We start from the raw sequence: 72,089 nt of genomic DNA, 5'->3' as shown, positions 1-72,089 counted from the left end.
AGTCCCACGCAATGACTTGAGTGTGAAATCAAGGCATCCACTGCAACATAATACTAACAAAGTGCTACATTGTCAGAGGTGCTGTCTTTCAAAGGACTAAACCCTTGTTTGGATGGAATTAAGTTATATGGTGGAGTGGCAGCATAAAAATATCCCACATTAAAAGGCTTCATATGTAGACTATATGGGTGGTATTCCATAGTTAGTGACCTCTTTACTTTGAGAGACTGCTGATGTACCCTATTCAAGCTACTTGTTATAGCTTGGCTTGTTTTTCTTCTCCTACCAGAGTGACCACGATGACAGCTCCTCTCACCAAACAATATTGTTAGTGTTTCTATTGTGCACTATCGGAAGAGCGGGGAGGTGTCTTCGCCAAATGTATGTCCCTCAAACAGAACAGATTAATTGACCAATTTCTTTCTTGCTCTTTAATGAATCTTTCTATTTGAAAATTGACTGCTGTTTTTTCTTTGTAACAACACATCAAAATGTAAAATCTTAGCCTAGCTTTGTGGCTTCCCAAAAATGTGACAGGTGCTATATAAATGCAAACCTTTTTTGTTCTTTGCTGTTCCTGAGATTGCTCTAAATGGAGAGGGACAGGAGAATAATAAAGTGAGAATAGTCTTTATTAGTAAAGAATATTCATTCTATGAAAGCATAAAATAGAATATTCCACATTTTAGGAATGCTAGTAACTGTCATAGAGTTGTAGAGTTATACAGCAGGGAAACAGAGCCTTCACTCCAATCAGTCCATGCTGACTTGTTCTCAAACTAAACTAGTCCCAGCTGCCTGCACTTGGCCCATATCCCTCCAAAGCTTTCCTATTCATGAACTTATCTAAACGTCTTTTAAATGTTGCAACTGTACCTGCATCCATTATTTTCTCTGGTAGTTCATTCCACATGCAAACCACTGTGTGTAAAATTGTTGCCCCTCATGTTCTTTTTAAATCTTTCTCCCCTAATCTTAATAATATGACCCCTAGCTTCTAACTCTCACCCCCTAGGGAAAAGACCCTCGTCATTCACTGTGTCTATGCCACTCATGATTTTACAAATCTCAAAAAGATCAACCTCCTACACTCCAGTGAAAAAGGTCCCAGCCTTTTCAGTCCATTTTTAATATCTCAAACCCTTCAGAATTGTTTTTATGTCTAAAAGCAATCTTCTTCGGTCAGTAAAGAGTTAGCTTCTCTGCTCATAGAGACGGCTTTTAAATAAAAACTAAAGAAACATGGTATAAACATAGTGGGTGTTTGTATAATGTGATGTAGAAACGTCTATAATACAGACAAACATAACTAGCATCGTTAACTTCATCACTCATTAATTTTGTTCCCTGATCACATTTTCTCCGACAGTGCAAAAAGACAAATGACAGCTGGATTGCAGATGTCCTGTCTAAATTACAAAGCAGACTGAGTTCCCCACTTTTATCAGTTCAAAACTGTAATCAATCAAGGTATACCTGTACATGGCACAGAAACTCAAATCAACTACAATTTTGATCAAAATGGACTTCTTTGCAGCACAGTAGACATTTATTTATCTTTGTAGAGCTAAAGGTCTTCGGTAGTACTCCAAAAAATACATTATGAAATGGGTCATTTGTTGGACACACCATCTTATATACAGTAGGCAGTTCTTTTTGTAAAAAGAATCAATGTGGATCAAAATTATGGTTAATTTGCTGGGCACATTAACAACAATATAAAGGAAGAAATCATACTGTATCTGATTTCAGGCAACTAAAATAAATGTAAGCTACTGAATTCTGGGAAGTGCGCTGGCTGCCAAAGCCGGCTGATATCCAAGATACTATCTGAAATAGACATTAAGTGCTTTGGATATGCGAATCAGGGATCTCTCAGTTTCAGAACTCCAGCCTCAACTTCTATCAGGAACTACTCAGAACATGGACCCTGCAATGTCTGTTCAGTGTACTTTAACCTACTGCTACCTAACCAGCGGTCCTTAAAGCACTCCTCCTTGTTTCACAATAGCACGGTGAGCAACTGTTGGGCTGAGCTTATCACTCTTCCACCACCAAATTCCTAACTGCTTCCTCTATGTAGGAGGGTCCACTGGCAGGTGTTCTTAATAGTCTTTGGGGAAACATTTCAAAAACTGAATAAAATGTTCAACAGAAATACACTCCATTGCAAAACAAAAACTCAGGGAATTAAGGTAGTGTTAAATTGAAAGCAAAGCCTTACAATGCAAATAATAGTGAAGATGATTAGGACGGTTAAGAAAACAGCAAGGGCTGCCAAAACATTAATAAAAATAGAAAGAAAAAATGAGTAAACTCACACCTAGCTTATAAGAAATTTGTAAGAAATCAAGAAATGAGGGATTATAGCCAGAATGCAGAGTTGAATCCATATTATTAAAGTCATTTTGATGAGTGCATTTTTAATTAATATATTGGCATATTATTGATATGTTTTATTGGTGAGACATTATTTCAGATCATGGATGGATGTTCTAAGTGCACAGTGAATGTTGCTATGTTGTACTGTTGATGACTGTTAGATTATTGCTGAGAACAGGTAGGTTTCTAAATTCTTTTGCTCAGTTAACAACATGGTCTCTTAGTGCCAGCTGGTGGAGATACTAGGCATTGCTTGCTTTCCAGCTAAAAACAATGACTGCAGATGCTGGAAACCAGATTCTGGATTAGTAGTGCTGGAAGAGCACAGCAGTTCAGGCAGCATCCAAGGAGCTTCGAAATCGACGTTTCGGGCAAAAGCCCTTCATCAGGAATAAAGGCAGTGAGCCTGAAGCGTGGAGCTTGCTTTCCCACAGCCCATAATAATTTTAAAACAATTACAGTGCCTCCTTGCATGTAAAATGCAAATTGCAATTGTAATTTGGATACAGCACCGTGGCCTCTGCCCCTGATCACCTGTATCCCAGCCTAAGCATTTTCTTTGTAACAGTTTTAACACCACTAATTTCTTCTAATGACCGTGGGTTAGATTTCCCCATTTGAGACAGAAGTCAGGAGTTGGGACATTTCCTGATGTCATGATCCCATCACCTGAGGATTCGCCCACCTCATATTTTCACCTCGTAAGAGTTGAGGATAGACTGGCCACTTCCCAAAGTACCAGCTACAAATAGAGATAGGCTGATGTGAAGCAGGCAGGTTGTTTGTCAGGACGTCAATTATGTAGATGAGTGTGAAACCTTCTAATCCTCATCTATCTGAGCTCCCTCCCTCGCCACCATTTTCATAACCCCATAATCTCCCATTCCCTGCCCTGTCATATGCTGTTCATGCCCTCCCAAATTCCCTTCCTATCTGCCATTCCCACGTGTATACATACTCAATCCTCATATTGCTCACCTTCATGTACCCTTTTTCCCATTTTTCCCCATGCCTCTATCAACCCATCCCATTTACCCTGCACCCTCCATGGGCACTTGTCCATTGCACATAGCCCCCATGCTCACTCACCCCTATTCACTAAGAACAGAATCAGAGTTTGATTATGTTTAAAATCTTTAAGATGCTCATAAAACTGTCAAGATAATCATTCATTTAACACTACAGTGAAGTTAATTAGAATTCAAAAATCATTACTCCTATTGCATGGCTACGTAACTGTCAACTTAAATAATCGCATATTTCCCTTGATAGCTTGTCAATGTTACATGCTGAAATAGATCTAAAGTGACATTTAGAATCCAACCAAATGTGCTTAATGATGAGATGAGTTGCAATTCTATTGCATGGCTAGTGCGCTAGTTCTTTAGTGGGATTTTGAACTCAGCCAAGCATTCATATTTTGAATCAGTTGCACGGCATAATTAAAACCTCCAGAGCTGAATACATTAAATGCTTGTAAATCATTGAAAGAGTTCAGCCATCTTTTTGAGTTTGAATCAAGGGGACAGATATTGGAGTTGTCAGCAATGGAAAGATTAAATCACCAGAGCAACTGAGGCAGTTAAATTTGATTATCACCATTGTTCAATGCAAATAACACTCTATCCCTTGTACTCAAATGCATATTAAGATTGCCCTACTTTTACAATGCTAGTCCATTAAATGGTCTTTTACAAACTAAGCCCTATCATCAATCACTGCATTTTAAACATTTAAATGTATTCATACAGTAATACATTATGGCATGTGAACTTATCTGTCAAAAGGTTTCTGACTCCATGGTGAAAGCTGGTTCACGATTCCTGTGAGCTGATGTGAAACACAGCGACTTTAGAAGCTGGCTTTCAATCCATCAAAATAATGGCATGTTTAAAATGTCCACTCCTTCAATGAAGTCAGCAAGACAGGGAGCACTGCTCCCAAAATAACAACGCTATTCATGGTGTTCCCCTTTCCTGCACCATTGAAATATGCTGGTGATGAGAGAAGGAGGGTGGGATCTCTGCAAGTAAATTCCAACTATTTATTTTTCCTGTTGTATAAACATGCATTTTCTCAGAACTTTCACATGAAGATAGGAAGTCAAGCTCTTCCACTCTCCCTGTTCTGAATATTTTCAAACAGGTCTTTTGCTGGGTAGAAGGAACAAACAAGCAGCAGTAACTATATATATTGGCATAATGACCATTGACAGTTCTGCAATAACTGCTTGAGACTGAATCTGAGATACAGCAGAATTTTTGTCCATCCAATAGACGTATTGCAGATCCCATTCCAGATCTTGAGATGAAGAATTTATACATGTAGGCCAGATTTCTATGTCTTCTCTGCAGTTTTAGGGGAGACAGGGCGAAGGGTGGTAAGAGAGTGAAGCTTATGCTGCTGGTGAATCCAGACACAGAATAAGGAAACTGATCAAGCTGAGGATCAGTAGAAATAATTTCACTTTTACTTTATTATGAATCTGACAGGAGGAGCACACTGGTAATCAAGCCCCACTACTCCACAAACCAAACCATTAACATAAGTATCTAAATTTATTAAAAAATGGCCAATTGATTATTCTTTTTAATTACAGTTACCCTGAATAAAAGAACATTTCAGCATATCTCCTTTATAAAATTAGAAGATATCTTCTATATTCTAAACAAAACAACTTTTTTAAACGAGTGCAAATGTGGTTAACAACTAGACTATAAAATTAAACTATTAAGAATTAAACCTTAATCCCAAACAAACATTATTCCACGATAAGCATGCTAATGCAACTCTGCAGAATTTTAAAGAATGAGGGATAAAAACATCCTTGTGGATTGGGATAAAACAAAATCATTTTTGAATTTCATACGGACAAGATTGAAATGAGGACCACTGTAGAGTGATGGAAGGCCTTCAGACCAGACTTCAACACAGAAGAGAAGTTAGGTACACTCTAGTCTTTGAACAAAAATAACAGTCCATCTTTCTGGATTTATGAGGTAGTCAGGGAGACTGGTACTTGGAACTTTCAGTCTTGCAGAAATACTTCACTGAGGGAGATCTTTTCAGCTCATGCTGCTTTAAGGTTTCTTCTTCATTTTCAACTTACTGCAAGCTTTGGACTTCTTTGCCTTCTACTAAAACATCGACGTGCTTTGAAAAATCAGAAAACAAATCCAAAAATGTTGTTAGGCAACCTCCAGAACACTGTCCCCCTCTCTTTCAAACCAAGATTATCCAGAAATTAAAGTATTAACTTCATCTCTTATGTCTCTTAAAAGAGTTGCTTGTCTCCTTTTTCAGTCACAACTTTTCTGTAATTAATAGGTGAGTCCCAACTCACATCAAAAATTGGACTTTAATTTCCAAAACAAGAAGTCTCACTTCAAAACCTCTTGATTCAGGATTTCTAAACAGTTTATTTTCCAGTTCTTGATGGTCCATTTTTCTTTTGAAATCCACCACCAAATCTCCCAATTACTCAACAAAACATTCATGGTTCTTTTATTTTACTTTCTCTTTACATCCAGAGAAGCTCCTCCACACACGGAGGATTTTTTATATCACCAGAGGGTTTTTTAAAATCTATTAACCACTATCAGGAAATCACTGTGTTTTCCAGTTCATTAATTTACATGCAAAGCCCGTTTAGAGAAATGCAAATAAGGGAGGTTGGTTTGGTGGGGGGTGGGGGGAATGCTGAGTCAAAATGGAGTTTGGAGACATCCATGGTCATTAAATACAAAGATGCATTCTGAACACTTGCTTTTTCATTGGCTCCGGAACCCTGTGCTATTGATTGCAAATTAAAAGCCAATCTTTGAAAGAATAATCAGTGTCACTTCAACCAGGATCAGTTGTATTTTTTCCTCTGTATCAAAAGCTTTGTGTGCAGCTAAACATAAAGGAAACCAGTGGAGATGAATCCACATGGAATTTATAAAGGCAGATTATGTTGATCAGACACCCAGTTTTGTTTTCATCTAATATCAGCACTTGGGGCAGAACGCCTCATTCCAGTTCTGAAGGAGTTTCACAGTACAGGTATCCAAACTGAGTCCTATTCCCAAACTCCCTCCTGGCTCAACCAGATTGCTGCAGTGTTAGGCCTAGAAGGTTGGAATGTCAGGACAGGTATCTTTATATGGAATATGTTGTGGATGTCACTATGTCTCCATGGTACAGAATATGGATTATTGATCTTTAAATTCGATCAGCTGTTTTAATATCTGGAACTTTAATAGACTAAAATGGTTTTTAAAGGGACCAAAACATTACTTTAAGAAATGTCACAGTAATATATAATTTGCAAATAAACTGGGGAATTACTAACTGAAATCATTGTCCCATTTCAAAATACCCATGTTAAGAAGTTCTTTGCTGCTCCTAACAAAATTCCAAAACAGTTCCGGTACCAGAAACTTGCATACAATCAAAACATTCACTTAAGAATGTGCTATTTGCTCTGGCATATTTTGTGAATTCTTCTAAATTACATCACAACTCTCCAGTTGAAATAATGCATCCTACAAAGTACATGCGTAAATGCACACAATAAAACATCTTCCACACTGAAGTGTATTTAATGAACAATTTGCAACTGCACTTAGTACGATGCAGTTGAAACTGGGATGTTTTGCTGATTGCAAACATTTTAAATCAACTGTGGCATTATTTAGCTCAAAAGGGTGTTATACACATAAAATTAAATTCTATGTAAAACATTCCAAAAAATTTGAATTCACAGGATGTGATCCATAAAATGGAGCAGCTCAAACACATACTTTTGCCCTTTTTCCTACTAAAGTACCAACAGACAAATCAAGCAGCTCTCCTTCGGTTTGCCAGTTCTAGTACCAGATCAACCAACTGATGATCAAAACCAGTTCAGATAACCAATTTCACAATTCCACACTGGAGAATGCTGTCATCCATACAAATTTAATTTCAAGTATCACAGGATTGGGCTGAGGCAGTGGTTAGCACTGCTGCTTTACAGCACCAGGGTCCAGGTTCAATTCCAGCCTCGGGCAATTGTCTGTGTGGAGTTTGCACATTCTTCCTGTGGGTTTCCTCCGGGTGTTCTGGTTTCCTCCCCCAGTCCAAAGATATGCAGGTCAGGTGAATTGGCCGTGTTAAATTGCCCATAGTGTTAGGTGCATTAGTCAGAGGGAAAACGGTCTGGGTGGGTTACTCTTCGGAGGGTCGGTGTGGACTTTTTGGGCCGAAGGGCCTGTTTCCACACTGTAGGGAATCTAATCTAAACTTTTATCCACACAGGCTTGTTATGTTTCATTAAACCAAAGTAGACTAGACAAAATGCCTTCTGGGCTGAAATGAACATAATTTCCCTCGAGCATTGAAACCAGTCAGCAGACTCAACCCCTCTCCAAAATCTTCAGTCATGAAAAAGCCCTCACCCTGTAGCTGATTTACACCATAATGAGAATCCTTACATGTTGGAGATGGAATCTAACTTACAATTATCAAACTATGAAACTATACTTTTGCAATCCTAACATATTCCAAGGTGCTGTTTGACAACGTCCTTTGTTAGCAGAGGAGAGATAAGATTACAGGCTGCAGAACTGAACATGAGCTGGCAATGACTCTGTGTCTCTCAAAGAAAGAACGAGGTTTACACCACAGGCTGTAAAGAAGTATAAGGTCATCAGAATGTAAGATAACTGACTTATTGACAATGTTTAACAATAACGATGAAGAAAGTGAATGTACCACAGCTAATTTTGTGGATCACACAAAAATAGGTGTGAAGGCAAGCACTGAGCAAAAGGTAAGGCCATAGGCAGGTTAAGTGACTGGACAAAAACTTGGCAGATGGAATATAATGTAGAAAAATGAGAGATTGTGCACCTGAGCAGAATTAGAAGAGATTAATATTATTTAAATGGTACAGAAAGCTTCAGAACAAGATGAATTTGTTTGTCCTTGTCCATAAACCACAAAAAGCTAGCATCCAAGTTCAGCAAGTAATAGGACAGGCAAATGGAACGTTAGCCTTTATTTCACAGGGAATGAAGTTTATAAGGTTTTGCGAAAGCTATACAAGACTAATTAGACTGTAGTTGGAATACTGTGAACAGTTTTGGTCTTCTTATCTAAGAAAAGATATATTGACATTACTAATTTTCATTAGACTGATTCCACATATGAGAAATTGCCTTATTAGGAGAGATTGAACCTGTACTTATTGAAATTTAGAAAAATGAAACATTATGGAAACATAAAAGATTCTTAGAGGACTTGATAGAGATAGATACAGAAATTGATTCCTCTTGTGGGAGAATCTAGGACCAAAAGGCATAATCTTAAAGTAAGAGATCATACATTTAAGACTGAGATGAGGAAGAATTCTCTCAGAGGGTAGTGAATCTGTGTAATTCTTGACTGCAGAGAGCTGTCAAGACTGAGTTTTTAAAGAATTTTCCAGGCTGAGATAGACAGATTTTTAATCAGTAAGGGAATCAAGGGTTGTAGGGAAACAGCAGGAAAGTGCAGTTGAGGATTATCAGATCAGCCATGATCTTATTGAAAAGTGGCCAGGTACAAGATCAAGGATACACAAACTGTGTTAGGTTATCTTCCTTTTGTATCAACTTTTATAATCAAAAAACTGCTGGACAGAAAATCAGCTGGTCTGGTAGCATCTATGGACAAATAAACTGAGTGAACTTTTGAGTCCAATATGACTATTTCAGAACTGACCCCTAGCTGATATCCTGTTTTAACCTTGTACCAGTTTGCGTGTTTGAGAACCCACGTGACTGCACAAAACAACATGCTTGATGTCAATTTCCACCATATTTCTTTAGGTTCTCAAGTAATAAGCTTGAAATTTCTAACTTGAAAAACCTTATGATTGTCATGTTACTACAGTAAAAGATGAAAGAGAGAGAGGCATAGTTCCATGCTAAAAAGAACTTACATCTTTGCTGCGATCAAACCAAGAGTTTTAAGTAGGGAAGCATCCATTTTCACCTGGTTGGAACAAAACAATAAAACAGCACATTGAACTGTTTTTTTAAAGCAAATTATGTATGGGATGTCACTGGCCAGGCTGGGTCAAAATGCTGAAATTCCCTCCCTAAGGGAACTGTGGGTCAATCAACAGCATATGGATTGCAGCAGTTCAAGGCAGCATTTCACCACCACCTTCCCCAGGGCAGCTAGGGATGGACAATAACAATTCTGGTCAGCCAATGTCCAACTCTCACAAATGAATAAATCTAGCAAGATAAGAAAGGGTTCTTGTGGTGCAATAGTAGTGTCCCTGCCTCTAACACAGTAGATCTCAGGTTCAATTTCCACCTGTTGTAAAGGAGTGCCACAAACTAGTCAGATTAAAAATATTTATAAAGTGGGAATCGAGTTAGAATCTGAACATTTCTAATGTTTCACTTGATGAAAGAACTAAATAACAAACGGCTTCTGGTCGACTGGTCAAATGGCTGCTGGGAATTTAACAGCTGTATATGGAGGAGAGAGAAAATACATTGGAAGCTTCAATTGAATGAATATTAACTTTTAGGAGCTTGTGGAAGGAAGGTGAATTCCCAGAGGGTTCTGTATTTTTTTGTTGTTTAAAATAAACCATGCAGAGTTGTTACCATACACCTGAGATGGGTCTTGAACCTAAGTTTCCTGGCTCACAGGAAGGGATATTATCACTCCACTAAAACAGCCTTCCAGAGGGATCTGTAAACTACTCGAAACATTAACTCTGATTTCTCTCCACAGATGCTGCCAGATCTGCTGAGATTTTCCAGCATTTCCATTGTTTCAGATTTCCAGCATCCACAGTTCTTGTGTTTTTATTTCCTGTAAAAAAAATAGGTTTGAACTCATTGGATGCCGCTTGCACTAAGACAAGGACAACAGAGGGACACAGGATTGGAAATCAGCCTAACACAATGGATTTTTGGATGGATATGTATTAGCTAGCTTTGGAAAAGTTAATAAAAGCTCTGCTTCTACTTTAGTTATGTCAGTAATACAGACTAACATCCCTATGGAGTGGATATACCATTGGGAGCTCAAATCTGGTATGTTCACATATAATCTAGACAAAAAAGGCAAGGGATAATCTGTTTGAGTAATTAATGGCATAAGATACAAATCTATCTCCAATCATTATAAAAGCAAAATAGTTTTCATGTGAAACTCTGACACGTAAGAAACAGAAGAATAAAATACCTAGGCAACGTCCATTACCATTACAGGCAAGTACTCTTGATGTGTGGCCAACTGATTTTAAACTGTCTACCTGTAGAAGTTAAATAGTTACCTTAAACTTTTTAATGAAATGTTGCCTTAGTTTTCAAATTTGTACAGCTAACCACAACTGGAATCAAGTCCTTCAGTCAGTGAATTACTTTTGAAGTAACCTTACCCAGGCAAATATGGCAGCCCTTATGCACATAGTAACAACTTCCAAAGATGATTAATCTTTCAGTGATGTTTACTAACATACATTGGTCCAGATAGTTGGAGAATGTAGCAGCTCTTTGAGTAGTGCTGCAGGATCTTTACATTCACTTCAACAGTCAACAGGGCCCAGGTTTAGTACCTCATCTGGAAGATATTACCTCCTAAAAAGTAATACTCCCAATTGCTGCAATAAGCATGTCTAGATTTTATGCTTAGGACTGTGGAATAAGACTTAATCTATGAACTCTGACTCATAGGGTAACGATGTAGTCACTAAACCAAGTTGACTCCAAAAGATGTTCTGCTACGTTTTACTTCAGTTTCACAAGGAGTATGCCTTCAATGTTTTTGTACTTTGTAATCTTACATGTCTGCAATTTCAAAAGTGTGTAGACCTACTTTAACATCCCAGGAAACATTGTTGCAGACACCCGCTGCCTCAATGTGTAACCCAGTGCACAGTCCAGGATCTGTACCAGTCTCCAGTATTTTGGATGAGATGTAAGTGGCAAGACTATTAAGCCAGTGTTGCACTGTTGAAGACTGCAAGTATTAAATCGTGCACACGTGGGTTTGACTTTGATTGAGTTCAGAGTTTGAGATACAACTTAGCAATTTCAATTATGTTGTGGAGAAAGATTTATCTCCCTAATACAGCATGAAGATATTTACAATGTAAATAATTTGAGCATTTATTTCAAAGATGCAAAAACAAGCACAAAGTTTCCCATTGCTAACGTAGTCACTTCCAAACAATTTTCTGTAAACTGCAGAACTAAATCATTTGCTTTCATGCATTTGATTCAGGGAGACACAGCTGGAAATCCATGAGTAAATATTCAGCTCAATCCAACCTTTGCAATTCTTGCCAAAGGGATTAAGGCCTTGAATCTCATTCCTTTTCACAAAACTGTCCCAACAAAAAAAAATCCTCCTGAAAAGTACATAAGAGCGAAAAATAAAATAAATTGATCCAGGACAGTTATTTACAATTAAACTTATTGTAAATTTTATGGAAAGAAATTTTAAACAAAGCAGAAAATTGTAGATAGTAGAAATTAGAAACATCTGTTGAAAACATGAGAATTAATGTTTCAGTTAAAGACACTGTCAAGACTAGAAAATTGCAGCGGAACAGGAAGAGCATTTAAAATGGAACAGAATAAAGTGGGAGGAAAAAAACACATGAATGACCTGGCTTGAAAGTTAGGCATGACATGTCAAGAGACAGCAGGACTCCTGAAATGAAATTATTGGTGTTGATAAAGTATAAAATATGTAAATAACCAAGACCGCAGAGCATGGGGAGGCAGGCAACAGGAAAAGCAGGAAACTGCCCTACAGGATTGCTCCTCATTTAAAATATTATAATTCAGGTCAGTCAACATGTTTCATAACAACCTGCATTTTCTCTTCCAAGGCTTTTGGCCTATTGAAAATCACTCTGCTCAGAGGAATATCACATTCCCTGGCAAAAAATTAATAGAAAGTTTTTTAAATGGATTTCTTCTATGGTTCTCAGAAAGATCTTGGTCAGGGTCATCATAAAATTTAATGAATAATTTTTAAAAACCAGCAAAACAGTAGCATTGGAGATGTTTGGCTCAGAGAAGAAGACTGATCTGAAAAATGACCAATCATATCTATAATGCAGGTGAAAATTGAGAACAAAGTAAAAATAAAAATGGGAAAAAACCTCACCATTTAGTATGTTTTGTCCCCATTAAAGTATGAGCACACATCCTTGTATTCTTCGCCAGATGATGAAACAAAAATGAACTCTGAACAGTTGATAATTGTCAAGATTCACTTTTTGCAATTCTTTAAGGTGCTTTCTTCCCCATCCAAATTCACTAATAAATTCCAGAAACTTTTTTTTTGATGGGTTTGAAAATGTTAAGATACCATTTGCGTCAACCTGCAATTGGGTATAATTCAATTTATTACAGCAAACTTGCATTTGGAATCTCGGTTCATCACAAAGTGTTTCAAGCCACTCACCAGCCTGACTTGGAAATATATTGCCGTTCCTTCACAGTTGTCCGGTCAAAATCCTGGAATTCCCTCCCTACCTGCATTGTGGGTCAACCCACAGCAAGTGGACTGCAGTGATTCAAGGCAGCTCACCACCACCTTCTCAAGGGCAAATAGGGATGGGATATCAATGTTGGCCAGCCAGTGATGCCCAAGTCCCACAAATGAATTTAAAAAAACTGATGTTGTAACTGTAGTAATGTCATCAAACATCATAACTAAAATATACAAAACAAAATCTCCTATGAGATAAATGGCTGGGAATCAAATGTGGCCCAGGACATCAGAAATTGTTTTTTCTTCTTCAAAGTGTTAAATGACCACTTTACCTTGGGTATTTTAAATTGGAAAATTTAACTAAGCATTTAGTCAAAATTTACCTTAAATTACATTTGTTCTATCCCTGATTATTCTAAATAATTCATTGCTTCAAAATAAGCAAAGGAAGTAACACAGTGACAGAAATTAAAATTACCCCAAAATTTATATTTTATCTTGAGAAATGCTTAGTTTCACCAAGTATCACAAAACCTGGGGAAGCTTGCTGTTGTTTTTGTGATACAGCTACTTTCCAGGTGATCAAAATAACTGTGTATTCTTCTGCTGCCTTGCTTCATTGTTTTGTAGAGGATGACCACACCTATCACAACCCCAAACAGCAATACTGATCTGTGATTGAAAACAAAAATAGAAACATTAACCATACTAAACTGCAAATGCTAACTTCAGTAACATTCCACACTTTGGACCTTTTCTAAGATAACTCGTTTTTTTTTATTCTTTCATATTGCAGCTGAACTACTTTAATTCAATAGTTATCCTGAAACAGGAAATCATTTTAGAAGCTAAAAACTTCGTACACATGTCTATAATTTTCTACTTTAACTAATTGCAGTTATGGAGAAATTTGCACTTTAGATTGACTTGCATTTTTGCGACTGACCACCAAGGAGGTGTGGGGATTTACCCAGAGATGGTACACTTACCATCTATGAAGATACACTAAGGAAACAAATATTAAAAAAATTGTGGGTTCTCAAATAGTTAAGAGAACCTGCCAAGTTTCTAATATCCAGAATATTAATTGCTGTGGGAAAACAACAGCAAAGGCAAGCCAAAAGGAAAGTACCATTGAGCAGTACACCATGAGGGGAGCTAAGCAAACATGTTGCAGCTATGTTCACATAAACTGGTGCCTTTTCGGAACTAGGGACACTGTCACATGAAGAAGGGCTTATGCTTGAAACGTCGATTCTCCTGCTCCTTGGATGCTGCCTGGCCTGCTGCGCTTTTCCAGCAACACATTTTTCAACACTCTCACATATGTTGATCACTTAGAGTCAAGAATGGCCAAAGACAAAAACCCATAATGCAAAGTAATGTGTCTCTGCAGTGTGAGGGAGTAGAAAAGGATGCATTACTTATGATCTGTTGTGAAATCCAAATGTTTCCAGTCACTTAGAATTGGTGGAAGTAATCTCCAAAGGAGTAAAAATACCAATATTCACTTTTGCTTATCTTTTCTTACTCTTAAGATATGGGGCAACAGACTTGTATAGTCATTTCAAGCATTTCAACCTTTCCTAAAGTTCACACGTGCAATACTAGAACATAACAGCGCAGTACAGGCCCTCCGGCCATTGATGTTGCGCCGACCTGTCATACCAATCTGAAGCCCATCTAACCTACACTATTCCACGAACGTCCATATGCTTGTCCAATGATGACTTAAATGTACTTAAAGTTGACAAATGTACTACTGTTGCAGGCAAAGCATTCCATACCCTTTCTACTCTCCGAGTAAAGAAACTACCTCTGACATCTGTCCTATATCTATCACCCCTCAATTTAAAGCTATACACCCTTGTGCTTGCCGTCACCATTCTTGGAAAAAGGCTCTCCCTGTCCACTCTATCTAACCCTCTGGCTATCTTATATGTTTCTATTAAGTCACCTCTCAACCTTCTCTCTAACGAAAACAGCCTCAAGTCCCTCAGCCTTTCCTTGTAAGACCTTCCCTCCATACCAGGCAACATCCTAGTAAATCTACTCTGCACCCTTCCCAAAGCTTCCACCTCCTTATAATGCAGTGACCAGAACTGTACACAATACTCCAAGTGCAGCCGCACTAGAGTTTTGTACAGCTGTAGCATAACCTCATGGTTCCGGAACTCAATCCCTCTATTAATAAAAGCTAAAACACTGTATGCCTTCTTAACAACGCTGTCAACCTGGGTGGCAACTTTGAAGGATCTGTGTACGTGGACACCGAGATCTCTCTGCTCATTCAAGGGATGAGAGCATTGCTACCCTTGGCCAGCATTCATTGCCGATCTAAATGGCTCAACATGTGGTGATGGTAGTGAAATGCTTGCTTTCTTGAACTACCAAGGTTGAAGGCATGGGTACATCAGAGTTTTTGGATACTTCAGCATTTTGACCCAGTGACAGTGAAGGAGCAGTGATGCAGATCAAGTCAGGCAGCATTGCCACATGTTTGCTGCTCTTGGTTCTTCTAGATTCTTCTAGGCCTTGTTTCCAGGGAGTGGAATGAGATGGAGGAGCACCCAGAGAAACTGCAAAGCTAATTAACAAATAATTAACTAACTAGGGATTAGCTAATGAATTAATTAAGTACAGATGGTTGGGCAGGTGATGTGCTATAGCTAATTGATGTGGGAGCTGGCTGATCCCAATATCAACTGCAGTGACCACATCTGCAGCAAGTGTTAGCTGCTGGTGAAAGTTCAGCTCAGAGTCGATGAGCTGAAGTCCGAGCTTTGGACACTGCACCACACTTGGGAGATGGGAGAGTTACCTGGGAACTCTGGTTCAGGAACCAGCCACACCTGGTAGATTAAGTACTTCAAATTCAGTCAGTGGGTAGGGACAGCAAGGTGTGACAGCAAGTGAGGCAGGTAGATGTATCCTGCCTTCAGGAACAGAGCAGCTTCAGCTCTTGACCTTGTCCAACAGGTACGAGGCACTTGCTCCTTGTATGGATGAGGAACAGGACTGTAGGGAGGATGAGCCAGCTGACCGTGGCACTTTGGTGCAAGAGGCCATTCAAAAGGTCAGAGCCAAAAGGTAGTTGCAGGGGATTCTTATAATTAGGGAAGTAGATAGCATTCTTTGTAAGCAGGATAGAGAGCCCTGCATGGTGTGTTGCCCAACCGGTGCCAGAGTGAGGGACATCTCTACCTGGCTTGAAAGGATATTGATGGGGGTCCACGTCAGGCCAAACAACATCGGCAAGACTAGGAAAGAGGGGCTTTTCAGGGATTATCAGGGACTAGGAACTAAATGAAAGAACAGGTCCTCAAGGATTATAATCTCTGGATTATTGCCCAAATCCCATGCAAACTGGCATAGGGACGTGAGAATAAAGGGATGTTAACACGTCACTAAAAGAGTAATGCAGCAAAGAAGGGTTCCTTTTCATAGGGCACTGGCATCAGTCTTAGAACAGGAGGGATCTGTACTGTTGTGACAGCCTCCACCCGAACTGAGCTAGGACCAGTGTTCTAGCGATAAAGGTCAATAGGCTGGTCATTAAACTTGCGGGTGGGGGGGGGGATGTTGGTGGTAGAAGGTAAGTGTAAAACTCCAAGTATAATGCCCAATGGGAAACAAGCAGCAGGTTAATATCTGTGGGGGTGAATTCAAGTTAATTAAAAAAAGAAAAAAAATGAAAAGGACAACTCAGGAGAGGTTATTAAATCTCCAGCACACAAAATAGGACAATGTTTGGAAAGGGTTAGGAATCAAAGTTCAAGCACAGTGGACAAACAAATGAATTGAGAAGTGGGACAGTAAATACAGGACTGAAGGTGGTGTATCTGAATTCACCCAGTATACAAATGATAAATGAGCTTGTGGTGCAGAAATTGGCAGGTATGATGTGGTGGGCATCACTGAGACGTGGCTGCAAGGGGATCAGGACTGGGAGTTCAAAGATATATATTTTATTGAAAAGACAGGCAAGCGAGCAGAGAGGCTGGGGTTGCCTTGTTACGAAGAAATGACATTAAATCAATAGCAAGAAATAAAGTAGGGTCAGATGATGTACAATCTGTATGGGTAGAGTTGAGGAACCACAAAGATAAAATAATGGGAGTTATATACAGGCCTCCAAACAGCAGTCAGGATTTAGGGCACAAGATACACCAGGACATAGAAAAGATGTAAGAAGGGCAACATTACAGTGATCATGGGGGATTTCAATATCCAGGTGTACTGTGAAAATCAGGTTGATAGTGGATCGCAAGAAAAGAATATCTACGGGATGGCATTTTGGAACAGCTTGTGGTAGAGCCCACTAGGGAACAGACAATTCTGGATTTAGTGATGTGTAACGACGCAGACTTGATTAGGGTGCTGAGAGTGAAGGAACCTGTAGGAGGCAGTGACCATAATATGATAGAATTTACTCTGCAATTTGAGAGGGAGAAGGTGGAATCAGACATAACGGTATTACAGTTGAATAAAGGCAACTACAGAGACATGAGGGAGGAACTTACCAGAATTGGCTGGGAGAGGAACCTAGCAAAAAAGATAGTGCAACAGCAATGGCAGGAGTTTCTGGGAGTAATTCGGGAGACAGAGATTTATCCCTAGGAAAATGAAGCATACTAAAATGAAAGTGAGGGGACTATGGCTGACAAGGGAATTCAGGGACAGCATAAAAATAAAAGAGAAAACATATAAATGTGGTGAAGGGCAGTGGGAAGCCAGAGAATTAGGAAGGCTACAAAGACCAACAGAGAAAAATTAAAAATGAAATAACGAGGGACAAGATTAAATATCAGCGTAAACTAGCCATCAATATTAAAGAAGATTGCAAGAGTTTCTTTAGATATATAAAGGTCAAAAGAGAGGCAAAAGTGGACGTTGGACCGCTGGAGAAATAGCAATGTGGAATGAAGAAATGGCAGAGGAACTGAATAAGTACTTTGCATCAGTCTTCACTGTGGAAGACACAGAGGTTGGGGGAGGTGGGGGTTGGGTGGAAAGAGGGGAATATTATAGCTATCTCCAAGGAGACAGTGCTAGAAAAACTAATTGGTCTTAAGATGGCTAAATCACCTGGACCACATGAACTACACCCCATAGTTCTGAAGGAGATAGCTGAAGAGATAGTGGAAGCATTAGTGGTGATCTTTCAGGAATCATTGCCATCAGGGAGGGTCCCAGGGGACTGGAAAATCATTAATGTAACCCTGCTGTTTAAGAAGTGAGTAAGGCAAAAGACAGGAAATCACAGCCAATTAGCCTGGCCTGGGTTGTTGGTAAGATTTTGCAGTCCATTGTGAAGGATGAGATTTCTGAATACTTGGAGGTGCATGGTAAAAGAGAGCAAAGTCAGCATGGTTTCATTAAGAGGAGATCATACCTGAAAAATCTGTCAGAATTGTTTGAGGAGATAACAAGCAGGTCAGACCAAGGACAGCAAATAGAAATGATCTAACTTGGCTTCCAGAAGTCCTTTGACAAGCAGCCATACAGTAGGCTGCTGAGTGAAATAAAGGCCCACGGTATTAGAGGCAAGGTACTAGCATGGATAGAAGCTTGGCTATCTGGCAGAAAGCAGAGAGTAGGAATAAACGGATCCTTCTCAGGATGACAGCCACAATGTGTCAGTGTTGGGACCACAACTTTACATTTTATACTGTAATAGCTAAGTTTGCAGATGATACAAAGGTGGGTAGAGGGACAGGTAGTATTGAGGAGGCAGGGAGGCTGTAGAACGATTTGGACAGATCAGGAGAGTGGACAAAGAAATAGCAGATGGAATACAACATGGGACAGTGAGAGGGTATGCATTTTGGTAGGGAGAATAGAGGCATAGACTATTTTCTAAAGGTGGAGAAAATTCAGAAATCTCAAGTGCAAAGAGTCTTAGGAGTCCTCGTCCACTATTCTTTTATGGTAAACCTCCTGGTCAAGTTGGTAGTTAGGAAGGAAAATATAATGTTGGCATTTATTTTGAGAGGACTAGAATTTAAAAGCAGGGATATACTCCTGAAGCTCTGTAAAGCTCTTGTCAGATCACATTTGGAGTATTGTGAGCAATTTTGAGCCCTATACCTCAGGAAGGATGTAGAACATAGATAGAACATGGCTGAAAATGTGTTGCTGGAAAAGCGCAGCAGGTCAGGCAGCATCCAAGGAGCAGGAGAATCGACGTTTCGGGCATGAGCCCTTCTTCAGGATTCCTGAAGGGCTCATGCCCGAAACGTCGATTTTCCTGCTCCTTGGATGCTGCCTGACCTGCTGCATTTTTCCAGCAACACATTTTTAGCTCTGATCTCCAGCATCTACAGTCCTCACTTTTTCCCATAGATAGAACATAGAACAGTACAGCACAGAACAGGCCCTTCAGCTCACGATGTTATGCCGACCATTGATCCTCATGTAAGGTAAACCTAATGTACGGACCCTCAAATGTCTGTGACCATATGCATGTCCAGCAGTCTCTTAAATATCCCCAATGACCTCACTTCTACAACTGCTGCTGGCAACGCATTCCATGCTCTCTCAACTCTCGCCTCTGACATCCTCTCTATACGTTCCGCCAAACAGCTTAAACTATGTCCCCTCGTGTTATCAATTTCTGCCCTGGGAAAAGGTCTCTGGCTATCAACTCTATCTATGCCTCTCATTATCTTGTACACCTCAATTAGGTCCCCTCTCTTCTTTATTTTTTCCAATGATAAACGTCTCAGCTCAGTCAATCTCTCTTCATAAGATAAGCCCTCCATTCCAGGCAGCATCCTGGTAAACCTCCTCTGAGCCCTCTCCAAAGCATCCACATCTTTCCTATAATAGGGCAACCATAACTGGACACAGTATTCCAAGTGCGGTCTAACCAAAGTTTTATAGAGCTGCAACAAGATCTCTCAGCTCTTAAACTCAGTCCCCCTGTTAATGAAAGCCCAAACACCATATGCTTTCTTAACAACCCTGTCCACTTGGGTGGCAATTTTAAGGGATCTATGTAACTGCACACCAAGATCCCGCTGTTCCTCCACAGCACCAAGAATCCTGTCTTTAATCCTGTACTCAACTTTCAAGTTCGACCTTCCAAAATGCATCACTTTGCATTTATTCCAGTTGAACTTCACCTGCCACCTCTCAGCCCATCTCTGCATCCTGTCAATGTCACGCTGCAGCCTACAACAATCCTCTACACTGTCAACGACACCTCCAACCTTTGTGTCATCTGCAAACTTGCTACCCCATCCTCCAATCTCCTCATCCACGTCATTAATAAAAATTACAAGGAGTAGAGGCCCACGAACAGAGCCCTGTGGAACACCACTCACCACTGACTTCCAGGCAGAATACTTTCCTTCCACTACCACTCGCTGTCTGTCGACCAGCCAATTCTCTGTCCAGACAGCTAAATTTCCCTGTATCCCATTCCTCCTGACCTTCTGAACGAGCCTACCATGGGATCCTCATCAACTTGTCTAGTAACATCCTCAAAGAACTCTAAGATTTGAGAGGCATGACCTGCCTCTCACAAAACCATTTAATCAAGCCATGCTCTTCCAGATGGTCATAAATCCTATCTGTCAGAATCCTTTCTAACACCTTGCAGATGACAGACGTGAGACTGACTGGTCTGTAATTGCCGGGATTTCCCTATTGCCTTTCTTGGAGAGAGGAATTACATTTGCCTCCCTCCAGTCCTCAGGTACGACTCCAGTGGAGAGCGAGGATGCAAAGATCTTCGCAAGCGATGAAGCAATCACATTTCTCACTTCCCAAAACAGCCAAGGACAAATCTGGTCTGGCCCTGGCAACTTGTCAATCTTAATGTTTGTCAAAATTTTCAGCACATCAGCTTCCTCAATCTCTATCCGTTCCAGCATGTTTACCTGCTCCTCAATGGTTTCATTTACTACAAGGTCCTTTTCTTTAGTAAAGACAGAAGCAAAAAAACTCATCTAGGGCTTCCCTTTCCTCCTCAGACTCTATACACAGGTTCCCTATGCTATCCCTGATCGCCCTAGTCTTTCTTTGATCATTCTCTTATTCCTCACATGTGTGTAAAACGCCTTTCTCCCTAATCCTTCCTGCCAAGCCTTTTTCGTGCCCCCTCCTGGCTCTCCTCAAACAATTTTTGAGCTCCTTCCTTGCCTGCCTGTAATCCTCTAGAGCTGAGCAAAACCCTTGCTTCCTCCACCTTACGTAAGCTGCCTTCTTTCTTTTGACAATAAGTTCCTCCGCTCTCGTAATCCAAGGTTCCTTTATCTTACCCCTTCTTGCCTGTCTCAGAGGAACACATTTATGCATCACTTGCAACTGTTCCTTAAACAGTCTCCACTGTCTATAGTGCCCTTTCCATGGAACAATTGCTCCTAGTCCATGCTTCCCAACTCATGTCTGATAGCATCATAGTTTCCTTTTCCCCAATTAAATATCCTCCCATTGTGCCTGCTTCTCTCCTCCATAGCTATGTAGAATGTGAGGCAGTTGTGGTTACTATCACCAAAATGCTCTCCCACCGCAAGATCTGACACCTGCCCCAGCTCATTGCCAAGCACCAAATCCAAAACGGCCTCTCCCTTCATCGGCCTGTCAACGTACTGAGCTAGGAAACCCTCCTGAACACACCTTACAAAAACAGCTCCTTCCAAACCATCTGCTCGAAGGAGGTTCCAATCAATATTGGAAAAGTTCAAGTCACCCATTACAACAACCCTACTACATTCACACTTTTCCAAAATCTGTCGACCTATGCTTTCTTCAATCTCCCTGCAGATATTGAGGGGCCTGTAGTAAACCCCTGAGGGGACTGCTCCCTTACTGTTCCTAATTTCCACCCATACTGACTCAGTAGGCAGACCCTCCTCGACAATGGTAACTTCTGTAGCTGTGATACCCCCTCTGATTAGCAGTGCTACACCCACTCCTCTTCCTATTCTTTTTAAATGTTCTAAACCCTGGAACATCCAGCAACCATTCCTGTTCCTGAGAAACCCACAACATCATAGCACCGGGTACTGATCCATGCTCTAAGTTCATCACTTTTATTCCTGATACTCCTTGCATTAAAGCAAACACACTTTAACCGATCCCTTGGTTCTTTACCAGGAACTTCCTTCCCACTAGCTGCGCTACCTCTTGCTATTGCCTCATCTCCATCAACTCTCACCATCGGTATATAGCTCAGGTTCCCACCCCCCCCCCCCCGCCCTACTAGTTTAAACCCTCCTGGACAACTAGAGCAAACCTTCCACATTGGGATGCCTTCTGGGGAAGATGGGACCTGTACTGCAAGGGGACCAATTATCTACATATCTGAAGCCCTCCCTCCTACACCAGCTGCGCAGCCAGGTGTTAAGCTGCGCCCGCTACCTGTTCCTCGCCTTGCTATCTCGTGGCACCAGTAGTAAACCCAAGAACACTACCTCTGTTCATCCTGCTCTGCAGCTTTCACCCTAACTCCCTGTAATCACATTTTATATCCTCGATCCTTTTCCTGGCTATATCATTGGTGCCAATATGTAACACGATTTCTGGCTGTTCGCTCTCCCCTTTCAGAATCTTATACACCCGATCGGAGACTTCCAGGACCCTGGCACCAGAGAGGCAACATACCTTCCAGAAATCCCGATCCTGACCACAAAATCTCCTTTCAATTCTCCTAACAATCAAGTCTCCTACCACGAGCACTTTTCTATTCTGTCCCCTTCCCTTCTGGGCCACAGTATCAGGCTCAGTGCCAGAGAACTGACCACTATGGCTTTCCTCTGGTAGGTCATCCCCCCCAGCAATATCAAAATGATATACTTATTACTGAGGGGAATGTCCACAGGGGATCTCTGCACTCTGTCTGTCCCCTTTCCTCCCCCTTACTGTAACCCATCTATCCTTATCCTGAGCCTCAGAAGTGACCAACTGCCGGTAACTCTTCTCAATTACCCCCTCAGCCTCCCGAATGAGCCGCAGTTCATCCAGCTCCAATTCCCTAACACGGTTTTCAAGGAGCTGGAGTTGGGTGCACTTCCCGCAGATGTAGCCAGCGGAGACATGCGTCATGTCTCTCACCTGCCACATTCTGCAGGAGGAGCAAGCAACTGCCCTAGCATCCATACCCCACTTATCTGAATGCCCACACAATACTAAACAAGAAAGCTTAATTCAATTGCTATAAAATCAAGCAATAAATTTATATTCAATAAAGGAAGTTTAGAAATGAACCGTACCTTATTAACTTGGTTAGAGGAGGTTGGGTGGGAGACACTACAGTTGTAGTGCCTCGGGTTTAGCTGCCTTGCTAATATATATGGTCACTTACTTTCCTTCTGCCCCTCTGGTCCGCATCACTTCCGCCGCTGCTCCTACTTAGCTGTAGCCTTCCTGGTTCGCCTTACCTCCGCTGCTGCTCCCACTCAAAAATGGGTCCAGAGAAGGTTCATGAGAATGATCCCAGGAATGAAAGTCTTAACATACGAGGAACCTATTTAGGACTCCATATTTGGAGTTTAAAGGGATGAGGGGGTATCGAACTGAAACTGACACAATACTGAATGGCCTGGACAGAATTGATGTTGGAAAAATGTGTCCATTGGTAGGAGAGACCAGGACCCAAGGGCACAGCCTTAAGAGTAAAGGGAAGACAATGATTTTTGAAAGATCACAGTCAGCGCCTCCACTATTTCCTCAGCCACCTCCCTCAGAAAGATGTAGCCCATCGGGGCCAGGAGGTTTATCGAGTTTTAGACCTTTTAGCTTCTCTAGTACTTTATCTTTTGTAATGGCTACCATACTCAAATCTGCCCCGACTCTCCTTAATTGTTGGGACATTGTGTCAGTCTTCACAGTGGAAGACATAAGTACTTAAGTTCTTCAGCCATTTCCGTATCTCCCAGCACTAGCCTTCCAGCATCAATTTGGAACGGCCCAATTTCTACTTTTGCCTCTCATTTATGTATTGAAAGAAACTTTTACAATCATCTCTAATATTACTGGCTAGCTTACCTTCATATTTGATCATCTCCTTCAGTGTTTCTCTCTTTGTTATCCTCTGTTTTTGTAGTCTTCCCAATCTTCTGGTTTCCCGGTGCCCTTCACCACTTTATAGGTTCCCTCTTTTTCTTTGATATATTTCCTGACTTCCTTTGTCAGCCATGGCTGTCTAATCCCTCACCAGATAATCTTTCTTTTCTTTGGGATGAACCTCTGTACTGTGTCCTCAATCACACTCAGAAACTCCTGCCATTGTTGCTCTACTGTCTTCCCCATTCGGCTCTGCTTCCAGTCGATGTTCATCAGTTCCTCTCTCACGCCCCTAAAATTACCCTTATTTAACTGTAACACCATTACATCCCACTTTGCCTTCTCTTTCAAATTGAAGCCTGAACTCTACCATATTATGATCACTGCCTGCTAAGTGTTCCCTTACATTATGATCTTTTATTAAGTCTGGTTCATTGCATTGAACAAAATCCATCACAACTCCATCACAAGCTGTTCCAAAAAGCAGTTCTGTAAGCATTCCATGAACTCCCTTTCTTTGGATCCACTGGCATCATTATTCACCCAGTCCACCTACATATTGAAGTCCCCCATGATCACAGTGACCATGCCTTTCTGAAATGCCCTATTTCCTGGTATATCTTGCATCCCTGGTCCTGACCACTGCTGGGAGGTCTGTACCTAACACTCATTATGTTTTTTTTTGCCTTTGTGGTTCCTCAATTCCACCCACACAGACTCCAATTAACCTGATCCTATGTCATTCAGTGCTATAGATTTAATCTCATTCTTAACTAACAAGGCAACTCCGCCCCGTCTGCCTTTTTAATAAGTTGTAAATCCTTGAATGTTTAACTGCTAATCTTGAAGCCTTTTTGTGATGCCTACCATATCATAATCATTCACGATGATTTGTGTCATTAATTGATCTATTTTGTTACGAATACTACGAGCATTTAGATAAAGCACCTTCATGCTAATTTTCTTATCCTCATGATTTCCAATATCCCTCATATGTCCTGTTATCATTCCTTCTTGCTTCATTTCTAGCCTGCTTTGAACTTAAACCCTACACACATGCCAACCTGCTGTTTATCTTTCTACTTGACTCCATACTCCCTGTTGCTTTCCCTGACTTAAGTTTAAAGTCCTAGTGACCGCCCTATTTATCCTTTTCGCCAGGATACTGGTTCCAGATCAGTTCAGGTGGAGACCATCCCATCAGTACAGATCCCTCCAGTTCCAAAACTGATGCCAATGTCCCATGAAATGGAATCCCTTTTCTCCCACCTGTTTACTTCCCTAATTTTCTTATCCCTATGCAAATTAGCAAGTGGCTTGGACTGTAATCCAGAGATTATCACCCTTGTGCTTGATAATCCCCAAACAGGTTCTCCTTCCTAGCCTTGCCTATGTTGTTAGTGCCAACGTGGACCACAACAACTGGACACCTCTTACTCTTCTAGACTCTAGCCAACAGAAATGAACCTGGTCCAATCTTTTCTCCAAAGGTAACTCACCTATTTCAAGTATTACTCTGATAAACATTGCATGAATTTCTCCCAACGCAGTTACATCCATCCTCAAAGTAAATGACCAATACTGTTAAAAAGTATTCGATGCAGTCTTACTTGTGCCCTGTATAACATAAGCATAGGCCCTCCATTTTTGTAATCAATTTTCTTTGTAATAAATTCTCTTATCAGCTTTCCTAAATACTTGCTTTATCTACACAGCAAACTAAAAAGAGATTCATACATTAGGTTATCCAGATACTGCTGTGACTTAGGACTCTGTAATCCCTCACCATTTAAATAACACATATTGGGGTTGTAGCGTCTACTACTCCCAGTCACACAAAAACAGAGGATTGTTAATGGAAGATTCCAATAGAAGCAAAGTGAGTTTCTCTGGGCCAAAGAGCATAAAAAATACAAGAAATTCAGTTTTCTGCAAGTTGGATATCTGCCAAATAGTGAAAGTTTTCATTTCTGGTCTTAAATCAATAAATAAATTTAATCATCTAGACATAAGCTATTAAATAGCAATCACTTTGACTCAAATTCTTGACTCTTAGTAACATTCAAAACTGGACTACAAAAAAAAATGTAGATCATGACTCCCTACAGTGTGGAAGCAAGCCATCTGGCCCCTTGACTCCTCACATTCCCCCTACCCCTGAAAAGCATCTGCACCCAATCCTTCTAACCCCACATTTCCCATGGCTAACTTAGCTAGCCTGCACATCCCTGGACAATTTGCTATGGCTAATCCACATAAACCACACATCTTTGGACTGTGGGAGGAAACCAGAACAACTGAAGGAAACCCTACAGACAGGGAGAATATGCAAACTCCACACAGGTAGTTGCCCAAAGCGGGAATTGAACCCAGCTCCTTGGTGGTGAGAGGCAGCAGTGCTGACCACTGTGCTACAATGTGGCATAAATTGATGCAGTTTTGAAAGTAGTCAACTATCAAGCTCAGTCACAAAAAGGATTTGGTACCCTTACATGATCTAAGAGTTAGAATATTAAGACAAAAGGTTCAAACTACTGAAATGTAGAATTTGATTTGAACTTAAGTACATGACAATAAAAAGTACAATGAAAAGTGTATAATGGTGCCTTAGATACAAGTACCCAGGTACAGAATCTTAAGAACAAAGTATTAAGAACGAACTGAGGTGTAGTGGACAGCAAAGAGGGTTACCTCAGATTACAACAGGATCTTGACCAGATGGGCCAATGGGCTGAGAAGTGGCAGGTGGAGTTTAATTCAGATAAATGCAAGATGCTGCATTTTCAGAAAGCAAATCTTAGCAGGACTTATACACTTAATGGTAAGGTCCTAGGGAGCATTGCTGAACAAAGACACTTTGGAGTGCAGGTTCATAGCTCCTTGAAAGTAGAGTCATAGGTAGATAGGATAGCGAAGGCAGCGCTTGGTATGTTTTCCTTTATTGGTCAGAGTATTGAGTCTAGGAGTTGCAAGGTCATGTTGCAGCTGTACAGGACATTGGTTAGGCCACTGTTGGAATATTGTGTGCAATTCTGGTCTCCTTCCTGTCAGAAAGAGGTTGTGAAACTTGAAAGGGTTCAGAAAAGATTTACAAGAATGTTGCCAGAGTTGGAGGATTTGAGCTATAGGGAGCTGAACAGGCTGGGGCTGTCTTTCCTGGAGCATCGGAGGCTGAAGGGTGACCTTATAGAGGTTTACAAAATTATGAGGGGCATGGATCGGGTAAATAGTCAGTCTTTTCCCTGGAGTCGGTGAGTCGAGAACTATAGGGCATAGGTTTAAGGTGAGAGGGGAAAGATATAAAAGAGACCCACAGGGCAACTTTTTCACGCAGAGGGTGGTACGTGTATGGAATGAACTGCCAGAAGAAGTGGAGGAGGCTGGTACAATTGTAACATTTAAGAGACAGTTGGATGGGATATGAATAGAAAGTGTTTGGAAGGATATGAGTTGGGTACTGGCAGGTGGGACTAGATTATCTACTTAAAATGGAGAGTTCAACTAATACAGGCTTTAAGTGCATAGTCATGGTGGGACCACACTTCAAGAAATCCCCCTCGACACCAAAAACCCATGCTGAGGCCATGTAGGACCGAGTATGTACCATTGAAAGACCACCCTATCAGGCCCATTGGGTTTGCACGGAGACCATGGCTGGGGAAGACGGAAGAGAGAATGAAAAAATAAACGCAAAAAAAGCAAAAGGAAATAGATGGACAGGACAAGCTCCATCTTAAGTATCTTAAACTGTCACTATGTTAGGTCTGTGAATTACCAAGCTCCACAGTAAACAAATTGATTTAGATTTTCATAAAAGCTAAGATGCAAGAATTCTTGGGGGCATTTACAAAACACTTTGATGCCATAATGGAGTTGAGGGTTTTTTTTTCTGGAAAGGTGAGCTAGTTAGCTTTTGTCATTTGTATCCATCTTCTACTCCCTAATGCCTTCCATTATTAGGTTCAACTGAACATTAATCTTTGTATAACTTGCAGAACAAGTTATTAAAAATAGCATATACTGATAATATAATAGGGGTGACAGTCATTCCTCAGCAATGTTTACTGCCCTCAAAGAAATGCATGATTATGCCAAATGATAATTGGAAACTTATAATTTAGCGTATAGTGATTGCGATTGTTATGGTTGTGGTACTGAATTACACAAATAGATGGGTTAGTGTAATACGTTATCATGTCCCAAGATGGCAAATTGGACACATGGAATTGCTCAAGTTACCTTATACCACCTATGAAGCTGTCATTTATTGCACATATGAGCCACATAACTGCCATGCTTCTGCAATAAACTCAAAGATGATACCATGTCGTTCCAGTGTGTAGCGAGTTCCTATTATTGGGAAAACAAGTACCCAACAATTCTGGCAGTGGCAGGATTGCAAGAGGATAAAGGGGAAGACTACCATTTCACTCTAATCAGTGCTTCTTATTAAAAACTCTCCAGTGGAATGACAGTCTGAAAATTTCCACTGTCTGATGCAAGCAGAAAATGCTACACAATTTTGGTTCTAATCTGTACAGGCCAATGTTAGGCCAACTTTTGGAATATTGATTGCAATTCTGGTCTCCTGCCTATCGGAAGGATGTTGTGAAACTCGAAAGGTTTCAGAAAATATTTACAATGATGTTACCAGGGTTGGAGGATTTGAGCTACAGGGAGAAGCCGAATAGGCTGGAGCTGTTTTTCCTCAATCGTTGGAGGCTGAGGGGTGACCTTATAGACGTTTATAAAAATCATGACGAGCATGGATAGGAAAAATAGAGAAGGCCTTTTCCCTGGGATGGGAGAGTCCAGAACTAGACGGCATAAGTTTAGAGCTGAGGGGGTAAAGATATAAAGGGACCTAAAGGGCAACATTTTCAAATAAAGAGAGTGGTGCGTATATGAAATGAGCTGCCAGAAGTGGGAGGCGGGTGAAGTTAAAGCATTTAAAAGGCATCTGGATGGGTATATGAATAAGAAAGGTTTAGAGGAGTATGAGTCAAGTACTGGCAAGTGGGACTAGATTAGGTTAGGATAGCTGGTTGGTATGGACACGTTGGACTGAAGGATCTGTTTCTGTGCTGTCCACCTCTATGACTATGAAATGAAACAATGATCTAATCAAGTCACCCACATTGCTAACTTGACATCAACTTGCTAAAAAAAGCAACAAAATTATTTTGATGGAAAGCTTAACAGATCAGTTACCAATTGAAGCTATTACCTCAAAGCTATCAGTTTGGCAAAATTCCTTTCTTACTGCAATGAGCTGGCAGTAGTTATAGTAACCAGCTTCAGTATTCTAAGCTGGTCACATCTTAGACTTTATAATGGGGTGGGGGGTGGTGGTGTGTGTGTCTGTGTGGCGGTAGTTAGAACTGCTGCCTCACAGCACCAGGGACACAGGTTCAATTCCAACCACTAGCAAATGTCTGTGCAGAGTTTGCACATTCTCCCACTGTCTGCGTGGGTTCCTTCTGGGTGCTCCGGTTTCCTCCCACAATCTAAAGATGCACAGGTTAGGTAAATTGGTCATAATAAATTGCACGTAGTGTTCAGGGATGTGTAGGTTAAGTGCATTAGTCAGGGGTAAATATCGGGTAGGAGAATGGATCTGGGTGGGTTGCTCTTCGGAAGGTCGGTGTGGACTTGTTTGGCTGAAGGGCAACTGTAGAGATTCCATGAAAAAACAATTTAGTGAAGCACGCAAAAAAATTAACATTTCGAATACATAACATTTTACAATCAGACAAACCTGTACATTTCATTAAGGGTTAATGCAATGTTATGAAAACCCAAGACTTTCATATAGATTTGAATGAAACAAATCACTATTACTTACTCCCAAAACTTTCATAAATCCCTATCAGCTCAAAACAGCTGTTGATAACACAAGTACCACCAAAACTTCATACACTGACAATATGGTTGACATGATCATGCAATAATTCTTTTTCAAAATTACCTACATTATTCACCTGTCTCCAATCTGGTTTATACAATCAAATCAAAGCTACCAGTTTTTTCCAATATTACTTCATTCAGTAGTAAATTTTCCCATATGCAAACGTCCAAATGTTAGGGCAAGTGCAAGCTAATCAAAAAATTGTATGCGATATACGTATTTGAAAGGCAATATTAATGATTTTTTGCCAATTACACACAGAGAACATAAATTACTTTCAATTTGTTTGGGCATATTACATTAAGAGGTTTTAATTATTTTGTTTCTAGCTCATGAGCGACAAGTAGTAATAAAAGGTTGATCAAATCATTTTTAAAAAGGTGAATCCCTGGTTGAATTGCTGGACTCTTCAAGCATTAAAGTACTTCAGTTATCTGTAAACATGAGTGGGTAATTCCTCATAACTCAAAATGTAAAATAATCCGAGAAAATACCCACTTCAGATTTTATTTTTGTTAAAAATTTTTAAAGTCTGTGAAAATAATCTTGGAAAGATAATACTGCTGTCAACATGACAAAATACACTTTTGGAAACATTTGTTTTCCAACCACCAAACGACAATGAGTTCACTATCATCCTACACAGCTGTTAACCAAAATACATATTTTTCTCAGGAGGAAATAATTTTCCTTCAATGTCATTTGATATTGAAGAGCAACCAACAGTTACATACTGGCAACATCATGGGTTTCGCTATTTCATCATAAGACAGCATACTTGACAATTGATAGGTGGTCCTTCTTCTACCTCAAAAATCTAACTCATATTGCTATACTGTCCAGAACAACACTCAATGAATATGCCTAGGGGGAATAAAGTATGTTAACATTTGATATTGCAATCCTTTACAGGGTACAAGAATCTGAAAGATGATCATGGCATTGTTCGCAAGACTATCCATTGTAATTGCTTGTTGTGTATGATTTTCCTCAGGTGAGCTCCAAGCTGGCACAAACTGGAGAAGATTAGTGTCTGTCAGAAACCAGTCATGCATGCTGGCAAGAATTCTCAAGAGCTATTATTTAACCATCCAACCGAAGCCAAAATAACCTCAACTACTTGTGTTCCCACAGCACAATATATTTGCAAACATCTGATTCACGCAAGTACTAATTCTAAAAATGCACAACTTTAAAGTATCAATCTGTTAAGTTATCAGATGCTACATAGTCCAACCTGTCACTTGAATTTCAACATTGTGTTGGCTGGAATTATGAGAAGGTAAATATCAAGTTTTAGACATTTCAAATCATAAACAGGTAGCTTTGTTTCAAATATTTTATTGAACACTGTAAAAGGAATAGTAGTTTGTAATTGCACAATCTTCCATTATTTCCTTTGGCTCCAGCAGTTAGTTTTGCAGTAGTTTTTTCCAACTAGGACAAAGTGAGGACTGAAGATACTGGAAAATCAGAGTCGGAAAGGGTGGCACTGGAAAAGCATAGCATGACAGGCAACATCAGAAGAGCTGGAGAGTCGAAGTTTTGGGCATAAGCCCTTCATTAGACTTACGTCTGAAATGTCAACTCTCCTGCTTCTCTGATCCTGCCTGACCTGCTGTTTTCCAGTGCCACCCTTTCAGACTTAGTATTTTTACAGTATCCTCTGCCTGCAATCACCAACCTTCAGATCAAATACATATTTTATCATGAAGTTAGAACAAACAAGATACTGAACAATAAAAATTGGAAAAACACGTGTGCAGATTTCTACCACAAGTGTCAATGTTCTTGAGGTTAATGCAGATCAGCCAGGTCTGTGCTGCATGCTGATAGTCAATGTCTGTAAGCAATAATCTCCGTGTAAAAGGTTAGCTGCCGTTCAGGATAAGAAATAGGAGTACCAAAAGTAAGTCAACCTCTCAGGTATGCACCACCATTTAACAACATCATGACTAATTTGATCTTAAGTCTCACATTCCACATTCCTGCCAATTTCCCATAATCTTAGGCTCCCATAAAGTTCAAAGTTCCAAAATTAATCCGTCTTGGCCTTCAAAATATTCAATGATTCTGTCTCCACAGCCTTCTGGGAAAAGATTTTCAACTATTTTCACTCAACTTGATGGATGAATTGGATAAATCATTGAAGAATGACCATCACTGTGAGACTGTACCTAAAAAAGGATTAAAAGTTTTAACAAGACAAGAAATAAGAAAACTGGATTGAAAGGGAAAATGTTAGACCATAGACATTTCACATTTAAAACAAGTCAACATAATGGAACAGGATGATAATACCATTTAAGACACTAGACGCTACAACAGAGGATTATGCTTTAAAAATATGATCACAATGTACTGCAGGTTCAACACCACTGTTTGAATATGATACACTGAAGAATATTAGAAAATACTGTTAGGATCTGCATGAGTTAGGTTACCATATCTCTACAACTACAAAACTTAGACATGTACAGCACGGAAATCAACCCTTTGGTCCAATTCATCCATGCCAACCAGATATCCTAAATAAATCTAGTCCCATTTGCCAACAATAGCCCCACATCTATCTAAACCCTTGCTAATCTTGTACCCATTCAGATGCCTTTCGAATGTTATAATTGTACAAGCATCCATCACTTCCTCTGGTAGCTCATTCCATATACACACTACCATCTCCATGAAAATGTTGCCCCTCAGGTCCCTTTCAAAGCTCTCAACCTCCAAAGCCCCAGGGAAAATGGCCCCAGTCAATTTAGGATTAGATTACTTACAGTGTGGAAACAGGCCCTTCGGCCCAACAGGTCCACACCGACCCACCGAAGCGCAACCCACCCAGACCCATTCCCCTACATTTACCCCTTCACCTAACACTACGGGCAATTTAGCATGGCCAATTCACCTAACTTGCACATTTTTGGACTGTGGGAGGAAACTGAAGGACCCGAAGGAAACCCACGCAGACACGGGGAGAATGTGCAAACTCCACACAGACAGTAGCCTGAGGCGGGAATGGAACCCAGGTCTCTGGCGCTGAGAGGCAGCAGTGCTAACCACTGAGTCACCGTTCAGTCTCCAACACTCCAGGGAAAACCAACCCAACATATTCAACCTCTCCCTATAGCTAAAACCCTGGCAAAATACCTGTAAATCTTTTCAAGTTTCACAACATCTTTCCTATAGCAAGGAGACCAGAACTGCACTAAATATTCCAACAGTGGCCTAACCAATGTCCTGTATAGCCTCAACATGATCTCCCAAATCCTATTCCCAATGCTTTGACCAATAAAGGAAAGCATACCAGATACCTTCTTCATTATCCTATCTACCTCCAACTCCACATGCAAGGAATGACGAACCTACACTCCAAGGCCTTTTTGTTCAACAACACTCCCCTGGACCTTTCCATTAAGTGTACAAGTCTCCTCTATTTTGCCTTTCCGACATGCAGAACATCACCTTTATCTAAATTAAACTCCAACGACCACTCCTCAGCCCACTGGCCCATTTTATCAAGAGCTCTTTATACACTGAGGCAACCTTCACACTGTTTACTACCATTCCAATTTTGCACAGTGACTCTTCATCAGAGCTCTACTTAATGTTTTACTTTTTATACAATAGGACTTTTTCATTCAGCTCAGAATCTTACCTCAATAATAAAATCAAACATTTATACATCCAGTTGTTTGATAATATCCACAAAGTTGATCTTTCATATATATTATTATCTTGGATCACCTATGGACATAACAAACTTTAACTGTAATGTATATTTTTCATTTGACAAGGAGGTACTACAAAGATCAACATAAAATGTGAATTCAATGGCTGCCTTGACAGAGGGAGACTCTGGAAGTGCTCTTCTAATATATTTAATACTAGTATAAAGTACACACCAGTCTCTGATGCATTTAAAGTGTGCCTCTAACCATCTTGAGCCTCATGGTAATTTTCCTTAAATCACCAATTTTATTTACTTGGCTCAACATGGCAAGACAATTTGCTCTTTACGGAGAAGAAACCTAAAAGTGCTAAGTTGACCAAGGGACAACGGCACTAGTTTAAGCCTTACTTCAATGGAAGTAAAAGTAGACAGACAATTTAGGAGTCAAAACATTTAATCAACCTGTCTCAAACTTAACATACAATTACATATGCAACTTAGTGAAAATGTGAATCAAACTTACCCCCACAGGCTTTCCTCTGCCTTCAGTGTCAAGGGGCAATCAACATCATTATTCACTTGAAATCACGCAGATTCATTCTGCAATATGAAGAGAGACTATTAGTTATGTTTGGACATTTAGAACAACTCAACAAAATGAAACTTTCAGGCTTAACAATTTAATGTAATTTTTAACAATTTTCAGAAAAAAGTCACAAGGCAAATCCTAGTTAAAGGAACAAATTGTGCCACTAATGTTATAACGTCCAATTTCTTTTAAAGGGATTTTTTTTTGAGTACTCACTGTTATATGTCAATGGAATAGAATACCGCAAGCAACTGAATGAATAGATCAAGGAATAAAGCTTTATAGTAAGGTTTGGCGTGGTGTTCAATTTTATGAATTGGATTCTGCTAAAGAACTAACCCAATAAAATAAATGAAATTTCACAAGCACATTATTTCAGTCTTTTGAATGAACAGTCAACAGAAACTGCCTATGAGAGTAAAAGAGTTACCTCAAATCTAGGACTATATCCACATATGCACTTAGCCATGTGCTGTTTTCATCTCAGGTTTCATTGAAGAAGGCACAGCACTTCGTTCTCCATGGCCATTTCTTTCCAAATGTTAGCAAAGATCCTTAGAAGTTGTGAAGCGTTATAAAAATCTTTAAATGGACTTGAATACCTTTCTGAACAGACATTTTCACCTAATTTAGCTGTGTCCAATTTTATAGCAACAGAGACAGTTTGTGAAATGTTGATAACTTTTATCCTGATGCTTCTGATAACTGAACTCTTAAAAAAAGAAACTTTCATACATCAGCCAGCCGCTAGTAGTAGTATTATCATGTCAGCCATAAAGTAGCAAGTTTTGGAATGGAACTTTTCCATTTGGTAATCAATTACTCAATGCAAGTAGGTCACAATAAAGCTACCAGTTTTTGAGAAACATGAAAAGGGAAAAAAGATTTAAAAAACCCAAAATTCTTCAACACTAAGACAGCCTTTTGATAGCTGGCACCAGAAGTAGCTCTTTTCAAACTAATATGGCAATATCCCCCATTCAGAATTTACCCTTTTGCATAAAGTAATGAAGAAAATTAGCACTACAAACTTAAGCTATTTATAAGACCATAAGACAAGGGAGCAGAAGTAGACCATTCAATTGGAGTCTGCTCTGCCAACGAGATCATGGCTAATCTGATTATCCTCAACTGCACTTTTCCTCATAACCCTGCTTTGAAAACAATGATCTAAAATGAAAGGCAAGTACAACAGATTCAGCATCCAACCTAAGGAATAATTTCAAATAACCAATATACCTGGCAATTACCTCAGGCATGCCAGTTACATGGGAAAACTGGTACTGTAGTAATAATTAGAATGCCTACAACTGTTGAAAAGGGACCATTCTGATTTCAATTTAGGTCAACACACCTTTTGACGGTGTGTTATATACTATACAATATAAACATTATAATATAGAGTATCTGAAAAAGCCTTTGCCACAGGTTGCTCAATCCTAAACTGGCAATCATCTCATCAATTAACTTTCAAACTAAGAAGGGCATCAACTGTGGTTTTACATTTATAATTGAATAGCAATTAAAGACTTCGTTGCTTGCTCAAATTAGCTCCTAATATCACCAATTTTTAAAATTGACTTTCCAACTACTTTTAACATTACAGGATTGCAAAATTAATCTATACCTATACCCTTTCTACTACATCCCATCCCATAAGAATCCAACTACAGAAAGATCAGGGTTATGAGTCACGTATTTTGTTTAATGAGGCTTCGTGAAGCCTGTTTCAGTACAAAAGGTCAACTCTAAACCACTTGAACATACAACACAAAGAAAGCCATTTTCAAATATTTCTCATCCAATACATGTCAACTTATAAAGGTACATTGCTCAGGACTTCATTTGTAAATTTTGAAGAATTTGGAACATGATTAACTGATTATTTACAGTGTACAGAACTCTTGAAACTACTGAAAGATGCACAAAAGTCCAATTACAAGTTAAAAATGAAGCCTTTTATCTTCAGCAGTATCAAGACGATTTGTGAGACAGAGGACATCTTCCGTTCCAATGTTGCTTTCCTACCCTGCTACACTAAAGGAACGTTTCAGATGACATTTGTTTTTTAAAATGCAACAAGAATAAGTGGCTATAAAAGCCTTTATTTTGAAATAAAGACCACAGCTTGTTCAGCTTCTATAAAACATCAGTTTGCTTAGCATAAAAATAGATTGAGAACACACTATAAGCCCCTTTTACATGTTTGTTTTACTAGAATTCCAGTCAACCCCGCAACTTCATTTCCAAAATAACTAGACTTTACAGGAAGTATTTGAGCAAAGACAAAAACAAGATGGTTCTAAAGTAAAATGAAAACCTCAAAATATTACTAAGAAAAATATTGAGGGCTCTGCCATCTGCCTGAGAATGCTTATTATTTCATTGTTTAATTCCAATATTACCAAGCCAACACTTAGTGTGCATCCTCATGTCAGAAGCTGTCAGGCTGTGATTAACAAGGCCAAACTGAATTACTACAAGTCAGTGAGAATACAAGCACACAATACGAATCCACGAAGCTCCGAAAATCTTTATAAATACAGCCATAGGAAGGACGATCTTGAGTCAGGAAGATTTATTTATTCGTTGTGTGTAGCTGAGAACAAGAAGCAGGTACAATGTAAAAAGACTGCAATAGTAATCATAGCTTCCTCTTCCTATTGCTAGATCAGTGTTATGGACTGAATTGGATCATCTTTTAGAGCTATCAGGCACAGTAGAACATTACCCGAAGATTATGACGTTTGAAGTTTATGGCATTTGTACTTCCAAAGTAAATTCAATCTCACAATTAATACATTATGGGAAGATAACAGGGGACTGGATCTGAGATTTTTGAACTACATAAAAGTATGGTTAAGATACTCAATGCTTTAGAGATTTAGAATACATGCTGCTTTCTTGGTTTTAGTTCAAGACTGTAGTGCCTATGATTAGATGGGAGGACAAATCTGTTAAGTTACCTGAACAGATGGCAATAAGAATGGCATGCAGATTAGGAGCTAAAAAGTTTAAAAGGCCAGGGTCAAAATGGAAAAGAATGCACTAAACTATGGCAGTATGAACCAGTTTGACAAATATTGTGCTACTGCAGTTAATTTATACAACCTAGTAGCAGGGATTGAGTACTATGGTATAGCACAGACCAAGAACCTGTTCTTTCAACCTGCAAGGCCAGAACCTACCATTAGTAAAACTTTCCACCCCAGGAGATGCACTGTTGAGTGGTACAACAGGAAGAATCAATATTACATTGTACTGAGCTTTCAGTATAGAGATTATGGTTCTATAATTCAAATTGTGTGGACAATGCTGAAATGCACTACTGCACTGCACAGTGCAAATAGACTGCTTACCAAAATAACTACATCATACCAGAAGATATGAAGTGTAACCCCAACCCAATAAATTTTCACTTAAAAATTTTCATTTTTAGTGGCACCTACCTTAACTGTCATAACTATCCCTGTAGGAACCACCGCCGCCATAGCTCCCTTGACTCCTAGGGACAAACAAAAATCCCTGTAGTGTTTTCCAGATCATTTATTGCCATAGTTATTGAGTTGTACAGTACAGCATCTTAAACCTATGCCCTCCAGTTTTTGACTCGCCCACCCCAAGAAAAAGACCTTGGCTGTTTACCCTATCCATGCCCCTCATGATTGTGTAAACCTCCAAGGTCACCTCCAACGCTCCAGGGAAAACAGTCCCAGCCTATTGAGCCTTTTCCTGTAGCTCAAACCTTCTGGCAACATCTTTGTAAATATTTTCTGCACCCTTTCAAGTTTAACAAAATATTTCTGACGGTGGGGAGATCAGAACTGAAGACAGTATTCAGAGCAAATAGTTATTTATAAAAATATTCAGCCAATCATGGGGTCTTGTGGCTGTGGTAATGTCCCAACCTCTGGACGGGAACGCCTGAGTCCAAGTCCCATCTGTTCCAGAGGTACATAGTAACAGGATGAGTTGAAAATATCTAAAACAAATAACAAAGAAACATCTTCACCTATCTCTGTTATAGTAGTCTCTTGACCCAGAATAACCACTTCTTGAATCATATCGTGCCATGTACCCTCTATCTCCTCCACCTGCATAAGGATCCAAATAATGATGAATTTAATTAAACATTCATTTCAAACCACATTAAACATAACCAAATGGTCACTATGAGCTGAAAATAAGTTATTCTAAAACTGCTATACATTGACCAGAAATACAGTAACTTCTTTATTATAAAAATTCAATAATGTAACAGATGAAGGGAGCAGCAAAATGTCTACACAGCAGTCTTTTCAAGATTAGCTGAATGTAGTCACTGAAGTGGTGAAATTCTTTTAAAAGTATAATTGTTAATGTTTCATACCTCTAGAAAACCCACGGGCTCTACGCCCAGATCCTCCACGGAAAAATCCACGACTACTTGCACTTCCACCCCTGTAGCCTCTGGACCGTTCTCCAGAGGATTTTCCAGCTTGATCTACCCTAATCTGACGCCCATCAACAGACTGCAAAGAAAAGTGACAACTTAATTATTAAGTGTCAAATGGCACCACTTATGGAAGTTCCTGCATTTTTCACAATGTTCAGGATACCCTGAAGTGCTGTGAGAGCACAAAGCAGTCAACAGCAAAAGTGAGCCACTGGATCTCTTTAAGACCTTGGGATCAGTGCTGGGACCCTTGCTGCTTGTTATGATTGGATTAGATTAAGATTCCATACAGTGTGGAAACAGGCCCTTCGGCCCAACAAGTCCACACCAACCCTCTGATGAGTAAACCACCCAGTCCCATTTCCCTCTCACTAATGCACCTAACACAATGGGCCAATTCATCTGACCTGCACATCTTTGGACTGTGGGAGGAAACCGGAGCACCCGGAGGAAACCCACGCAGACACAGGGAGAATGTGCAAACTCCACATAGACAGTCACCCCGAGGCTACAATCGAACCTGGGACCCTGGTGCTGTGAGGTAGCAGTGCTAACCACTGAGCCACCGTGCCGCCCGTACGTTACCAACTTGGGATAGGAGTTTGAAGGTATGATTGCAGGTAGCGAGGACAGTGTCAGGCTATGGTCCGATACTGATCGTCTGGTAAATTGGACAGAACAATGGCAAATGGAATTTAATCTTGTTAAGTATGAGGGCATGCATGTTGGGAGGTCTATTAAGGAAGGACATGCATGTTGGGAGGTCTATTAAGGAAGGACATGCATGTTGGGAGGTCTATTAAGGAAGGTAATGAATGAAAGGTCCCTAGGAATACGGAGGAAAAAAGGGACCTTGATGTTTATGGCATCTGTACTTCTGAAGTAAATGCAATCTCATAACTAATACGTAAAAGTATGGTAAACATACTCTCAATGCTTAAGGAATTTAGAATACATGCTGCTTTCTTGGTTTTGGTTCAAAACTGTATACCTATGATCCTTGAAGATGTCAGCATGGGTAGACAAGGTGGTGAAGACATACTTGCCTTCACCAGCCAAGCTGTAGAATGTATGAACAAGAGGTCTTGTTACACCCTTGTTCCATTTGCGGCCTAACCAGTGTTTTATAGCGTACGCAGTTCTGGTCACTCCACTATTGGAAGGATGTGAATGAACTGGACAGGATGCAGAGGAGATTGACCAGGATATTGCTTGAGATGAAAATCTTAGTTATGAGGAAAAACTGAATGCGCTGGGTTTGTTTTCCCTGGAGCAGAAAAAGTTGAAATATATCTAATCAAGTAAACCAAATTATGAAAAGCACAAACAGTGTAGATTATGAGAACCTTTTCCACATGCCAGATGAATCGAAGACTAGAGAGCATAAGTTTATGGCAAGGAAAATGTGGTTTAGAGGGCATAGTTCACGCACAGAGTGGTAGAAATATAGAATGTGCTGCCTGAGGGGGTGGTGGAAATAGGTACTCTCGCTACATTTAAGAATCTAATTGGACCCAGTGCAGACAAATGGGATTTAGTATAGTTTGATCTTTGTTGGTTAGCATAGCAGTGGTGGACCAAAGGGCTTATTTCTATACTGTACGAGTATGACCTTCTTTACATCAAGTTATGACTGAGTGTTTTTTCTTGTTTAAAAAGTGCAATCATTACCACATGACAGGGAATTACAACAGATGGCTTGTAATTATTGAAAAACATTAACACTATTATAATAGAAATCCAAAGGCACTTGAATTGCAATAAGACAAAAATTGACAACAGATGGAGCAAGTTCAGAGGAGGAAGATAGGGGAATGATCAGGACAGCATTGGAAAACTAGAACAAAATATTTTAGATGCTGGCAATCTGGAAAATCAGAGTCTATAAGTAAAAACATCAGGTAACAGATTCTGGAGATGATTTTACCAAGTGGGTCAAGGAATGGGTAGAGTTGGTGGGGCATTAGAGGTGGAAGTATTTTATAATAGATACAGGATTCAAAGCTGAGCATCAAACAGGACACAAACTTGTAATGCCTGGTTAAACTAGAGACAGTTTCTAGGAAGTGTGACCAAATGGCCAGGGAACAGAAATTTTCCTTAGTAATGCCAATGGGTAATAAATGTTTAACTAAGGAATCCTTACTCTCCTATTTAAGTTCAAAAAGCACCATCTTATCCACCTATGGGGTCAGACAGGGTATTCTTTAACATCTGATCCTAGACACAGCACCTTTGATATTGCTCTCTGCATATTATACTGAAGAGTCACCCTGGATTATGTGCTCAGGTCTCTGGAATAGTGGGACAGAGAATAGCATGAATCCATTTCCTATGCTAAAATAGCAGATGTACCACTTATGACACCTTAATTGTAAAGTTTGCAGAAACAATGGGTATTTAAATGTACCTTTCCATTCATAGCTAACATAGCATCCTTTGCATCATCAGGATTTTCAAAGGTGACGAAACCAAACCCTCTTGACCTCTGTGTCTCGCGGTCCTTAATTACAATAACTAAAGCAGTTGGAGAAAAACAGTTCAAGTTACGAAACGCCACCTTATGACTGAAACAGCTTAAAAACATTTACAGACTATCACAGAATTACATCAAATTATAGAAACAAGCCATTTGGCTCAAACTACTTATGTCAGTACTTACAGCAATATAAAAGGTTTTTCTCAGTACACATACTGCACCCTCCCACAATAACTCATTTACTGCTGCCCTTCTTCAATTACCTGCCTCAGCACCAGTCAACAGAGAAATGATCAGCCTGTTTAAAACTTTAAAATTAAGGCATCAATGCCGTGGGGGATGCATGCACTTTAAAAAATTTCACTGTTTCATTCTATACTGAAGATGAAGAATGTAAAGAAAAAAAAAATCCACTTCTAACAAGCTTCCAAAGACGTCCATTCGAAACCAGATCCCACTTAAGTGCTGTCAACACAGTGCAATTATATTTAGCTGCCCCACACCAGATACTAACCTTCGGAGATCTGCCCATATTTGGAGAAGACGGATTCCAGGGACTGTTCGTTCGTGTCAAAGTTAAGACCACCCACAAAAAGCTTTCCTTCGTCAGACATCTTGCTTTACCTATGTGGGGAGTAAGTGAAGAGTAAAATTAGGTCTTCTTTTGTATGGTGGTGGTGTAAAAGGAGTCGATTGGATGGAGAGTTTGTAGGGGGGGGATGGGAAATAGCCTCAGTTTTCTGCTTTAGTAAATGGTTTGCGGCACATGGAACACTTTCCTCCCCCGACCCACCCAGCAGATCTAAAGCCAGCTCGGTTTCTCCCCATCTCGCAGGCAGAGAGAGAGAGTGCCGCAGTGCGGCACGATCCGGGTCCCAGGCAGTGGCCATCTCCGGCCGGCCTGGCTTTGTGGGGCCGCCATTTTACACACTCCACCAACCTTCATCAGTTATAACCAACAGAAACACCTCCAAACCGCTTCACCAATTCTGACCACCCCCAACTTCACACCCCGCCACACTAATCCCTGCACTACTCGCCGCACGTTTCTCATCCAAGCGTATTTTAGCTTCAAAGACGACGGTGGTTTGCGCGCCCCACTTCCATTCGGGATTGAAGCTGATGGCGCACATTTACAAGGAATTCCCGGTCGTTAGCGATTCCCCCGCCCTGCGGCAATAACGGACCGCCATCCCACCCTGTCAGCCGGGTTTGACCCTAACCGTTAGCGCGATTCACTCAACGTCGAAAGTGAGCGAGCACAAAGCCCCGCAGCGGCCTTCAACTGACTTCAACAGAGTTACACACAAAGCGGCTCAGAGCTCCGGGTCGAAATGAGAGCACGGCGCGAGGGCTGCTATTTATTACTGCCCACCCACCCCCACCCCCTGCAATACCCCGGATTCAGTTGCTCTGCGCATCCGCTCACCCCTTTCTCTCTATTTCCTTTTACTGAATGAAACCTCTTCATAGCTACTGCCAACATCCTTCCAGGTTACAAACGAGGGAGACGACAAGCAAAGCGCCAATTTAACAACTTTATTTACAGCTAACAATTCAGTTGCAACAAAGGAGGTCTCCTTTCTCTTCTCGACAACTAGAAAATAACACGAAAGATGTTAACAGCCCAAAGCATTTTGCGGGGTGGGAGGTTTAACAAACAGCCACTCACTCTCAGCTCTTCAAACTCGCTCCGCTATTCAAAGTTACCAACGTCTTTAACAATTTTCGTATGCTTAAAAACGTGTAAGACAACAGGAATCAATTCTTAAACCTATACATTTCCATTTCGACCTCCACATTACCAAGGAGCTGAGAACTAAAAAAATTTCACTACCTGCAAAAGAAAAATCAACGTACCACTGGAGGCTCAGGTTCAGACTCCTATTTCTAGATACTATCATTCCTTGTTTTCAAAAAAGTACCTCTTATTGTTCTGAGCTCCAGCAGTATAGTTCCAATCTATTTAACCCTTAGAACATTCCAGCACAGTACAGATCCTTCGGCCGTCGATGGTTCTACAGGTCGGTGCAACGATCTGAAGCCCATCTATTCGACAGTATTCCATTTTCATCCATATGTCTATCCAATGACGATTTAAATGCCTTTGAAGTTGGTGAGTCTACTACTGTTGCAGGCAGTGCGTTCCACACCCCTACAGCTGAGTAAAGAAATTATCTTTGACATCTGTCCTACATCTATCTCAGGTCAATTAAAAGCTATGTCCTCTTGTGCTAGCCATCACCATCTGAGGAAAAAGGCTCTCACTGTCTATCCTATCTAATCCTGGATTATGTTGTATGTCTCAAGTAAGACACCTCACAACCTTCTCTCGAATGAAGTCTTTAAGTCCCTCAACTGTTCCATCCAAGATCTCACCTCTACACCAGGTAACATCCTCATACATCTCCTCTGAACCCTTTCCAAAACTTCCACATCCTTCTTAAAATGAGCTGACCAAAACTGTATGCAATACTCCAAGTGCGGCCGCATCAGAGTTTTGTACAGCTACTGCATGACCTCATGTTTCCAAAACTCAATCCTTTTGCCAATAAAAGCTAACACACCGTATGCCTTCTTAACAACCCTATCAACCTGGGTGGCAACTTTTAGGGATCTACGTATATGGACACCAACATCTCTCTGCTCGACACTAACAAGAATCTTACCATCAGCCCAGTCAGTACTCTAGTCCTGTTGCACCTTCCAACATGAATCACCTCACACTTTTCAACATTAAACTTCATTTGCCACCTCTCAGCCCAGCTCTGCAGCTTATCTCTAACCTGCAACATCCTTCGGCACTATCCACAACTCCACCGACCTGTCATCTGCAAATTTACTAACCCTTCCTTCTATTCCCTCATCTAAGTCATTTATAAAAATGACAAACACCACTAAATATTCATTTAGCACTTCCCTTTTTCCTCAGACTCCACACACAACTTCCCATTACTATCCTTGATTGGCCTTAACTCTTTCTCTAGTCATTCCTTTATTCCTGATATATCAATAGAAAGCTTTGGGGTTTTTCTTGATTCTACCTGCCAATGACTTCTCATGTACCCTCCTGGGTTTTCTTAGCTCTCTCTTTAGGTCTTCCCTGGCTAACATGTAACTCTCAAGCGCCCTAAGCCGCCTTCTTCCTCTTGACAAGAGATTCAACTGCCTTAGTAAACCAAACTGTCCTCACAGTCTAACAGAATACCCAGTAAAACTAGTGAGACTTCTGCTTCAAATTAACTTGTACATTTCAAAATGGATATCCATTAATTTTCCAGTATTACTGTTAGTTAGCTTGTTTTCAACCTGTGGGGTGAAGACCTTTGACCCCAGGAATTATTCTGGTGAACCTCTTATGACCTCTGTTTTCACAGAGACAAGGATAAAAATTGTACACAACAGCCCAGGTGCACTCCAAGCAAAGTATCCTTGCTTCTAGCTGCAATCCTTTAAATTAAAAGGTCAAATTCCTTTGAACTTAAAGTTGTCTTTCTATTTAACAAATTCTCTAGCTGCTTTGGATATACAAATTACTTAATTTCTTCAGTGTTCCAGATACTAAATCTTTGCAGACTCACTCCAAAATTCTTTTTAAGTGTGATTCCAAGCTGAAATTACTTCCACCTAAATTTTGCCATCCAACAAAAACAACCATTAACTCCCTTATACATACAATTGATACTTTGAGAATAGAATCCACATAATCCCTACAGTGTTCAAGCGGGCTGTTTAGCCCATCAAGTTACCACTGAACCTCAGAAGAGCATCCCACCCAGATCCACATGCACATCTTCGGATTGTGCGAGGAAATCAGAGAACCTGGGGGAAACTAGACACTTTGGGAATGTACAAACTCCACACAGTTGCCAGAGGGTGGAATAAAACCTAGGTCCTTGGCACTTTGAGATTAACCAGAGTCACTGTGCTGCCCAAAAGCTGGGGCTCAAACACTGATCCTACAGTACCTCATGAGACACAACCTGTCAACTTAAAAAAATGATCAATTTATTCCTAGTCTGTTTCCTGTTTGTTAACCAGTTCATCATCCACACCAGCAAATTCCCCCCAATGCCAAGTGCTCTACTTTTGCTTAGTAACCTCACGTGGGACCTTAATCAAAAGCTTTCTGAAAATGTAAAAAAGATCAATTTCTGCTGCCCCCCTCAGGGTTGGAGGGTTTAAGCTGTAAGTATAGGCTGATTAGGCTGGGGCTGGTTTGCCTGGAATGACAGGCAGTGACCAGTGGGGTACCACAGGGATCAGTGCTGGGACCGCAGCTTTTTACAATATATGTTAATGATATAGAAGATGGTATTAGTAATAACATTAGCAAATTTGCTGATGATACTAAGCTGGGTGAAACGCGAGGAGGATGTTAGGAGATTACATTGTGGAGACTGGACGCCTCCTAGCAGAGCGCTTTAGGGAACATCTACAAGACACTCGCACCAATCAACCAAACCGCCCCGTGACCCAACATTTCAACCCCCCCTCCCACTCTGCCGAGGACATGGAGGCCCTGGGCCTCCTTCACCGCCGCTCCCTCACCACCAGATGCCTGGAGGAAGAACGCCTCATCTTCCGCCTCGGAACATTTCAACCCCAGGGCATCAATGTGGACTTCAACAGCTTCCTTATTTCCCCTTCCCCCACCTCATCCTAGTTTCAAACTTCCAGCTCCACACTGTCCCCTTGACTTGTCCGACCTGCCTAGCTCCTTTTCCACCTATCCACTCCACCCTCTCCTCCCTGACCTATCACCTTCATCTCCTCCCCCACTCACCTATTGTACTCTATGCTACTTTCTCCCCACCCCCCTCTAGCTTATCTCTCCACGCTTTAGGCTCTCTGCCTTTATTCCTGATGAAGGGCTTTTGCCCGAAACGTCGATTTTGCTGCTCGTCGGATGCTGCCTGAATTGCTGTGCTCTTCCAGCACCACTGAGTAGACAAGGTCTTTTTCCCTGGGTTGGGGGGAGTCTAGAACTAGAGGTTATAAGTTTAAGGTGAGGGGGAATAATTTAAAGGGGACCTAAGGGGCAACTTTTTCATGCAAAGGGTAGTGCGTGTATGGAATGAGCTGCACGAGGAAGTGGTGGAGGCTGGTACAATTACACTTAAAAAGCATCTGAATGGGAAGGGTTTAGAGGGATATGGGACAAATGCTGGCAAGTGTGCCTAGATTAGATTGGGATGTCTGGTCAGTGTGGACAGGTCTGCCAAATCATGGTCAGCATTCTCAAGACACTAAGTGAACCACCATGCTCAAACACCAACACTGGGATTGGTACGTGTTTCATCTGATAATCAAACATGGGCTGAAGTTACAAACTTTAGTGAACAAGACTTTCATAGTTTGAGTGAAAATTGGTTGACACTTGTTATCCAACATACACACGAAGCCCAGTCAACATGATATGCACCCTTTCCTTCACGGCTTCTATGCTTGATCCAGCAAGATGTGAGGGAGCAATATTTTACCAAAGTTTCTGGCGTTTGCCTTCAACTTACATCTCCATTTAGCTACATCTTGTCCAATTTGTAAGATGTTAGCATCTCCTCCCTAAACCTTAACACCTGGCTTCAATTTTAGGGTTATTTAAATCCTGCCTCCTTGACTAAGCCTCTGATTACCAAATCAAGACAGCAATTCTTCACTATAGCATGCAAACCATGTCAAATAGCCCTAGGAGTAAGACCAATAAATTTGAAAAATGTAGCACTCACAGCTTTAATACAGCAAATATTACAAGATGTGAAAAAAGGAAAACAAACAAAATTTCCAAAATTGAGGATAGTGACTAATCTTCTCCATTTTAAAGCTTTTGTCAATGACCCAGACTTTGCTCTGCAAAGCAATGGATTTTGCCAACAGCCTAGAAGAAATCTGGTTTTAAAGTAGCAATTTCTGTGCCACAGACTTCAATTTTCCCAAAAGAAATTTTACATCAGGCACCACCTGCAAGGTAAGCAGTCAGCCATTTTGCATGATTTTTACAAATACAGGACACCTTTCGTATTGTGTCAAGTCAAATTGTTTCAATTGACAATTTTGGAAATTTAAGTGTTTTAAGCGCATACACAATGTGATTCTTTGTCTTCTTATAGAAAGCCAAGTTTGGTAACAGCATCACAGTATGCAGATTATTGGTTATTATAGAACAGATGGGGACAAAACAGTTGAGGGAATAAATAGCAAACTCTTGTTTTATAATCCTACTATAGCTCCATATTTCAACTAGCCTTTTAATGCAATCAGGGAAATATTAAAATAATAAGACAAGATGTAATAAGCAATATCCTTCATGCTGCAATTCTGTGTAATAATATTAGAAAGGGAGTGTGTTCAGTTACCCTTCCAAACTAGTTCATGACAAACAGCAATTTTCACAGGATATCTCTCAAATCCGTATACAGTACAGAAATAAGTAGCAGGTTGATACATTTGGGTCAGACTCACTTCTTGCAAAATTACTTTTAACAGTTTAAAGAGATACATTTATTTTCAATTTAGGCAAGTAGAAAGTACGAAATTGACACTGAATCACATCATAATCAAACCAAATAGCGAAACTGTCATTTTTACAAAAAGCTTTTGACTGTTGACTAAATCACATGGATACATAAAGAGAAGGAGATTCTCAACACAGCTGTTCAATTCCATGTTTAGCTCCAATGCTAGGCTCAGCTGAAAACAATTTCTGAATAAGCTGGAAATGAAAATTCATTGTAAAAATTATGGCAGGCATATTTCTTCCCCCTGTCTCACTAGCAAACCAGAAATTATTCAACATTCCTAACAATCCTTGAACAGAGTGGCAAACAAGGTACTTTCAGAAGGCAGTTAAGAAAGCATCATGGATCTGCAGTTACACATAAGCCAGACCAGGTGAAGATGACAGATTTTCTTCCATAAAAGATTTCCTGAACTAGTTGGACTTTTGCAACAATTGTAGTTGCGGTAACCATTACTGAGACTAGTTTTAACTCTAGATTTATTGATCAAATTTAGACTTCAATTAGGTGTAGGGGGATATGAATACATTTTCCCTAAAAATTAGGTTAGATCGCTGGATGTCGAGTCTAGTTACCATGTTACTTCCACCATAACAGGGGATTTACTTTTGTCACGTCATGGCAGAAACCAGAATCTGCAAGTATTCAGTGCATCCTTATTATTACCAATTCAGTTCTCCCATCAGACCAATCCTAATGTGCTTGGCCCTTGTACACACAGCCTCTCAAACTGCAGATATTTTGACATTTAAAATTTTATATAAAACTGCAGTACTAAGTAAAGAGTTACTATAAGTCAGTCTAAAACTTTCACGTGAAAATCGAGCTTTCGTCAATCCTGACCTCAAAATGATTACTGTGTGATGAAGATGTGGATGTATGTACCTTTAAGAAAGCTGGTAGAGCTACCTGACAGCACCAAGTGTTCTCAATAAGGTAACAATGTAACATTTGGTCGAAAGTTAAATTAGCTAGTTGTCTGGAAATGACAAAACAGATTTGAATTAGGCCAGTTTAAATTATACCCTGAAAAATACCAAACTTCAATCCAGTTTGAATTTAGTATATTGACAATCTTAAAAGCCAATGACAATCCAATGCTTTGGGGTACAAAACTGGGGAAAACTGAACAGTTGAGAGGAGAACTGCTAAGCCACTAGCATGTAAAAAGACTGCCTGAAATATAGCTGTGAAGCAGACTCCCCAAGAAGAAAAGACAGCAGAAATTCAGACAAAACTGAAAGCTGCCTGGTTTTAAGATAAGTGTTGTTTTGTAAATCTTAATTGGGAGTTTTATTGGACTAGTATTACAGAAGGGAAAGTAAAAGATACGTTAGAGGAAGAAATTATAAATAGTTGTTAGTTAATTATGCTGTTATACGTTAAGAAATAGAGTTGTTAATTTTTCCTTTAACTAGTTCTTAGCCTATCGAATTTTCACAGATTACTGCACAGAATAAATCTTGTGTGTTGCTGGGCTAAATTAATCAGGAGGGTTTACCCAGTGTCGTAACACTATGCTTTGATCCTACAAATATCTTACCCCTTGAAGCCTGCAGGATTCCTTTCTATCAACCAGTAAGAGTAATACAGTATGGAAGCAGACCCTTTGAACCAACTGGTCCACGCTAACCAAGTTCCTAAACTACACTAGTCCCACTTGCCTGCGCTTGGCCCATATCCTTCCAAACAGTTCCTACTGATAACCTTATCAAAATGTCTTCTGAATACTAATTGTACCTGCATCTACTTTCTCTGGCAATTCATTTCACACATGAAACAGTGTAAAACGTTGCCCCTCATATTCTTTATAAATCTTTCTCCTCTCACCTTAAAAATATGCCTATAATTTTAAACTCTCCAAGCCTAGGGAAACGATCTATGCCGCTCATGATTTTATAAACCTTTAGTCAGATCTGTCTCCTTAATATGGCAACCTTGTGATTGGAAGACCATAAGACATAGGAGCAGAAGTTAGCCCATTCAGCCCACCGAGTCTGTTCCGCCATTAAATCATGGCTTAAATTTCTCATCCTCATTCTCCAGCCTTCCCCCCCGTAACCCTTGATCCCCATGACAATCCAGAATCTATTTCAGTCTTAAATACACACAATGACCTGGCCTCCACAGCCTTCTATGGCAGTGAATTTCATAGATTCACACCACTCTGCTTGAAGTAGTTGCTGCTTATCTCCATTCTAGTAGGTCTTCCCATTACACTAAAGCTGTGGCCTCGGGTCCTAGTCTCTCCTACCAATGGAAACATCTTCCCAACATCCACTCTGCCCAGGCCATTCAGTATTATGTATGTTTCAATTAGATCCCCCCACTCATCCTTCTAAACTCCATCGAGTATAGACCCAGAATCCTCAAAATTAAGCTTTAATTTGCTGGGACCATTCTTGTGAACCTTCTCTGAACACGCTCCAGGGTCAGTACATCCTTCCTGAGATATGGGGCCCAAAACTGCAAATGTGGGCTGATCATAACCTTACAGAGCCTCGGAAGTACATTCCTGCTATTATATTCAAGTCCCCTCAAAATAAATGCCATCATTGCATTTGCCTTCCAACCAATTACCAAACCTGCAAGTTTACCTTGAGAGAATCGTGGACCAGAACTCCCAAGTCTCTTTGCACTTCAGACAGCTGAATTTTCTCATTTATAAATTAGTCTATACCTCTAGTCTTCATACCAAAGTGCATGACCTCACACCTTCCCACATTGTATTCATATATCACTCTTTTGCCCACTCTCCCAACTTGTCCAAATCCTTCTGTAGCCTCTCCAATGCTAACCATCCCTCTATCTATCTTTGTATAATCCGCAAATTAGCCAGAATGCCCCCAGTTCCTTCATCTAGATCATTACTGTATAAAATGAAAAGTTGTGGTCCCAACACCAAGCCTTGCGGAAAACCACTTAGGTTGCCATCCTAAGGACCCTTTTACCCCCACTCTCTGCCAAGATAGGCAACCTTCTATCCACTTTAGCATCTTGCCTCTAACACCATCTTACTCAGTAGCCTCTTGTGCTGCACCTTGTCAAAGGTGCTCTTCAAGTCAGGTAGATAGCATCCATTGGCTGTCCTTGGTCTAACCTACTCGTTACTTCCTCGAACAATTCTAGCAGATTTGTTAGGCATGACCTCCCCTTGATGAAACCATGCCGACTTTACCATATTTTACCAATTCCAAGCATTTAGAAATCTCATCCTTCACAATGGATTCCAGGATCTTACCCACAACCAAGGTTAGGCTTATCGGTCTGTAATTTTCCAACCATTGCCTTAGTCTCTTTTTAAACAGGTGTGTCATGTTCATGATTTTCCAGTCCTTTGGGACTCTCCCTGATTCTTGTGATTCTGAAATATCACCACTAATGCTTCCATTATCTCTTCAGCTATCTCTCTTAGAACTATGGGGTGTAGACCATCGGATCCTGGTGATTTATCCACTTTCAGGCCAGTTTTTCTAGCAAAGAAAGCAAAGGATGGAAAACTTGATGAAGTCAAAGAAGGTCAAGTGGTCAGTCAGTGCAGGAGTTGTTATAATAGGAGGCATTTGTTCCCAAGAAAGGTTGAAACATTTTAGTGCCTCCTACACCAAGTTGTGAACCATTAAGTAATTTTATGGAAAGGTCCATAAATTATGATCTTAATTATTCCAGACAGGAAAAGAAATCACTTCACCAAAATAAATGCAGATGGAGACTGGCCAGTCCTACTCCATACTTGTCACCCAAACTGAAACTTTACACAGACCAGAACTGGAACCATATTGCCGGCACTGAAACAGAGAAGTTGACAGATCAGAGGGTGCCAGGTTAGCGAAATACAACCTGTACTTGCAAACAGAGTTGCAGCATGACAGTATTATTTCAGAAGCAAAGAATAGAAAAGGCGAACCAACATACATATAACATCTGCACTGAGAACAGAAGTGGCCATTTTTGCCTCTTAAAGACTGCTCATTTAATAAAATCTGACTAACTTCAAATCCCCATCTACCCCTGATAGCCTTTCACTCCCTTGCTTACCAAAAATTCTCGACCTTTGCTTTAAATATTCAAGAGACTCTGCTTCACTGCCTTTGGATGAAGAATTCTCAATGTTTAAAAATTTCCATTTAAGACCAGTGACTGCTAGCCCAGATTATCCCACAAGAGGAAACATCCTTTCCATATCCAACCTGTCAGGGTGTCTCTGTGTCATTTCAACTAAATCGCCTCACTCCCAGTGGATATCAGTTTAGCCTAGCCTAACCTTGCCTCACAATGCAATCCAAACACTCCATGTGTTCATCACATAAACCTTCTCAGAACAATTTTTGCATTTACATATTTCCTTAAAAAGGATAACAGTACTGTATACATTACTCGTGATCTCACCAGTGTCACGTATAACTGAAGCATAACCGTCCCGATTTTGTATTAAATTTGCTTCACTATAAACAGAACATCCCATTCACTTTCCTAACTTCATGTTGCACCTATTTTAAAAATCATTTCACAAAAATAAATGTATAATTTCTTAAACACGAACGTCAAAGTACACTTTTTAATATTTCTGTTGGAAAGCTAGCAGAGTTTGGATCATTTCTTAAACAAAAAGACTTGCAATTCAGGGATAACAAAAGCAGACGAGCATTATCAAGTAAATGTCGTGTCAAACTAACTAAACAGCTGAAAAATTACTTTCTCTTCTTTATAAGCATTATCCTATTTATATACAAGTAAGGAATACCACTTTCAGAAAATCAAACAGAAAAGCATTACATAACTAACAATACTATTTCAAATACAGAACAGACATGGTATTTAGTTGCAACCAACTTCTTTCAAGTGTTTTTATTATACATACACACACACACACACAAAGTCAAAGTTTTCTCAATTAGAACATTGGCAGGTGCCAGCTTTGGTCAGTTTAAAAAAGATATGCAATAATATTAGCTATCATAAACATTGTAAGTAGTAATTCTCACCGAGTACGACATTTACCTGGAACCAAAGTACTTTAGAAATAATTATGCTAACAGTGCAATCGTGTGTAACAAAATAAATCTGATGTTAATTCAGATAATTTGGCTTTTAGATGTCCGGAAATATTATAATCATCCAGATGCTACTATTCTAGTTAAGATTTTTTTTTGCAGAAACTTAGTGGACATTTCATTACAACAATTGCGTCTGATCACTTAACTGTCAATGAAAACACTAACTAAATTCAACTAAATTTAAAACATTTAATTGACAGTTCTGAATACATTTCCATTTTATTTTTGCAGTAAAAAAAGTCTTCATATACAATATTCCAGGGATGTCAAGTCAGAATTGGTTTAATAGTATTCAACCAATTGGCAGATCTTTGCCCAGGGATTGGTGCAGAGAATGAAGGAAAATTCACCTTAATTTTTAAAAAGTACGCATACACTTAGTTAGAGATCAGCAAATTGTACATAGATTTGCACTAACTTTTCTTAGATCGGGATGAGGACTTGGTGAACTCGATACTAACTACCATTCTGAAAAAAGAAATTGTATCTCCACAGATTTGATGTCTAATGAAATAGGAGGGAAAAAGAAATCACATACTAGATATAAAAAATTTAGTTCAAGCAAAGTCATGTCAAGTTACCTGTATCTATGAAAGAAGTACTTTGTCTTTTTCTTGCTGTCTTTTTCCCAATAGTAGGATCAACCTGAAATTAGCTAACACAGCAAAAACAAAGGTTTTCAATCAAAAGTACTTAAGAGCCAGATCCAAGAAATTGTTAACATATTTTCAAAAAATTGATACGAGGTAGTAATTAAATTAATCCAGGCTTTCAAATATTGAAGAACTAAACATGAGTGGATCTCGATTTTACGTAAACTCAAATTACACTTTACTATTAAGTGGAATACTGTACAAATCTTATAGCTTGACGAAACCATTCAAGGATCAACTCATGACATAGTATACTAGAACAGTACAAACAATGAGTTAACAGAAGTGGGAAGATTCGGAAAAGAATGAACACCCATGTTTTACCAATTAGAACATGAACATGTGTACTCAGAAGCATTCAAAATCTTGAATTGGGTGAAAGGAACATATCTATTCATTACTTGAAAGGAAGGTTGAGATATAAACAAAACATCACATTTCCAAAATGAAGAAGTTTCTCTTCTTCTTCCCCATCCGATTAGTTTACACCAGTGACAAAATTGCTGATAATTGCAGTCAGGATAGATTAAAACCACACAAACATATGGAAATACAAGTTATCTTATCAAATACACCAAAGATCAGCACCAAAATGATGGACTCCCAAATATGATTTGACACTATCTACACAGTCAACATATTCCATGGAAAAGGAAAAACTGACAGGTGATAAAGTGTTGACATTTAAAACTAGGATGCTAGTTTCACAATTAGAACAGCAAACAGATTTTTCAAAAATGCTCTTTCTCCAATTTTCTGTTCTATTCTGAACGTAGGAGCAGAAGGCCATTCAGCCTGCTCCACTATTCAATAAGTGAATGGTTGATATTTGTTCGAACTCTGTATGCCTGCCTTGAGCCCATCTCCCTTAATATCCTTGCGAATTAGCATCGACCGCCATTTGAAGAGTTCCTAGCCTTCACTACTGTGCGCGTGTGCACAAAAGTGCTTTTTAACATCTCCTGAACGGCCTGGCCCTAATTCTTAGACTATGCCTCATTCCCTAGTTCTACGGCCTTCAAATGCAGTTGTGCACAAAAATTTAATTCAGATTTAATGTCAAGCTTACACTGGCTAGATGTTTAAAATTATTGCAAATACTTACAGTACATTGCATTTTGAGAGAATTCACCTCCATTCAAAATTTAAATAACAATCTTCTTAATTCTGTTTCTTCATTCTGTAACAGAAGAAGTCACCAAGTTATTCCTTTCTTACATGTCATTTTAATATTAATCCATTTATTAATTCTTTACCCAAGCATAACATTCTACTTCAGCAAAAAAAAGTTTGAATAAGTCAGCAGAAAGCTACTCCAACATTTTCTATAGTCCTTGCTTTCCAAACGTCGCTTAGCAAATCCAAAAAAATTCAAGCACTATTTGCACAATTGAGAAATTTGGGCATATTTACAAGTATAATTCATTATGAAAGGTTAAACACTAAATGTGTATTTTCCAATTTGAGAGTTGAATTAAAATCAACACAATCTGCTATATTTCCAAATTGTATGGGGACTCTGCAGGTATTTCAAATCCCAAGAGATCCTCCATTCCATCTTCCAGGTGAAATTAGCAAACCATAATTGTTAAGTGCAGAAAAAGATTCAATGACAAATATGCTACTAAATTAAATACCAAGAAAAAAAACTGGAGTTGTTGCTTGCGGTATGCTGGATCCCAGACGGAAATCTGAGGACCTTGCAATCCTCCAGTTTAGAAATGCATGCTGTACAGTATTAGGAATAACCTGTTATGAAGAACTGGGATATTGATAAAATTGCTGAAAGCACAATTTCTCTTCCTTTCATTTATTGGTTGACCTTAATATACTTATTGCTGGAGTTTGGTAAGTTAAGGTCTAGGATATTAAGTGGACATTGTCACTTCAATAGCCTTTCATTGATCTTTTCATCCAATGGCAACAAGGCAACTTGACTTGCGTGCATTTTACAAAATGAGGATTGCAGTTTGCTTGAACTGATTAAAAATCAATCTGCATATTAAAGGAGACCAAGGAGGAAATTCACTCAAATTTATTCCAAGTACATTGCCAGAACATTTAAAATAGATCAGCTTAACGAAATGGGAAAGTGGACATTGTACGAGAGCAAAATGAGTTACCTCAAGGCTATGATTATGTCCACTGACGCATTAGCCATAACCAGCTGAAGTTTCCTTGCAGGAGGAACACGTCATTCTTCAATGTCACTACCTTCAGCAAAGCTAGCAAAAATCTTGATATTGTAAAGTATATGAAATCTTTGACAGGCAGATAGTATGGGCTGTTACCTTAATTCTGTAATTGTTGCACAAGTTTTGAATATTAAAGGACAAAACAACTAAGTAGGGTATACTTTCAGATACGATAGTCTGAGAAAAGGTTTTATTTAAAAGCCTGTTGTAATATTTAGGTAGCAAGAAAGAGGGGAACAGAAGAACTTGCATTCCACATAAATTCTTTAAGAAAACGACTGCCTTTCGGGTTGTAACTTAATCACTGACTCAATTCCCCCCATAACCCAATTCTAAGATGCAAGAATTTCATTTAGTCTCCTCTTTGGAATTTACTTGGGATAGCTAAGTAAATCAGACATGTTTCAATCCAAGTAAACTAGCTTTCCCTACTGAAAGAAACATGGCAATTTCAACACAAAATTCCATTTTCACATAATTAGGCATTTACAAAATAAATACTAATTGTTTGCTGCATCTGTATATTCAGTAATTTACAAAGGAAACAAACTGCCCTGAACTTCAATAGCTGTGTCTCACCACAAATACTTTGTATTTCTTTTCCTACCAAAAGTGGATAACCTCTCATTGCCAACATTGTATTCCACCTGCCAAACTTTATCCAGTAAGCCTTCAAAGCAGCTTTCCACCCTACTTATTAATCTTACTCCCATCTACTTGTGGGTCATCTGCAAACTAGGATATATTACTTTTAATCCTCATGTCTAAATAATTGTGAATGGTTGGGACACCAACCAGATTCTTGCACATCCATCTAATCACAGCTTGCCAAGCTGAAAATTGCCTTTGCTTTTGTTTTTTTGAATCCATGCCAGTATATTCCCCCAAATCTTTTGTGCTCCAATTTGGCTTACAAATGCAGCATAGTCACAAGCCTTTTGAAAATCTAAGTATGCTACATTCTTCCATTCTGCAAATTACTCGCTTAAAACAAGACTTCCCTTTTGATAAATCTAATGGCATTGCCTAATCCTATTATTTTTAATTGTCCTGTTATTGCATCATTTATTACAGATTCTAGTATTTTTTATACAGCTGATACTAGCCTAATTGGACCATTCCAGACTGCAGAAATTTGAGAAATAATCAATGTTGTTGCTACTTACAACAGCTACCTCTTTCAACATTGGGATGTAGATTATAAGTTGCAGGAATTTATCGACTTCAAGTCCTTTTCTCTAATATGTTTTTAAAAACAACTAATTCATGTCACAGTTCCTCTTTTATATTTGCCATAGATTCTCAATTATTTCTAGAAGGCTTCCAATATTCTCCTCCATGAAGACAAACTTGAAGCATGGGTTCAGTGTCTCTGCAATTCACTTCTTCCCCATTATAAATAGACTTTTTTTATACCTATAGAAGATTTTTCTGTCTAGCATATTCTCTCACTATTCACCCTCAATCTTTTGCTTGGTTTTCCATTGTAGAATCCTAAAAGACTCCCAACTGTCAGAGGTACCAGAATTGTTAGCTGCTTTATAAGCCTTTACCACGCATTTTCAGAAAATAGTCTAAAGATAAATCAACACTCATCACGCAAAAGGAAACTGGCTTGTTGGGTCAACGAAAGGAAATACTGAAAGAGAGGGTTGGAAGAAAGGGAGAAATCCCTGAACATGAACAGGATCAATGGCAATCCATCTTTCCAAGACTATGAATCAAGAGTCCACCACACTTCTCCCACCCTTTTAATTAGTTCAATGTTTAAAAATATAGAATATTAAAAAAAACTTAGCAACTTCAAATGTAGAACACTTCACAGAACAGGTATGGTGTCAGTCATTTCATTGCATCTTTAAACACATAAGGTTGATGCATTACAGAGGTCCAATCATTTGGATTTCTTTTTAAAATATTGATTCCAGAAGCATTTTTATTGATAGGTAAAAAGTTGTCCAGGAAACACAGCCATTGTTTGCATGGCAACTTTCATTACATGCAGCTTCCAAATGTTTGTGCTAAACTATGCAGTTTGTGGGAGTTACTTAGTTCAAAATCGAAAATCGGAATTTTCACCGCACGTATTCAGTATTAAGACAAGATACAATAATCACAATGCCATGTTTAAAATGGAGCACTCAATATCCAATTCCAGTTGCTGCATTTTATCCAAATTGGATGAACTTCAGTTAACAGGGTTCACTGTAACACTTATGGTTGATTAAACGCAACAAGAGATCTTTGGGCAAGGTTCTTTAATCAGTTTCCAAAAAGCCAAGTTTATACAAAAAAATTGTTGCATCCTTGCACACGAAATACAGCACGAACAAATGGCCAACTTTACCAGTATATAATCTTTCAAAAACAAGCCTCCTATATTAGATCGAAAATGAATGTTTTTCTGTAAATTGTATGTTAACAGACTCAAGTACAAAATATTCAAGATCCAGCAGTTTGAACATTCCACTGCAAGTTACTTTTTAAATGACAGGCAGAATGACTGAATGCTGATTTACCATCAGGAAATCAATCTGCATATAATTGTATTTCAAAATTAGCTTGAAAAGTCAATACTCTGCAGCATGCATAGCTTTTGTGATCTAGCTCAAATTGGTGGGTTTTTTTGTGGCTAGAGGGGAAGAAAAAGAGAAATATCACAAAACTGCAAAAAAAATCTGCAGGACTGAGAGCAAAACTGATTGCGGATTTCAACAAGATGAAAGTTAGAGCAAGTCTGTTCTTTACAGGTTTAGACCTGAAAGTGAAAACCTTTCAAAATAAATAGGCTGAATAGGTCTTTTTTGACCTAAAAGTAAATGCACATTCAAGTCAGAAACTATCAGACTGTCAATTTTGATAATATTAAAACAGACAACAAGTTCAGAAGACAACTGCTTTCTGTAGTTCCAAAACTCAAGGGCCAAAAGGAGGATGATCTTGATTCAAGGAGATTGATTATTCGTTTGTAGCTGGAGGAGGAGAAGCAGGCACAATGTAAAGAATTTGTAATACATTTTCAATTCAGCTTCTCCACATACTATCAGATTGTAACAATAGTAACTGATTAGCACACACTTCCTTCTTTAATACCATTCACTCTAAGCACAAAATGCATGAAGTGCTAGTACAAGTAAAGCACAAACTTAAATAGATTCAAAACAAGCAACTGGACAGGCAGCGCAAAATTCCAATTCCAAATTAGGACTCATTCTATTTCAACTGACAAGATCATATGTTTGCCAAATATTGGATGAACATTTTATTCCTAGTATCTTTTTCTTGGGGTTACAGTTAAAAAAAAAAGTCAAATAGGGTAAAAGGAGGCAAAGGAAGAAAAGCTAGCACCCACCTCTTAAATCTTGATAGAGAAGGCCACTGAAAGATTCTAAGCCAACTTCCACAACCAAAATAATTTTCTTTCATTACAGTGAAGTTGTAGACAGAAATATATGACGATAGAAACTGAGATACCGAGAGAAACAAAGCTGAATGATCTCCAATAATGTTGCTTCCAGAAAATAAGGGCGAAACGAATGCCTTTTGAGCTCATTAGTGATGCCATACGCTAGGTATGGATAATCTCGAGCTTCCGGACCTCAGTCGAGGTGGAGGGTTGTTACTGCTACAGCACTAATAATGCCCGTATAAAAAAAGTCAGCAAAGTGCTTTGCTGTTTATATACAGGCAATTCATTGATAGGACTGGTAGACCCATTCCTAAAGCACCATGAAACATGAAGCAGAAAAGATTTCACAGAATCATCTTCCTCTCCCTTCAATTAATGCTGACTGAAAAAGCACATTGCGGGAGTTCAGCCACTAATGGCAGAAGCAGTGGTCTCAAGTATAATTCATGAGAAAATGATGCTTCAAAATCTGTCATCAAGACAAGCAATAGGTTCATATTAATAATTTCTTCAGCCCGGAGGACAGTTGAAAAACAAAACTCCAAGTAAACTTCAAGCTGATGCTATACAATTTTCTGAACTTGTGTTATTTAGTTTACAAAACTGCAGAAAGATTACTCTAGGAAAGTGAGATGAGCGTTTTTTTTCCTGCAACTAGGAGCGCTCCATTTAGCCAGTTGTTAGAAGTGAACTTAGATGACCAAATAGGAAAGAGATAATGGAAAATTTAGATGCATAAAATCCCAATTATCCAATCTAAATTTTAGATTTCATATTTTGAATCTAAAGTAAGTCTGTAGAGTTAACCTGTTACATAATCACAAGCCCAAACATTTTTTTGGAAAGATTGAAGTCTATTAGACATGAAATTTTACAAAATAGGTTTAAGAAAGAAAAGTTTTAAAAATGAAATATTATTGCTGTAAAAACTAAATTACATTAACATGAAATACGATTCAAAACAAATATAACTTTTGCTCACACCACCAGAATTGACATCTCTCCCTTATATAGTAGAAAGTGAGGACTGCAGATGCTGGAGATCAGAGTTGAGAGCATGGTGCTGGAAAAGCACGGATGCTGCCTGACCCTCTGAGGAGCAGGTGAATCGACGTTTTGGGCATAAGATCTTCATCAGGAATGACTGATAAAGGCCTTATGCCCGAAAAATTGATTTCCCCTGCTCCTTGGATACTGCCTGACCTGCTGAGTTTTCCCAGCACCATACCCCCCCCCCCCCCGACTCTGATCTCCAGTCCGTACTGTCCACTAGTTGATTTTAGCTTTATTGCAAAGCCTCTTCCAAGGAGGCCTACCTTGGAGAAGTTCTCCTCCTCTCTCTACAAGAATCTTAGTGAGTCCCTCTCCCACTGTACCACATTTCTAGACTCTGATGAGCTATGAAGTTTTTAAAATACATGATTAAATGGTTAAGTTACATAACAAACTATCTTAAGCTGAATGATTTTCAACCTTCTAGTCCCTATGCACATACTTACCATAACTATCATAATCATCTCGGTACGACCTTCCAACTGAACTGTTATAGCCATAGCTGCTCGAATTTTGACTCCTGAAATAAAAATAAAGAGCTTACCGACATGTAATACAAAACAGACTTACTGATATGTGGCAAAGCAATATATTTACCTATTATAGTAGTCATTTCTGTAATTGCTTCGCCCACTTCTGTCACCATCTATTGAAAGATTCAGCAAGTTAGCCTTTAAGAGCGTTGAAGCAGGTTGAAAGTCGTAAGTTAGCATCTTAAATATTTTAAAATTTTCTTCTTATACATATGAATTAATGCAGTTCTTACAATGGTGAGTGAAACGACACGGATCTGCAATATGCTTATCTGCTGAACGTTTGGTATATCACTGATATAAAAGCTTTATTGCTGAACATTAGCAAAGCTGCACTTGTTACTCAGTGTCTATGCAGAAACTGGCACATATGTATGCCAGGACAAACAATATCTCGCAATGGTACGATGTTATCTCGTTCCATGGTTACCAACACAAGAGAATAAATTAACGTTGGATGGCACGGTGGCTCAGTGCCAGGAACCTGGGATTGATTAGAGCCTCTGTCTTTGTGGAGTTTGTGCATTGTGTTTCTTCCAAGTGCTCCAGTTTCTTCCCACACTGCAAAGATATGCAGGTTAGGTGGACTTGCCATGCTAAGTTGCTCATAGTGTCCAGGGATGTGCAGGCTAGGCGGATCAGCCTTGGAAAATGCAGGGTTACAGGGATAGGTTAGGGGGCTGGGGCTGGATGGCATGCTGTTTGGAGAGTCAGTGTGATTCAATCACCGGAATCGACTCTGTGCACACACTAGGAATTCTTTGAATTTGCAACCACTATTATATTCATAAATCAGCAAAACCAGTTTCCATCATTATAGATCACCTCTGTAAAATCCACGACCACTTCTCCCACCACGGAATCCATAACTTCGCGACTGTCCACTTTGGTAATTCCTAGCTCGTCCCCCAGAGCCTTTTCCTGCCTGGTCTACTCTAATTTGCCGACCATCAATTGACTGAAAGTGACAGAAAAAAAAAGACCAATTGTCATAGCTGAGTAGTACTGGTAATATCAACTGAGTTGAAGTTACAGTACTTAAAATTTGCTTTCCTTATATGTTGAATTTAAAATGAACTTCTTTCACTTAAGTAAATCTGTTTCTTAATCCAAGTAAAGAGTAATAGAAGTTTGTAATCAAATGTATACCAAAAGATATAGAGTGGCTTGAGGCACTATTCATCAAGTTACCCAAGAACTATAAAGCAACTGCATGCAATCATTTTAAATCCAAGCTTAATAACAAGTCATTTAATTCTATCATGATTTCCACAATCGTCTGAAAGAGATACAACACACATTTGAAGTAGAAACAGAAATTGCTGGAAAAACTCAGGTCTGTGAACAGAAATCAGAGTTAACATTTTAGGTCTAGTGACCCTTCTTCAGAACCTACTGAAGAGTAACCCGAAATGTTAATTCCAACTTCTCTCCACAGATACTGCCAGACCTGCTGAACTTTTCTGGAAATTTCTTCTGTTGTGTTCCTGATTTCCAGCGACCGCAGTTTTTTTGGTTTAACATTTGAAGCAGAAATTGGTTTAATGCAATCTGGATGTAGACTTGGAACAAGAACAGGAGGGAAAATATTCACAGCAAAAACAATCTTCACAACTATAAGTATATAATGGCAAGTTCTGGACAATCTGGGAGACAGTTCATCCCAATCGTGACTGCACACTTCAAACTATCCTGTTTTTACTCTGACGCATTGGTCTTTGTTTGGCTTTGGATAAATTTCAAAGTTTACTATCAATGTCATATTTCAGGAACACTTGTGTAATTTTTGGTGATAAACAGGATCAAATTTTTTTTTAAATGCCCAGATCCAGAGTGGAGGGCTCTGAACAGATGAGTAGGTTCACAGAGTGTGAGACCACATGTAGTGGCAGCCTGGAGGAAATAGTGTATCACATTTACTTAAGACTGCCTTCTTTTGCAGCATCTGTTTAGTTAAAAGGACCGTTTCTGATACATGGCTTTCCATGCTGATGGCAACAACAGGATTTAGAGGTCCTACTTGATCACCTGACCAAGAGGGCCATTAATAGGACAGGCAGCAGCTGTGGAGGTAGGTCGCAGTGCCCAACTCCAAACTGTTTTCCATGGTTACTTCCACATGGGTTTCCAGGATGACGTAGCAGACAGGCACTGCTGGCATGGCAGACGTTGTAGTGGGCATATCACCTATCATCCCCAGAAATGTTTTATTCTGGTATGATAAGTTTCTGTTAACATTTTCAGCTTTTATATAACTGCCTCACTGGAGGCTAAGTTATTTGTGCTGAAGGAAGACTAGAAAACTAACAAGTGAAGAGAAGAATACACGACTGCATAGCATATTCAAAACGATTCATTCTTTACATATTAAATATTCACAATCAGATTTATTTTCAGGAATTGAAGAATTTGGAGGGAACATAAATCGGTAGAACTTGGAAGAATCCAAGAGGTCCAACAAAACATCACAGATGGAGTCAAATCAAAGTTTGGAATTTGGACCGATTATGAACATCAGAAAGACGAATGTAGTAAGAAATTTGGAAAAACAGTATGAAGTTTACAGTGAATGATGTCATACTGGATTTTGTAGACAACTGTCTATTTAGGAGAAATAATATCAGTAGTTGAAAGATATAATGCGGAAGTTAGGCAAACAATACAGATAGCCAGTAGTAACTTCTATGAAGGATGCATTAACAAGAAAACTCAAGCTTATAACAAGGCCTGCTCCTTCTATCTAATTCCTTGTATGCTTAAACCTGGGTGATAAATAAATATCTGTGGGGTAAAGAACAAAAATTAAATACATAGGCCATTACAGAAATAGTGAGGCATTTGAAATTCCAAGAGAAAAACATGCAAAGTGACATCCAGAAAAAGTCAGTCTTTTGGTAATAGCCAAGAGTTATCATCTGACATGCACGCACAGAAGGGTCAACATAGGTGGAGTTGGATTTTGGATGTCACCATAGTTGTAGATACGTTACAGTGGACGTGCACGGATTGTGCAAGATGGATGAGCTTGGCATATCATGATAGCAGATCTCCTGCCAGAATTGATTAGAAAATAATCTGCAAACACCAGGCTAACCAAATGGTAGATAATTAGTCCACTAGTCAAACCAGTAACTAAGCAAAGAAACCAAGTTAATTCAAAGACATCAAATACATAATTTGGTGCAGTTATATAGTATACAATGGAGTACTTATTTTGGAAAAACACTTACAGTACAGAAGACTCATTATTTTCAGCATACCCCAGATGAAAAGTTCCATTTATTTAAAGAAAAGCCTACCATCTAAGCTTTAGAAGAGCCTCATCTAGAAATGTATACCTTTCCATTCATGGCCAAGGCATCTCTTGCATCATCAGGATTTTCAAAAGTAACAAAACCAAATCCTCTGGATTTGTGTGTGTCTTTATCTTTGACCACAAGGACTAAAAATAGGCAAGAAAGACAAAAGCATCAAAATTAAATATTCAGGTGAAAAATACAATGCATTTCTATGTTTTAAAATACCAGCTCAAAGTAAAGGACTGAGTCTCAGGCAAGATCTGTGACCATTTCTTGTCAGAAATCATTTTCGACATCAAATAAACTTGGTAACCTTCAGCAGCAGCACAATAATTGTCAGCATTTAGTTTACGGCCAATTCACTTCTCTTGTCATTTACTTAAGCAAACCCACATCCAAAACCCTTGGAGTCAAGTCTGAATTAGAGCAATGCTTCCCATAAATCCAATTCCATTTCTCGGTTCACCCTTCACCCACCCTCAATTTTGTAATTTTTTAAAACTATCTCCTTTTTCATGTCTAAGAACAATTCCAAGTTCCTAAAAATTCAACTGCACATCTGGCGTCCCACATAAAAACTTAGTCAGTCCCCGAGCCCAAAATATATATTTAGTTGTTTGTAGCACAACACACTGAATTTGAAATGAACCTCACAATCCTCTGAATCCTCACCTTTAAAATACCACTATTCTTTGGTAGATCATCCAAATATTCTTTCGACTTCTTCATCCCAGAATGTCATGCCTACACACTTCCAAAAATACCTTCAGAAAACCCATCTCTTCCAGCACGATCTAACCCCCCTCTTAATATTTCTTCTCTTTTCCCTTCTGTTCCGCTCGCAAGCCCTACCAAAAGCACAATAAATTAGGTTCTACAGCATAAATAACAAGTCACTATTTTTCAGTTCTTTACTAATTCATCCAAAGGATGTGGACATTGTCAGCTAGGCCAGCATTTACTGTCCATCCCTAATTGCCTCGAAGGGAGTTAAGAGTCAACCACATTGTTGTGAATCTGGTGCCACATGTAGGCCACACCAGGTAAGAACGACAATTTCCTTCCCTAAAGGACATCAGTGAACCAGATTGGGTTTCCTCGACAATAAACATTATCATTACTCTTCATTCCAGACTTTTACTGAATTCAAATACCACAACCGGTCATGGCAGGATTCAAACTCAGGTCCCCAGAACATTAACTATATCCCCAGATTAATAGTTTAGCATTAACACCACAAGGCCATTGCCCCCTTTAAATGTTGAATCGAGCAAGAACCCAGGAGCATGCTAGGGATTTGACTAATTACAATAGCTCTCAAGGAATTTTAAATTAGATCACAAAGTCCACTGCTGACTGACCTAGGAAACTCACTTGTATTCAAAAAAAAGTTGAAGTAGGAAGAAGACCATCTTCAACTGGATGCAAGTCTTCGAGGAGGACTCAGATCCACAATCTCCTTGCTCAAAGAAACATGGCAGAGAATTATAGTTGTTGGGTATCAATTCAAAATAAACAATTTTGGCACATGATTCCTCAATAGTATCTACCTCTTCAAAGAAATTGAAACAGTTAACATCTGATCTTTTAAAATGCTGACAATCTTGTTGCCTCAACACGTCTATATTTCATTTGCTTTTGCCAACAAATAACAGCCAACTTTGACAGCTCCTGTGCTGGTTATCCCTCCTCCAACACTATTATTTTAGACAATACACTAAATATTGTCAACCAGTAACAAAGTGTCAAAAAAAAATGGCCACATTAAAATATCTTCAATCAAACATACTGTGCACACAGGAGGCTTACCATCACGAACCTCCCCATACTTGGAAAATAATTGCTCCAGTGATTGTTCATCTGTGTCAAAGTTGAGTCCACCAACAAAAAGTTTTCCTTCATCAGACATGGTGCTTTGAGAGAACAGAGACCACATAAGACAATGAAAATTATAATCTGAATGAAAAATATTGCTACGATTAAACTGCAATTTACAAGGGAGAAGCTATGCTGAAAATTAATTTAATTGGAAGGGTTTTTCTTTTTAAAAGCATGACTTTGGCAGGCCTCCTGCAGAAAAGATTTGTTAAACTTGAAAGGGCTCAGACAAGATTTACAAGGACTGGTAGGTTTGAACTATAGGGAGAGTCTGAATAGGCTGGGGCTTTAATTCCCCAGAGGGTTACAGGCTGAGGGGTGACTTTATAGAAGTCTATAAAATAATGAGGGGCTTGAACAGAGTGAATAGCTAAGGTCTTTCTCCCAGGGTAGTGGCATCCAAAACTAGAGGGCATAGAGTTAAGGTGAGAAGGGCAAGATTTAAAAGGGGACCTAAGTGGCAAAGTTTTTAAACAGAGAGTGGTGGATGTATGGAATGAGCTCCAAAGGCAGGTACAATTACATGTCTAAACGTTATCTGTATAGGTACATGAATAGAGTTTAGAGGGACATGGGCGAAATGATGGCAAATGGGAATAAGGTCAGTTTCAGTTATTTGATCAGCAAGGACGAGTTCAACTGAAGACTCTGTTTCCATGCGGTATGACTCTAATAGTCACGTCACAACGCATTTAGTTCTTTTATATAAACGCTAACGCTTCCAAGTACTGCGATTGCTGTTGCACTGGAAGGCTGAATTGTAACATTTTTGGAGACATAACATTTTTTGCATTTAGCAATGCAGCAGACTCAGATGTACAGCATGGAAACAAGACCCATCAATCTAACCCGTTCATGCCAACCAGATACCCTAAACTAATCTGGTCCTATTTGCCAGATTGGCCCATATCCCTCAACCTTTCCTATTCATATACACACCCGGTATATGTTGTAATTGTACCAGCCTCCAGTAATTCCTGACAGTTCACTGCATACACGCACCACCCTCTGTGTCAAAAAGGTGCCCTAAAAAGGGACCTAACCCATTTTTATCTTTCCCCTCTCACCCGAAACCGATGCCCTCTAGTTTTGGACTCCCACGCCCCAGGGAAAAGACTTGTCTATTTATCTTATCCATAGTTAAAAATCACACAACACCAGGTTTAATTGGAAGCACACTAGCTTTCGGAGTGACGCTCCTTCATCAGGAGCTTTGCTCCGAAAGCTAGTGTGCTTCCAATTAAACCTGCTGGACTATAACCTGGTGTTGTGTGATTTTTAACTTTGTGCACCCCAGTCCAATACCGGCATCTCCAAATCATATCTTATCCATGCTCCTCATGATTTTATAAACCTCTAAGGTCACCCCTCAACTCCAGGGAAAACAGCCCCAGCTTACTCAGCCTCTCCCTGTAGCTAAAATCCTCCAACCCTGGCAACATCCTTGTAAATCTTTTCTGAACTCTTTCAAGTTTCACAATATTCTTCTGATAGGAAAGAGACCAGAATTGCCTGCAACATTCCAAAAGTGATCTAACCAATGTCCTATACAGCTGCAACATGACCTCTCAACTACTATACTCAATGCTCTAAAAGGAAAGCATACCAAACGTCGTCTTCACTATCCTATCTACGTGAGACTCTACTTTCAAGAAACTATGAACCTGCACTCCAAGATCTCTTTGTTCAGCAACACTCCCTGGCAGAAAGTCAATGTTTGAATACCGCCATAGCATTTCAGTTGATAAGTTTGCAAAAAACAAACAGTTCACATGTCTCTTAGTGGGCAAAATGAAAACAGATGACTTGTGAGACAGGTCTCTTTCATATGCCATTTTTATTTCAGTGGGATAAAAGATTAAAAACTAAAACAAAGATGCCTTTAAGAGGTCTGAGTTTGCAGATTTAATGATTTTGAATGTTTTAACTGGCAGCCTGGACAGGATCAAAGAATATAGTGTGTAATATTCTTCTCTTTTAAATTGATCCTTAAATAGAAAAAAAGAGTACTCAGGTAAAAAGGAAGGAGAATCATTTATACATTGGAAAGTCCAAGTTAGAACACATTAGTCATTATTAGTGAAAAGTGACAATATGCACCTTGCACATACACTGTTCACAACCAAACATGAATTCGTTAATAAGTGGCTCCAGAACCTCCCGCTCAAATGACGGAAGTTGTTTCACAATGGCCGAGAGGTGGGGAAGTCCTCACGTCGTAAAAAGGTTGAGCCCTATTTTTGGGAGGCATTGTACAATGGGCAGAAGTAGGGAGGGGGAAAGAGAGAGACAGTATATTCCTGTTAGGATGAAAGGAAAGGCTGGTAGGTTGAAATGCTGAGATGACTAGAGAAATTGAGGTTTTGGTTAAAAAAAAGAAAACATATGTCAGGTATAGACAGGAGAGATTGAATGGACCCTTAGAAGGGTATAAAGGCAGTAGGAAAGTAGGTAAGAGGGAAATCAGGAGGGCAAAAAGGGGACATGAGATAGCTTTGGCAAATAAGGTTAAGGAGAACCGAAAGGGATTTTATAAACACATTATAGACAAAAGGTAACAAGGGAGAGAACAGCCCCTGCTGAGGTATTTGTATCATTGATAGTCACAGGAGAGGTGGTGGAAGAGGGGATGCTGGCTAACTTGGTGCCATCAATTAAGAAAGGTGATAAGGAAAAGCCAGGGAACTATAGACCAGTGAGCCAGACATCGATGGTGGGCAAGTTGTTGGAGGGAATTCTGAGGGACAGGATTTACATGTATTTGGAAAGAGCTGAAAATGTGTTGCTGAAAAAGCCCAGCAGGTCAGGTAGCATCCAAGAAGCAGGAGAATCGACTTTTCGGGAATGAGCCTGAAGAAGGGCTCATGCCCAAAACGTCGATTCTCCTGCTCCTTGGATGCTGCCTGACCTGCTGCGCTTTTCCAGCAACACATTTTCACCTCTGATCTCCAGCATCCGCAGTCCTCACTTTCTCCATGTATTTGGAAAGGACTGATTAGGAATAGTCAGCATGGCTTTGTGCATGGGAAATCATGTCTCACAAACTTGTTGAGTTTTTTTGAAGTAGCAACAAAGGATTGATGAGGGCAGAGCAGTGGACCTTATCTATATGGATTTCAGTAAGGCATTCGACACGGTTCCTCATGGGAGACTGGTTAGCAAGGTTAGTTCTCATGGAATACAGAGAGAAGTAGACATTTGGATACAGAACTGGGTGAAGGGAGAAAACAGGGTTGCTCTTCAGACTGGAGGCCTGCGACCAGTGGAGTGCCACAAGGATTGGTGCTGAGTCCACTGCTTTTTGTCATTTATATAAATGATTTGGATGTGAGCATGAGGTACAGTTAGTAAATTTGCAGATGACATAAAAATTGAAAGTGTACTGGACAGCGAAGAAAGTTACTTTAGAGTGCAACAGGATCTTAAATCAGATGGGCCAATGGACTGGAGAGTGGCAGATGGAGTTTAATTTAGATAAATGCAAGGTGCTGCATTTTGAAAAAGCAAACCAGAGCAGGACTTGTACACTGAATGGTTAGGTCCTGGGGATTGTTGCTGACAGAGACCTTGGAGTGCAGGTTCATATTTCTTTGAAAGTAGAGTCACAGGTAAATAGGATAGTGAAGGCAGCATTTGGTGTGCTTCCATTCTTGTTCACAGCATTGAGCAAAGAAGTCATGTTGTGGCTGTACAGGACATTGCTTAGACCACTTTTGGAATGTTGCAGGCAATTCTGATCTCTTTCCTATCGGAAGGATGTTGTGAAACTTGAAAGGGTTCAGAAAAGATTTGAGAGAAAGTGAGGGCTGCAGAAGCTGGAGATCAGAGCTGAAAATGTGTTGCTGGAAAAGTGCAGCAGGTCAGGCAGCATCCAAGGAACAGGAGAATCGACGTTTCGGGCAGAAGCCCTTCTTCAGGAATCTTTTCAGAAAAGATTTACAAGGATGTTGCCAGGATTGGAGGATTTTAACCAAAAGGAGAGGCTGAACAGGCTGGGGCTGTTTTCCTTGGAGCATCGAAAGCTGAAGTGTGACCTGAAAGAGGCGTATAAAATCACGAGAGGCATGGTTAGGATAAATAGACAAGGTATTTTCCATGGGGTAGGGGAGTCCAGAACAAGTGGGCATAAGTGAAGGGGCAACTTTTTCACTGAGGGTGGTGCATGTAAGGAATGAGCTGCCAGAGGAAGTGGTGGAAGCAGGTACAATTACAACATTTAAAAGTCATCAGGATGGGTATATCAATAGAAAGGGTTTAGAGGGATATGGGCCAAGTGCTGGCAAACGGGAGTAGATTAGGTTAGAATATCTGGTCGGCATGGACGAGTTGGACGAAGGTTCTGTTTTGGTGGTGTACATCTCTCGGGCTCAGGAAAGAGGAGATGAGCGAAGCGGAGAGAGACAGGACGGAGTGACTTAGTTTCCAACTGCGCCACAGAAGATGGAGGCGGAGGAGCGCACCACGAAAGCAGCGACTTCTCAAGGAACTGCAGACGGCCCCGCCCGCGGCCGCCATTTTACCACCTCGCCGCCATTTCCACCCTAGCGCCGCACACAAAAAACACCAAGTGGAGAAACGTAAGCCGAAACTGCCGGGCTTGAAATGTTTACTCCTAGCTCCCACCCCGAAGCGACATTTAGACACTAGTTTGTCAAAACGCTATTCAGGTTCCACCTCTTTAAACAAATTAAAACTTTACAACACGTTCTGGGGACCACGACCTCTCCGAATAATAGTTAATCAGTTCACGTTCTCACTGAAGTCCTTCACCAACTCCTCACCCTCCTTCACTTCAAAATATCTCCGGCAGCAACTTCACTCACCGTATGTTATCGACCAACGACACACGAAATGTTTTATTTTCCCTGTGCACCCGACTTTGCCAACTCACTACAAAGCAAACAGCGAGACAGGCGGAGGCAGAGAAAAAAAATTCGACTGCTCTATTTGCTCAAAAGTGCGCAGACGCAGCGTATTACTTTCCGAGCCCCTCGTCGTGAGCAGACACAGACTCCCAGCGGTGCGCAGGCGCAGCGTATTGATTTCCGAGTCCCTCGTCGTGAACAGACACAAACTCCCAGCAGTGCGCAGGCGCAACGCATCGATTTTCCTTTCCCCGTACCCGACTCCAACTCTCGGCAGTGCGCAAGCGCGGCGGACGGACGTTTTTGAAATAAACCGTCACCTCTGGAGCCCGATCTATTTTGGGGCTGCAGCGCATGCGTAGCGAGAAGTTTGTCGCGATTGTTGTGGTTGGAACCGGCAGTGCCGCTGGGAATGTTCGACATTTTAGGGAGTATCTATGAAGGGAGAAGAACTAAATTACGAAAGGTTAAGAGGTGGGCGGTACGGTGACTCAGTGGTTAGCACTTCTGCTTCATAAGACCAGGGACCCAAGAATGATTGCAATTTCTTCCTGTGTCTGTGTGAGTTCTCTCTGGGTTCTCCAAGTTCAGGTTAGATGGTTTGGCCACACTAAATTGTTCATGGTGTCCAGGGATGTGCGGACTAGGTAGATTAGCCATGGGAAATGCAGGGACAGGGTAGGAGAGTGGCTCTGGGTGAGATGCTCTTTGGACGGCCAGTGTGGACTCTAGCTGAATGGCCTGCAGTGATTCTATGATTTTATATGTTCTACCCTATGGTCAGGAGAGTCCTGAATTTGGAGCTGTGGCACTCTTCACAGTTGCTGTTTTACCTTTTTAAGTACATCCAAGTATTTTTTGGGGGAACTATTCCTGATGGCTCAGCTATCTTCAGCTGCTTCATTAATGGTCTTCCCTCAGATGTGGGGATGCTTGCCAATGATTTCACAGTGTTCAGTACCATTCATGACTCCTGAAATACTGAAGCAGTCCAAGTTCAAATGCAACAAGATCTGGACAATATCCATGATTGGGCAAGTAATATTCAAGTGCTAGGCAATGATCATCTCGAAAAAGAGGCAATTTAACCACCGCTCCTTAATAGTCAATGGCATTATCCTTGCTGAATCCCCCACTATCAACAGCCTGGGGACACCATTGTCCAGAAACTCAACTGGACATGCTACATAAACACAGTAGCTACAATAGCAGACCAGAGGCTAAGAATACTGCAATGAGTAATTCACATCCTGATTCTTCAAAGCTTGTCCATCACGTACAAGGCACAAGTCAGGAGTATGTTGGAATTCTTCCTGATTGAGTCATAGAGATGTACAGCATGGAAACAGACCCTTCGGTCCAACCCGTCCATGCCGACCAGATATCCCAACCCAACCAGATATGCCAGCACCCGGCCCATATCCCTCCAAACCTTCCTATTCATATACTCATCCAAATGCCTCTTAAATGTTGCAATTGTACCAGCCTCCACCACCTACTCTGGCAGCTTGTTTCATACCTGTACCACCACTGTGTGAAAACGTTGCCCCTTAGATCTCTTTTATATCTTTTCCCCCCTCACCCTAAATCTATGCCCTCTAATTCTGGACTCCCTGACCCCAGGGAAAAGACTTTGTCTATTTATCCGATCCATCCCCCTCATAATTTTGTAAA

At 39.9% G+C, this 72,089-nt stretch overlaps 2 protein-coding genes across 20 annotated transcripts; both read right to left on the bottom strand.

Moving 5' to 3' along the window:
- Nucleotides 1-31,107: 31,107 nt before the first annotated feature.
- LOC122565364 (cold-inducible RNA-binding protein-like) lies at nucleotides 31,108-53,185 on the bottom strand. 17 transcript variants are annotated; one of them, XM_043721255.1, is made up of 10 exons: nucleotides 42,179-42,302; nucleotides 41,470-41,579; nucleotides 40,887-40,993; nucleotides 38,411-38,552; nucleotides 38,054-38,135; nucleotides 37,491-37,546; nucleotides 34,472-36,640; nucleotides 33,976-34,052; nucleotides 33,438-33,526; nucleotides 31,108-31,959 (listed from the first exon to the last, which is right to left on the bottom strand). In XM_043721255.1, the coding sequence occupies exons 2-6, from the start codon at nucleotides 41,567-41,569 to the stop codon at nucleotides 37,492-37,494; spliced, it is 486 nt and encodes a 161-aa protein (XP_043577190.1). In that variant the 5' UTR covers nucleotides 41,570-41,579; nucleotides 42,179-42,302; the 3' UTR covers nucleotides 31,108-31,959; nucleotides 33,438-33,526; nucleotides 33,976-34,052; nucleotides 34,472-36,640; nucleotide 37,491. The 17 variants fall into 17 exon arrangements, with proteins under 17 accessions (XP_043577190.1, XP_043577192.1, XP_043577195.1 ...); XM_043721257.1 differs by lacking the exon at nucleotides 42,179-42,302 and adding an exon at nucleotides 53,112-53,185 and having other exon boundaries at nucleotides 33,976-36,640; XM_043721260.1 differs by having other exon boundaries at nucleotides 33,976-36,640; nucleotides 42,246-42,322.
- A 1,099-nt stretch (nucleotides 53,186-54,284) lies between these two features.
- LOC122565363 (cold-inducible RNA-binding protein-like) lies at nucleotides 54,285-70,520 on the bottom strand. 3 transcript variants are annotated; one of them, XM_043721251.1, is made up of 7 exons: nucleotides 70,374-70,519; nucleotides 65,482-65,585; nucleotides 63,712-63,815; nucleotides 61,199-61,331; nucleotides 60,438-60,486; nucleotides 60,287-60,360; nucleotides 54,285-54,363 (listed from the first exon to the last, which is right to left on the bottom strand). In XM_043721251.1, the coding sequence occupies exons 2-7, from the start codon at nucleotides 65,579-65,581 to the stop codon at nucleotides 54,359-54,361; spliced, it is 465 nt and encodes a 154-aa protein (XP_043577186.1). In that variant the 5' UTR covers nucleotides 65,582-65,585; nucleotides 70,374-70,519; the 3' UTR covers nucleotides 54,285-54,358. The 3 variants fall into 3 exon arrangements, with proteins under 3 accessions (XP_043577186.1, XP_043577185.1, XP_043577184.1); XM_043721250.1 differs by lacking the exon at nucleotides 54,285-54,363 and adding an exon at nucleotides 57,622-58,350; XM_043721249.1 differs by lacking the exon at nucleotides 54,285-54,363 and adding an exon at nucleotides 60,124-60,185 and having other exon boundaries at nucleotides 70,374-70,520.
- Between the last annotated feature and the right edge of the window lie 1,569 nt (nucleotides 70,521-72,089).

This window comes from Chiloscyllium plagiosum, chromosome 31, assembly GCF_004010195.1.
Source record: "Chiloscyllium plagiosum isolate BGI_BamShark_2017 chromosome 31, ASM401019v2, whole genome shotgun sequence".
Classification (NCBI taxonomy): Eukaryota; Metazoa; Chordata; class Chondrichthyes; order Orectolobiformes; family Hemiscylliidae; genus Chiloscyllium; species Chiloscyllium plagiosum.
Note: the sequence above shows the minus strand (reverse complement) of the source record. Positions and strands in the feature narration are given on the sequence as shown.

Excerpts from the sequence above, each read along its gene's own strand:
- LOC122565364 (XM_043721257.1), bottom strand. The coding sequence starts at position 41,569 with ATGTCTGACGAAGGAAAGCTTTTTGTGGGTGGTCTTAACTTTGACACG. Across the intron at positions 40,994-41,469 it reads ATATGGGCAGATCTCCGAAG|TTATTGTAATTAAGGACCGC; the intron begins GTTAGTATCTGG and ends CAACTGCTTTAG. Across the intron at positions 37,547-38,053 it reads GACTACTATAACAGAGATAG|GAGTCAAGGGAGCTATGGCG; the intron begins GTGAAGATGTTT and ends GTTTGTCCCTAG.
- LOC122565363 (XM_043721249.1), bottom strand. The coding sequence starts at position 65,581 with ATGTCTGATGAAGGAAAACTTTTTGTTGGTGGACTCAACTTTGACACA. Across the intron at positions 63,816-65,481 it reads GTATGGGGAGGTTCGTGATG|TCCTTGTGGTCAAAGATAAA; the intron begins GTAAGCCTCCTG and ends GCCTATTTTTAG. Across the intron at positions 61,332-63,711 it reads CCTTGGCCATGAATGGAAAG|TCAATTGATGGTCGGCAAAT; the intron begins GTATACATTTCT and ends TGTCACTTTCAG.